General features: G+C 36.3%; 2 protein-coding genes across 5 annotated transcripts; both read right to left on the reverse strand.

Annotated features, from left to right (window-relative positions):
- Positions 1 to 3,442: 3,442 nt before the first annotated feature.
- On the reverse strand, positions 3,443 to 7,452 carry LOC125228204 (protein RER1). The gene is made up of 5 exons (XM_048132682.1): positions 7,172 to 7,452; positions 6,874 to 6,978; positions 6,538 to 6,634; positions 4,919 to 5,142; positions 3,443 to 3,638 (listed from the first exon to the last, which is right to left on the reverse strand). Exons 1-5 carry the CDS (start codon positions 7,247 to 7,249, stop codon positions 3,555 to 3,557), a joined length of 588 nt encoding a protein of 195 aa, XP_047988639.1. The 5' UTR covers positions 7,250 to 7,452; the 3' UTR covers positions 3,443 to 3,554.
- A 1,689-nt stretch (positions 7,453 to 9,141) lies between these two features.
- Positions 9,142 to 45,631, reverse strand: LOC125228152 (TOX high mobility group box family member 3-like). 4 transcript variants are annotated; one of them, XM_048132608.1, is made up of 15 exons: positions 45,530 to 45,631; positions 44,890 to 45,063; positions 26,966 to 27,040; positions 18,338 to 18,460; positions 16,893 to 17,002; positions 16,493 to 16,712; positions 15,550 to 15,627; positions 15,276 to 15,409; positions 15,059 to 15,194; positions 14,570 to 14,650; positions 13,414 to 13,698; positions 12,292 to 12,522; positions 11,496 to 11,768; positions 11,099 to 11,217; positions 9,142 to 10,427 (listed from the first exon to the last, which is right to left on the reverse strand). In XM_048132608.1, the coding sequence occupies exons 2-15, from the start codon at positions 44,950 to 44,952 to the stop codon at positions 10,358 to 10,360; spliced, it is 1,998 nt and encodes a 665-aa protein (XP_047988565.1). In that variant the 5' UTR covers positions 44,953 to 45,063; positions 45,530 to 45,631; the 3' UTR covers positions 9,142 to 10,357. The 4 variants fall into 4 exon arrangements, with proteins under 4 accessions (XP_047988565.1, XP_047988568.1, XP_047988566.1 ...); XM_048132611.1 differs by lacking the exon at positions 15,550 to 15,627 and having other exon boundaries at positions 45,530 to 45,629; XM_048132609.1 differs by lacking the exons at positions 44,890 to 45,063; positions 45,530 to 45,631 and adding an exon at positions 36,086 to 36,312.
- Between the last annotated feature and the right edge of the window lie 26,458 nt (positions 45,632 to 72,089).

Below are 72,089 nucleotides of genomic sequence, written 5' to 3' on the forward strand. Positions count from 1 at the left end.
TAAACTTTTTCTTTTCCATTAATATTTACTGAGATATTAGGGTTTTAAGATTAGTAAATGGCACTAGCACTTTAATTAAATTAACGCGTGTCTCGCAAGACTTTTATATAGGTATAGGTTAGGTTCGTTAGGTATCTTCAAACGGCCGAAGGCCAAACTGCACAGAATAGGAGCCCCGCGTAAGCGCCATCTTGAATTTTTTCTATTGAAATCCTTCCGACATCCGATATCGGATCGGATAATGTGAAAACGGCGTAAGCGGGGCTCCGTCGATATCGCTTTCTGTCTCTGGCGCCTTAGTAATGCTACGGGAAAATTTGGACAATGCACATAACCGTTTCGGTCGACGGACGCGGACGTGGCCTTGAACGTCCGATCGAAATCTGGCTCGCTGGATCTTTTGTTCCGTGCACACTGATAGGTCGCGGTTCGTTTTAAAAAACGTCCGCGTAGTTGTTCCGTTTTGTCTGTAGGTTTTTAAAAAAAAATTGTCGTCTGTTTTACGGACGGTAGTTTAACGTGATAACGTCAAACATTACAGTAGTATAGACAGGGGCGGTCAGAGTATAGCAAAAGGGGCCCGATTCTGGGACTTTTTTCACGTTTTTTGTTCTTATTTGAAAGAATGCATTAAAATAAGCATCTTTTATAAATTAAAGTTTTTTTAAAAACCTACTAATTTAGGAGTTAGAGTGGTGCAAAGTTGCAAAATTTTCCCGTAGCATTACTAAGGCGCCAGAGACAGAAAGCGATATCGACGGAGCCCCGCTTAAGCCGTTTTCACATTATCCGATATATCGACGGAAGCCCCAAGATAGCGCCTGTAATGTATGGGATATCGCCGTTTCGGATCGGATAATGTGAAAACGCATTATCCGATCCGATACCTAACGAACCTCGTCGTCATTTTGTATCCTAGACCGTTTGCGAGACACGTGTTAATTTTATTAAAGTGCTAGTGCCATTTAGAAAACATTATCCGATCCGATATCGGATGTCGGAAGGATTTCCATAGAAAAAATCCAAGATGGCGCCTGTAATGTATGGGATATCGGTCCGACAATGTGAAAACACTGTAATATCTCAGTAAATATTAATGGAAAAGAAAAAGTTTATATAACAAAACATCCTTATTTAAACGTGTTCTATATGATTTATCACTATTAACATAGGTTATATTGGTAAAAAAAATCATCGTAAATTTTCCGTCTCTGGCGCCTTAGTAAATACTATGGGAAAATTCGCAACTTCGTACTGCTCTAACTCCTAAATAAGTAGGTTTTTCAAGCAACTTCATTCTATAAAAGATGCTTATTTTAATGCAATCTTTCATGTTTTTAAATTTAAAAATTTTCTAAGTCCTAAAATCGCTTATACCCCAACCGTCCATACACAAACCACTTGCTCTTGCTTGGTGGATGTTTTTATATAAGTATTTGTGTTTATTATTTATGTTTAGTGTGATAGATATTATAGTATTAATGGTATTTAGTAGTTATGTATATAAGTAAATATTATGATGATTATTTAATGTTATATACATGTATTTAATAGAGGTAGGTAGGTACAGTGGTTACACCACAGCGCGACTACACCGAACGACCACGGGCGCGCCATCTGTCGCAGCTGTGGTGCTTTACTCAGGCCACACGCTACAACCATACCGAGCGCATCGATCAGCCGCTTAGTTCCTACGCCAATAGATGGCGCTTTCGCTCTCTTGGGAAACGGGACAATGACGTCATCTTTTTCGTGCATGCTGCCCGTAGTAACGAGTTATTAGACGTTATCACGTCAAAAACTTTAATTTATAAAAGATGCTTATTTTAATGCATTCTTTCAAATAAGAACAAAAAAACGTGAAAAAAGTCCCAGAATCGGGCCCCTTTTGCTATACTCTGACCGCCCCTGTCTATACTACTGTAATGTTTGACGTTATCACGTTAAACTACCGTCCGTAAACCGACTTTACAGACAACCAATTTTTTTTTATTTGAAAGAGATAATAAAATACGTAAATGAAGACTTAAAAAATGCATGCATATGATGCATATATATGGTTAAATTACACAGAAATTATTTTGTATAACTTTTCACAAACTGTTCAACCCATCAAATTCTGCTATGATCGACTATGCTGCTATTATGACTGCATCTGCATGCAATCTCACATGTTCGTCTGATTCGTCTCCCCGCTCCCGTTGTGTAGTAGTCAAGTTATTCTCGCCACCCATGTACACCCAAATCCGAAACACTCGAAGGGTTAGAGCATTTTCACATTATCCGATCCGATATCGGAAGGATTTCAATGGAAAAAATCCAAGATGGCGCCTGTACTGTAATATATGGGATTTCGGTCCTACATCCGATATCGGATCGGATAATGTGAAAACGCACTTAGGGTCAAAGTTACACTTGTAAGTACGTTATCGGCATTTAAGATAGTGTAACTACGCCACACCTACGCTTTTTTATTTCTTAAAGGTTTGAATAATCATGTTATGCCACGATGAAGTAAATAAGCGGCCATTCATTAGTTACCTACCGTACTGTCGCAAAACTCGCAAAGAGTAAGGGTGCGCGCCCACGGAGGCAACAGTTGCTCGGAGACTTTCGTATTTGTATGAAAAGTTGCGTCGCCTCGTGTGCACACTTTCATACTAGGCCATGGTCGCGACAAAAAAGTCGCCGGCAACAGTTGCCCGCGTGCGCGCTAACTCACAAGGACCCATTGATATGGTATAGTATGAATTTTCTGAGATGAACTTTTCGGTTTTGCCCTAATCTGCTAAACAAAGGCCTTTGTTTCTATTATTCGCCGCGGTTAGCTCCCGTTTCCACAGCACGTGCTAAAGTCTCAGTGTAATTAAAAAGCAACTATCATGATAGCAATAAGGTTCAAATTTATTAAACAGTTTGCAGTGTGCAGGTAACTTTTTTTGAAGATGACAAAACGTGTTATCTCTGAAAGGGCTTTTTATGGATTTGAACCTTATTACTATCATGATAGTTGCTTTTTAACTACACAGGAGACTTTAGCACGTGCTGTGGAAACGGGCGGCGAGCTAACCGAAAAGTGCATCTCAGCAAATTCATTTTATAGGCATACTGAATAATAGAAACAAAGGCCATTGTTTAACAGATTAGGTTCAAATTTATTAAACAGTTTGCAGTGTGCAGGTAACTTTTTTGAAGATGACAAAACCGAAAAGTGCATCTCAGAAAATTCATTTTATAGGTACATACTGGAGTTATAAGATGTTTAATAATATTGTCTGTGATGTACCATTAGTACCATGTGCTTCTACTTCATTTTGCTAGTCAAAATTTATTTAAGATAATTGTAAAAAATAAGGTTGCTACTTGTTAAGACCTAGTAATAGGACTAATTGGTATTGGTCTCCGAGATTCAATATATTTTACTGCTAATTAAAAATGTGTAAACATGATAATAAAAACTGTATTTTTTGAAATAATAGAATACAATGCTTTTAATTAAATTTGTCTATCTTCCCAGTTGTTATCCATAGATTTACTTAATTGAAATATTGTCGTCAGTTTACAGAAACTGTAGGGTCAATAGTTTTGTACTTTGGCTTGCTGTGGGTAAAAGGTAAATACCGGTACTTGATCATATGCTGCAACAAAAGAAATACATTATATTAGAGCATTAAGGGTGACTCAGATGTGAGCAAGATCAACTCTGCACAGTCTGGCGCACCAATATTTTAGTGAGATTAGCATCTGTGTCATCATTAATCAAGTTAAATGAAAATGTTTAATTGCAGACTGATCAACATCATTCAGTAGATAAGTATGAAATTCCCATACAATAATATTTAGCTAACACTTCAATGGTTTCTGATATTTTGGTGCATCTGATCTTAAGCAGTTAGGGCCGGCTCACACCGGAATGGCAGCAACGCGGCGAGCACTTTTAGTGTGAAATAGTTTTAAAATGTATCTACATATTTAAAAAGACCAGTATCACTTGACTAACTTAAACAGCGCGGCGTCGCGTGTCTTGGTGGCGGCTAAAATAGCAGCGCCGCGCGGCCGTTCGGGGTGCCGCGCGGTTGCTCCTGTTTGTGATACTGGTCTTTTTAAATATGTAGATAAAGTTTAAAATTATCTCTGCAGCGGCCGCCGGCGGCAATTGGAGGCAGCGCGCGGCCGCTGCCTCCAACTGCCGCGGCTGGCCGCTGCCATTCCGGTGTGAGCCGGCCCTTACGTTAAAGAAATCATAACTCACTGTATTACACTTATATTTCTTCAGAATCAGTGCTGTCATAATGTCTAAAGAGATCTTATTTTTTTAAATTACTTATTAATCTTATTATTAAATGTTGTTGACTATGATTTCAGAAGCAGATAAATAAATTTTGTACTTGCCAAGAAAATGTAAATAACCACAAAATTAAAATTTTGAAAAAACCCCCGACCGCGACCTAGTGGACCGATTTTCATGAAACATGGCTAAGAACACTCCCGACTAACACAGCTTTCAAATAAAAAAAACTAAATCGAAATCGGTTCATCCGTTCCGGAGCTACGATGCCACAGACAGACACACACACAGACAAACAGACAGACAGACAGACAGACAGACAGACAGACACGTCAAACTTATAACACCCCTTCGTTTTTACGTCGGGGGTTAAAAAGGAAAGGCTTGTGATTATTTTACTTCAAATAATATAATATACAACAGTGAATGTTCAATTAACATTTACTGAGTGTGTAGGGTTGGCCCTGCTCAGCTCAGTCTCATGATCTTTCATTTGTTATCTTATATAAGTTCAAAATCTGATTATCTATATATGTATTGATCAATTACTTTAAATTTTAAGTTATAAATATTCAATGAACAGTTGATAATATATAATTGTTTAAAAATGTAAAAATAAATATGTCTTACCTTAATCTGCCTCTTCATAGTAATACAAAATAGTGTTATAAAATACATAACTAAAATAGGCCAGAATACTGGGACATTGAAAGCATCAATGAAAGTGCAACAGAATCCAATTATTGTACTCTTGGTCACAGACAGCCAGAACTTGAATTCAGGTAATCTCCTGATGAATGGTCTAAACTCTTCGCTAGACCGCGTTGGAAGGGCTGGCCCATTATCATCATCACCTGTAAAACATTTATTCCATTATTTATGTATTCTAGCCAATTATTTATTTTTATCATCTATTCTTGTCATTCAATATGGGTATCATTACAGACACATTCAATACATCCAGTGTATAGAATGAGCCTATCAGTTAGTGTTTTATTAGTCTCCTATAAAAATAAAACACATATTGGTCAATACCAGGGATGTAACGGATGTGGTTTTAACGGAACCGGAAGCGGAAGCGGAAGTTTTGAATTTAGTTTAACGGAAGCAGAAGCGGAACCGGAACCAGAAGCGGAAGTTATAGATGTTAAAAACGAAATGAAAAAATACCACATAGGTATAACATAAACCAAAACTAATTAAATTACCTAGAACTTTTAGGTGTTTACTGTTCAGCCTGTAATCAGCAGTTTGTAATCAGCCTTTAGGCCCACTTAGGTTTTAAAAACGAAAAGAAAAGTTACCTGATATTTTATCTTAAGTATATCATTCATTACAATCCAAAAATTTAATAAATTTAATAATTTAATAAATCACCTTGAACTTTAAGATTGTTTGTTGTTTAGGTAATCACTAAAAATCACATAAGAATCCTTTTAAACCTTTATTATGCCATAAAAGGTTTTAGAAACGAAAAGAAAACTTACTCGTAGGTAGTATAATACAATCCAAAACTAACCAGTAAAAATTATATGTGTAATTGTTAGCACACAATTAAATTTTTAAATTAAATGGAGTGATTGTAAAAGAAGTAAACTGTATTTAATAAACAAATCTAAGGGGAGCTTCTAAGGGGATCGTAGATAAGCCCTGCACCACTGAATAGTTGTTCACTCGCTACTAACTAGGTGGACAGGACAAATATTGGCGCGCAATGGAATGAAGCGATTAATGTTTAGTATCGCAGCACGTGGCAAGCGGAGAGATGAGCGAATGATAGGTATAGACCTGTTGGTCTTTGATGTACGCCGCTCATGTCCCACCGTCGCGCTAGGTTCCGACATCCGTTATAACTTCCGTTTGAAAAATAACAGAACCGGAACAGAAGCGGATGTGTAAAACAAAACGGAAGTTCCGCAGTAACGGAAGCAGAAGCAGAACTCCGTTACATCCCTGGTCAATACACTGGTCACTGGCAGGAAATAATGTCAAATACAACTGATAAGCTTCCATAGATAATATTTAAATGATCTTTATTAAAATGAATACTTTTACAAAACTTCATGAGTCTTAAGTGATTATGTAAACTTGTATAAATGCTTAATTTATCCCATATATTTAGCGATTTTTAATTTAAAACTTTACTTATACAGATCAGAGTTCAAAACTCAATTTGTATAATACATACACAACTACACTGGGGCTTATAATGTTATAAATAATTCATAATTTTAGGTTTATGAACTTACCATCAAAATCCATAGCTGGATCAATCTTCGGTGTAAGGAATGCAATGAATAAATTTAAATGGTAGATACCAAGTGCATAAGTTACTATGTACCAACCCTGTGAACATCATTACAAATCACAATATGTTAGTATTTAATAAAACAACTCACAAATTTATTTTTGAATAATGAAAAGAGCAGTAACTAGTATTTCGTCTTTAATAGTACCTACACCTACATTTACAGCTTATGTTACAGGAAATAAAATGTTAAACATAATTATTGCAGTACTTTAAATATATGAATTAAAAATAAATTATTTTACAAATAAGAAATGAATGCCATATAGTTACTCACTTGCTTAGCAAATATTCGAAGCATAAATACTGCAAGTAGAAGGATAGTTCCAATCCATCTCCCTCTTGTGTATGGGGTCCATCTGTCTAGTGTACCCTGGTATATCTAAATAAACAGATGTGGTTATTTCTCAATGTATGTCACATGTCCTATAGATAATTGGTATTGCTCGAATGTTATTTGATTTAATTACGGTTCCGCAAGTAGGTTAAGTATCATGACTACGAAATTTTTCATGTAGTAACAACTTAATGTATTGTAATGTAGGAGAATCTGAAAGTTGTAAATATTTGATTACCTGGGATATACGCGTCCATCCTTGTGAAATTATGCCCTTCCGCGGTGTTTCAGACGTTAAATCATTTCCATCCATCATATCGACAAATTTCACTTGGCAGAAGGATGTAAGATTCTATTTCGACTAGTATATACACATTACTAAAAGGTTACAATTAGTATACTACAATATAATCAAAGAACATGTACACTAAACTAATTAATTAATCACTATTATTAATATAAATTGATATCCTAGCCGAATAATTATCGTAAGAACGAAATCCGACTTCGGCCCACAGATAAAACCATGATGATGATAACATGTATGACATGACACAAGTATGACAGATAAGAAAACTTCGAATTTCCCTCTCTAGTAATATTTATTAACCAATCAGCAGCCTTTAAATTATCGAATATAAGCAAAATAACCAATCACGATTTTTCATGAAAGAAGGTTACGTGGCGTAGGCCATAGATATTCACTATAATCTATAATCGCTATGCAACAGGGGATCTACAGATTTAACAATTTGCCTTCAATATGTAGAGATTTGATTAATCGATTCATTACGTTAGGTATCGAGTATTTGCAGAACGTTCCTCAATATTATAAAACGTATTATTCAATGCTCTTTGCAATATATAAAAAAAAACTATATCTCACGTTTTAAAAACTGAGTATGTGCCCTTGGCGCTCACGGGCGACTTTTTGTCTGTTTGTTGAAAGTTATGTCGCTACGTGCGCGCACTTTCATACTAGCCCATAGTCCTATGATGTGAGAGATATAGTTGCAGCGACAAAGTCCCATTAATATTGAAGATGGAAACTGCCATGAGATTGTATTGCAAGGGATCCGGGAAATCGGGGGTTAGGATATTTAGTAAAGGGAAAGATAGATCCAGGCGATGCAACGTGCCTGTCTTTGTTAGTCGTTCGTTTTCCGCTTCACAACTAATAGTATTAACAATATTAGACATGATGTGCTGATATATAAGAAATATTTTGTGAAACGGGTAACGACCTCCCGTTGTCGGGCCCGTGGCAACGCGTGGATTAAATTGGCCCTTGTGTGCAAATAAAACGATGAGTTCACTTGGAATTCAAAGACACATGTAGCTTATTGTTTAAGAAATTTAATGAAATAATTGTTCTAATTACATTTTATACATTGTTATATGGTACATTTTATAAAGATAATTTGCTCCTAATAATTAAGTCTAACAATACTATGTAATAAAAAAGATAAAAATTAGAATAATTATTATACTTTATCTAATTTCTATTACGCCTATTATTGCAGGTTTTATTTACAAATTGTATCGAATATCATACAATAGACATTTGATTTGTAGTATCTTATAAATATCATCACCCTTCATATTCAACGAAAATTTTGGTCCAGCTAAATTCTATACAAAAAACAAATTTCTAGTAAACAATTGTCGGATATTGCTATATGTTTTATCATTATTTTACGATTATTTATGGAACATATACAATGTATTAAATACATTACAATAGAAGTAACAACGTTTTTATTAATTACATCAAAATGACGATGCTATACTTACATTGGTCAAATTATATGAAACAGTAAATACCAACTGGTTTTGCTTAGAATAATTGAAATTTTAAGTAAACAAAAATAAACTATTAATTGAACAAGGCGGCAGAATACTAAGGGATTGATATCTAAGATAATTTATGTCAAAATTATGAAAACAAAATGGACAGTGCAGGGTTTGTAACGTAAGTAACATTAATAAGATTAACGCACTCTTGGTTTTATTGCCCATTTTATCTAATAATTTACAAGGAAAAACATTTTAATCGTAGTACAAAGGCTTAATGTAAAATATTGCCAACATAGTTACTACACCAAATTTTACTACTGTGTCTTGCAGACTACTAGTGAGTAATATGTTCCATCTAGAAATATTACATTATGTGTAATATTTATAATAGATAGTTATGAAAGTAGTATGAAATCAGAAAGCGTACAAATGTTTCATTGGCTCGTCGACATTGTATTTTATAATACATTCACTTTTGATAGTATTTATATTACTGTATAGGAACATAATTCGACTAAGAGATTGCTTGAATTTTGTACGATCTTAATCATCAACCTACTCTACGCTCATCAATATAATTACGTAGTGGTAGGCTCAACAAATAATGAAGAGGACTAACTCTAGTCTCGATAGAGCTATTTTTACACGACTAGAGATTTCCGCTTTTTAATTACTACGAGTTAAATACGTGTAGTGAATATTGATGGTTGTAAAGACAGTATCTAGTTACAGAAGCCAATAATATGGAACTAAAAATGGTATTACGATATAAATGTCCATGTGTTGGAAACAATGTGTAATGTGTTGCCTTGGTAATTGTATAAGTGACTTGCGGAATGTACTTTAAACGGCTTAAACATAGAAAAAGAACAAAAAAACATAAATGCAAATAGTTAACATTTGTACAGTATCAACAATGAGAAACAACTGACAAATTGTAGGATCGTATCTCTGAATTATCGCGATGTTGTACACAATTTGATACACGACCTACTATTATTTTAAAAGTAAAATCACTTTTCTTTCAAACCGCTGACAGTTTATACTAGTATGTACAAGCAGGCAAGTATGGTCTCGCGATAAATGATAAAACATCAGGCCGTCCCTATCGCACTTACTGATAGTGGGATAGGGACGGCCTGATATTTTATCGTCTATCGCGCGACCATGCTACCCGTGCAAGAATACTTTTTACTTACAGTTCATTCACCCCAATAATAGTTTAATACATACATGAAATACCATACATTCTGGCTGTTTGCAATTTGTAGCTTGAGTAAGTATTATCTACCTTTCATAAAGCAAATTAGGGCTTAAGATTGACGGTCATTCGTACATTTCGTCATCTTCATTTATACCCGTAACAAAAAGTAGGTGGCCACAAATGAATAGTGAAACGAAAATACTAAAAATTCAACCTCAAATCCTGCGAACTGATGACACCTGATGACTCATGGAATGCTCTTTCTTTTCAGTTTAGTATTAACAACGAATAGAGGACAATAAATAATATTTAACGCTTTACCTTGATCATTTAACTAACATATTTTTGTATTCCTAAAAGATTCATTGTGACCCCCTAGGGTGGACATAGTTTGCCTAACATTGATATGTACAATTTCATACTTTATTTTACTGCTGAGAAATTTTGCATTTGGTTGTTGCTATTAGAGGCCACCCATGAACTGAAGACGTCCCTGAAAATAAGACAAGTCTTTTATAGTACCCGGCACAAATAGCCTCCCTGCAGTGTTAAAAATATTGTTTGTGAAATGTGAGTAAGTGAAATACGCCTGGGCGTCCCTCACTAGGGTTTTCAATATGGTCTTGAACAACACGGCAAGGTCGTCAGGTCCATTTTGGCATAAGACAACCGTTCCGTACGGAATTAATATGCTGATAAAGGGTTTGTCAACTAAAATAGTTCAAGTACCATGCCCGCCAACGCGCTGGAACGGAACTTGATATCTGGCTCCATTATGCAAATTGAATAATATTTATATTACTGTGAGGGATATTACAGTACTTATTAAGCTGGTATAAAACAATTAATATACAGTTTTCTTTACTTTGACGTCTAATTTCAATACCAAATAAAAAATAATTAAATTTGTGAATTTTGTGACATACGTAACTTGCCGTATTTAGAAAAAAAAAACTATAAAAGTCTATTTCTAGTATCTGTCATAGTCACAATAAGCTTTGAATATTCTTTCCAATGGTATAAATAAAATTCAAAGTGTATAAAAACTAGAGCAGCTAAAAACTTTAAGACCAGCATATAGAGATGTTAAGTTCAATATTGATGTGGTTAAATGAGTGAACAATATCAGGATGGAGTTTAAAGGAATAGTTACTTAGTATTTACCTGCAATGGCTGACAACACATTCATTAGAGCAATATTCATCCTCCCATTCACTATTGGCTATGGCCGGGTTGGTACAACCTTGACGGATGCACGATGGCGTGCTTCGGTTTTCATTTTGCTGCGGACAATTGATCATATTTGTCAAATGTCTAACACTATTAAATCTTTTCACAAAATTCAAGAATTAATGCAAAATTTTTCTCACAAGTTGGCATTGGCACAATCCACCAAAAAAAACCTTTTAAAGTAGTGTGTCTTCTTCTAATCAAAAAAATCTTCAGTTTTATACTTAGTAACAGATTAATAAAAGTAATAGTTGGTAAGATAAATAAACCCTATTTGTGGACAAGGAAAACTTTACCCTTTGAGTGCAGTTAGGTAAAATTGTCGAATTACCTCTGGAGAGTGCTGAGGCATGCCAGAGCTTCCATTGCTATTAGGAGAATGTGATTGTTCAGATTTAATAGTTTGGGTCTGGGGCTGCTGCTGGGGTTGTGCTGATTGTTGTTGGATTTGTTGGTGTTGAAGCTGCTGTTGTTGGATTTGCTGCTGCTGCTGCTGTTGCATTTGCTGCTGCTGTTGAATTTGTTGCTGCTGCTGTTGTTGCTGTTGCTGCTGCTGTTGTTGCTGTTGTTGATACTGCATTTGTTGGTGAGATTGCTGCATTTGCTGAAAAAAAAATTACAAAATTATTATTTTGTAATTTTGTAGTTGTAGAAACTGATAATGCCTGTATCTAATCATTAAAAGAGATTACAGTGTTATGTAGTATTTGCACTGTGCTTGTCTAACTTATTCTTAATTTCATTGACATTGTGCACCAATGTTATATCTAACGGGAGAGTGTTCTAAACTTTTACCATTGACCTATGAGAACCCAGTTTATACTGATAACCTCTCAGACAGGTGCTGTTATTGCATGCTAACACCTTATGAAAATCTTTGAGGTCATAATGTACCTGAAATAAATGACGGTTAAGAGAATGCCATTGCTTAACTGTATTTTGGGCACAATTTAAACACTTCAATGGTATAATTTTATAAGCTAAAATACTGGTATTTGGTTTCAACTTGAATTGCAATCTACAGGCCAGAGTTTGCCTTATAAAAGGATTTAGAAAATAGCAGTCCTCTAGCAATCCTTTTTGTGTATAGAAACTATTCTACAAACCACCAATGTTAAAAAAATTACCTGCTGAGAATGATGGTATTGCATGGCATTGTGTACTTGTCCCATAGGTGGAGATTGGGAGGACACTTGTCTGTACCCCGGAGGTGATGCCATGCCAGAGGTAGGGGCGTAGTGGGAGGGAGACTGGGCCGGCGGGTAGTTCCTAGGTGATTGTGCAACATTGGGGGGACAGGCTTGTGGTGGTGTTGTTGGATTGCCTTGGTAACCTTGGGGGCTTTGGCCTGGAACACCCTGCAATAAAAGACAAAGGTTAATGTAAATACATAATAATACTTTGCTAGTATTGGGTTGTAGCATATTAGCAGCATATTTTTTTTAACATAAATTACGAAAATTAATTTGTTAACCCTTAAATGCATGAATTTTTCTTTTAACGAGATATTAATATATGTGATAGACAATGGTTTTCTGACTCTGGGAAAAATAATAAAAAAAACATTTAAGATCGATTTTTATACTAAATCAGTGTTAGAAGTTAAATAGGCCAAATCTTATTTATATAAATATATCATAATTGGTAAGTTTTATTTAAAAAAAAAAATACTACTATTAAAAAGGTACACTATTTGTGAAACCTTTATGATAAAATGTTTAAACATAAACTAATTACTAACTCCGAAAAAATCAACCTAAATCACATACTAAAAATCACCATCATCCTGTTTTTTCACACTTTTCCGCCATTTCATCTTAATCCTTAAATAATAGTAAATCATTATATTATTTAATTTATTTAATTGTATATTAAATAATAATAAATAATAATTAAGCAATAAATGTGATTTTGGATAGCTATATATCGAGCCACGGGCCATCAAATATATGATGCATATATACATCACCATGCATTTAAGGGTTAAATAATGATTGAGAGATGTAGAATAGAATAGAATAGAAATCGTTTATTCGTGGTAAATTACAATAGGTATTAAAAATACAAACATTTAATTATTAGAACATAATATAAAAATTATCGTTTACCACGAAATGGTCCCGCCTCAGCATAATGCTAACCATACAGTCAGCGCTGGTCTTCCGGCGACACCATTATGTGTTAATAAAGGAATAAAATCACAAGTACAAGTCTGTATTATTTACTTTGGCATGATTTAAAAGAAATACCTGGTATGTAGCAGGGTTATGTCCCATGTTGCCTTGGTAATTCTGTGGAGTCTGTTGAGGGTTTTGTGGGTAGCCCTGTGCAGGCTGACCAGCATAAGCCGCCTGAGGCTGTCCTCCAGGGTAGTTCTGTGGGGTATACCCTTGAGGTGCTGCATTTGGCGCATATCCCTGAGGTGAATGTCCATTCCCATATGTCTGTCCTTGTACCCCTTGGTAGTAATTTCCATAAGTTGAGTTGGTATTATTACCGTGATTATACATGGCTGGACTTTCCTGTTCACCTCCCTAAAACAGGTCAAGTTTTATTGATATTATTACAATCGTTCGACATGGAATAAAAGAAAACTGTTTTAAAATTGAAGTAGATATTTTGTTACGAACTGATATTGTCTTTTTTAAATAAATGCAATGTTTTTATCTAACGTTAGACATAACTTTTAACAGTTTGTGGCGAAATATGCCTCATGCATTAATCCATTTTCAATAACCACGAAATAATCACATAAATGTTCCAAATTAAAATTGTAACCTTTGAAATTTACGCAGCGGCTTTGTTTTACCCGCGTATTCGTATTATAACCTATTTAATCACAATAGTATTCTAGAAAGACCTAAAATTGAAAGAAATTCACTTTACACTGAAATAATTGCAAATTGTACTGTAAAACACTTCATTTACCAATATTTATAGAAACAAAAGCTCGGCACACACACTTCGCTTCAAAAAAGCTTCTTACTTTTTAAATTTCAAGGTAAGCGTCATATTCGGATTCTAGCCAAGTTGCCAAGCGAACATTGATCGGTTCAACGGCGGCGGCGCAAATGCAAGACTGAGACGGAAAGTTCGTCTGTCCCGTTCGACGCGCTTCGCGGCAAGGCGGTTATTTTGTAATTTTCGAGCGAGACAAGAGAGTGAGCAAAACTTGTTTCCGTCGTTCAGACATGTTTCGATGTATCTTACGAATAATAAGCTTAAACTTAGACTTAGAATATCACAATTTGCTTTTTAAAGCCTAAATGTGTTTAGCTCTAATATTATATATTTAACACCATTGTATACCACATTTAATGGCAAATAAATCATTTCATTTCATTTCATAAGAAGCTTTTTCAGTATCCGCTGTTGTCTAAATACTGTGAATTTAACTAGACTTACCTTTGATACTAAACTAGCTCTGTAGGCAGCAAGTGCTTTCAGGTATTCTTTCTTGGCTACTTCAGTTTTTTGTTTGTATACCTATAAAAATAATAATAAAAAAACTTATATAACTAACTCACAATAGAATCATTTACAACAAACTCGTTTTTATCTGTTACACAAAAAATAATATATCTAGATGTATTTTCATATTATTATTCTTGAGATTAGCACATTGAAAAAAAATACAAGAATTGCTATGCTGTTGTTATATTAGACAGTTATACTAAAGTAAGATTTGGGCGCATGGCACACTGAATCTGATTTGCATGTCGTCGTGAAGTTTGAGAGGGATGTTGCTGTTATACATGCATAGTGTTGTCTTGTCAGATTTTGAATTGGATCCAATGTGATATTCACCTTATAGAAAAAAAAACCATTGTGAAAGAGTTTGAATCACTATTACTTACTACTAATTTGTTAACATTGTATGAAAATGTGACTTACACTTTTATGTTCAGAATCAAGGCCATCCCACATGGAAGCCACAATTTTGGAGACCTCTCCAAAACTAGCGTTAGGGTTTTGGCTTTTTATTGCAGCCTGGGTATCTCGGAAGAACAATGCATATGCTGATACTGGTCTATAAAAGAATAATAAAGTTAATTTTTTTATCCAGAGGTCATTTTATTATTTGTCCGTAAAAGATGTACACAGTACTTACTTTTGTGGTTCATTAGGATCACGTTTTTTCTTTTTCTTTTGTACTTTAGGTTTTTTTTGCATCTGGCCACGATTCATCCCATTGTCCATTGGTTCAGGTGATGATCTTTTAACACCCATGTTGCCAGCACCCATCTGTAGAAGTAAACTTGTTTATGAATGCAACAACTAACATTGACTATTCAATTTCAAATATAGTTCATTGGCAATGCATATAATGTAAGGACAACATATTCCTAGAAATATGTATGTTAAGGGATAAAGTCTGCCTATACCTGATGAAGCGTAGTTTGTTGCTGCCGGCTCGCTGAGCAATAATGGATAGGCAGAAGGCTTTCCGCATCACCAGGCAACTACCAACAAACAACCAATCCATTAGAATTTTCTATGTTCTACCATTTCTCTCTAAATTTCATTATTTCTATGAATGAAGGAGTTGATATGCCAATGAACTATATTAATATATATAAAATAATATGGAACAAAGTATGACATTTTCACAAAAAATATTTTTAGTTGACATTTATTGATTAGATAATAACCTAACCTAACCACAAAATTAAAATTTTGAAAAAACCCCCGACCGCGACCTAGTCGACCGATTTTCATTTAACATGGCTAAGAACACTCCCGACTAACACAGCTTTCAAATAAAAAAAACTAAATCGAAATCGGTTCATCCATTCAGGAGCTACGATGCCACAGACAGACACACACACAGACAGACAAACAGACAGACAGACAGACAGACAGACAGACAGACAGACAGACAGACAGACACGTCAAACTTATAACACCCCGTCGTTTTTGCGTCGGGGGTTAAAAATAACTAAGAATAAATTATGCATGCATACCTAGTATATCTATTTTGCACATGAATCAAACAAGAATCTTGAGAAACATATATTACTACAGTTTAAATAATGCGTAACCATCAAACATTACTTTTTTAATATGTGTGTTTTAATGTGTTACCCTCCAAAGCATTGTTCACATTTAAAATATTCTTAAACATGTATATCTGTATACATAGGCAGAACATAAAACAAGCTTTGTAGTATTTAGTGTATTTTATAGATAATTACTTAAGATGGATTTAGGCTTTGTGGAGGAGTGTACATATAAAAATGGTTTACAACCATCATATTGGTATGCTATACTAAACATTTGCTAATGTTGATTGTTGGCAAGCTGTGAAATGACTGATGAAAGATTTACCTGTGAATGGTGAGAAGGCACACTGTCGTCAGAGTCATCACTAGTGGTTCCAGGCGGAGAGGCCCTCTGGGGAGAACTGTAGACTGGGGCAGAGTTCTGAGTGCCAGTGTTAGGGGTTGGTGGGCCATTCAAGACTTGTGACGGTTGCATCATTAGTAGCCTCTGTTGTCCACCTGGCTGCTGCTGAATTACATAGTTTCCTGCAGGGGCACCAGCACCACTAAAAATGAAATAATGGTTAAGTACATATTTTAGGTTGCTTCACAATTGGATTTCACAATAAGAACAATAATTTGACACCAATAATAGGTATGTATATAAATTTTTAAGTAAAAAAAAACATTTACTTGTAATGTTCTTCAATTAAAAACTAAAAAATATAATAAACTTCAGCATTTACCTGTGTGAAGTGACTGGTGTGTGTGGCTCCTGCAAGTACAAAGGTTGTTGGTACGATGGAGCACCACCCGGCGGCGCCAGGCCGTCTTGGGCGGGGTTCATCATTCCCACCTATAAATAATACCGTCTTTATTGGACTTGAATATTATTTGCTATAAATGTAAAAACAGTAAGAACGTGGTAAGAACCACAAAGTTTAGTGAACATTTGTTTACAAAATCTACGAAAGTTTAACTTATATTACAGATTTCTACTTGAATATTAAAACTAAATGTAATAAAATAGGAAAGACATAAGAAGCAGAAAATTATATTAAAGTTTTTTGCAACGAAAGCGAGGAAACGAAATGTGAATTGTGATAAAAATGAAGTTAAATGACGGAAACAATGAGAAGTGAGAAGGAGAGCAACATATAATCTGTCAACATGACAACGCTGTTCGGGGCAAGTATTAATATTAAGGCTTCTACACACGGTGCAACAAATTTATAATTTCTAGATAAATAACTTGATACACAAAATGAATTCAGAAACTGCCGAGAAGTATGCATCTATAGTTGACATTTTATCTAGTATTAATGAGTCCATGTCGTCATTATAAATTATGTAAGAGGAAAAAATAATTCTATTAATCGATTCAATGCCGCAATGAATTTCAAAGTGTATTGGTGTATTGTGATTGTCAGGGACGTTTGTAAAGGCCAATTAAAAAGTATTGTTTCTACCATGTTTTTTTTTTTCTTCGTCCTTCTGGACAGGCTAGGACCATAGGCCATACCGCCTCGTCTTGAGTGAAGTATTTCTATTTTCCTTTATTCTTCTTCTTGTTTTAATAGTTTATAAGTTATAAAATATAATTTCATTAGTCTTCCTTTTAATATCATGTGTCAAATCCAGTAAGCATGTCTTCAGTTGTCTCAATACATCTTGTTTTGAATTTCATAAGTCTTCAAAAAATATTTTCAGCAGCGCGCCTTTTCAGTTCAACGTTCCCGCCCGTTTCTACCATGAATACCACATGAATACAGCATGAATAGTACAAAAAATTAAAGATAATGGCAACACCAAGGCACTGCTGTCAGTGTCAACGTCATTGAATGATTTTTTTTCCGGTTGTTTCAAAAACGGTTTAAAATTTAAGTTACTGGGATTTTTGGTAAGTTTATCAATTTAAGCGAATATTTGTTCATTTTTTCTAGCTAGTAATAAACTAAACCTATTATTATACAGCTAAAATTTGCCGAGTGAGGTGAATTTGACAACTATATTTATTTAGTTTCGTCGAAGTCATGTGGTGGATATTTCTTTATAAGCAGGAGCCTAATAACAAATTAATAAAAGAGAAAAATAACTCGTTGCAAAACTAAGTCTGAGTGGATACTCATGTTAGGAAACAAACTCGTAAAGTGAGTGGTTTTGACTTAGGGTTTTAATGGAAATTGTTTACCTGTGGCGCTGCATGATGCATTTGGCTATATTGTATGTGAGGGGGTTGGCCACCGTTCGTATGTTGCCCATGAATGGAGGGAATGTCGAATTCTTCGTCTCCGAAAGATGGTGTATGAAAGGTCTAAAACAAAAATAATAAACAATTACATTTTCAGTTAGATCTTTAATATTTTTGAGAAAGGTGAGGTTTTTAATTTTTTATTTTAAAAGGGTGTACCGTACTAGTTTCCGTCCAGTGCGAGTATTAGTACATTTGACGAAAGCCTACTTTGCTGCACTTCTTGCAATCCTTCTGTCTTAAGACGAAAACTCGCCTTTTATTACTTGACGGTATTTGATGGCTGCAAAATTGTATGTACCCTCAACAGCCCGCAATGTAACTAAAATCCTTTCTGTCTTAACAATGTATCTCTCTACATAGTCTACACTCTACATAGATAAGCGCTGATGGCCTAACAGTAAGAGCGTGCGACATTCTATTCGGAGGTCAAGGTTTGAACCCCGGTTCGTACAAATGAGTTTTTCGGAACTTATGTACGAAATGTCATTTGATACAGTCATGTCGTCGCTTTTTGGTGAACGAAAACATCGTAAAGCTAGGAACATACTACGCGGACGTCCGTCGTAAATCGACCGCGACCGCGACCGATCAGTGTGCACGGAACAAAACATCCAGCGAGCCAGATTTCGATCGGACGTCCATGCGCTCAAGGCCACGTCCACGTCCGTCGACCGATAGTTTGCACGGTTAAGTGTATATTCAAGCATAAATTAAATATAACAAGATCATACCATCCCATACATTAAAATGCGACCGCCTAAGACCGCGCTTACACTCCACCACACATAGATGGCGCCACAAAAAAAATGTCTTGTAGCTTTCGATTATACTTGTAGATGGCGTTAAGTGTCACTTTTGACATAGATTTACGGCTCGGAATTGTCACTTAATGCCAATCTACAAATAATCGGTGGCAACAAGGCATTTTTTGTGGCGCCATCTATGTGTGGTGGAGTGTAAGCGCGTTCGTAGGCGGTCGCATTTTAATGTATGGGATGGTATGATCTTGTTATATTTAATTTATGATTCAAGCTAGGAACACACTACGCGGACGTCCGTCGTAAATCGACCGCGGACGGGAATCTGGACAATGGAAATACACATAACCGTGCAAACTATCGGTCGACGGACGCGGACGTGGCCTTGAGCGCACGGACGTCCGATCGAAATCTGGCTCTCTGGATGTTTTGTTCCGTGCACACTGATAGGTCGCGGTCGCGGTCGTTTTACGACGGACGTCCGCGTAGTATGTTCCTAGCTTCATTGTCCAGATCCCCGTCCGCGGTCGATCGACGACGGACGTCCGCGTAGTATGTTCCTAGCTTAAGGAAATCGGACTAATCCCAATAAGGACTAGTTGGGAGGTCATATCAGATGGCAGTCGCTTTGTTAAAATTAGTGCCTACGCGAAATCTTGGGATTCCTTGTCAAAGCGATAACACAAGGACTACGGAGGATGATCAATGTATCTACATAAAATATTTCACAAGTATACTAGCATATTGAACATTTTATATATTCTTTGCCCACACATGGCATAACAAGAGTACTTTATATATTAACACTTATTCTAGCTTAATGAGCTTAAGTGAGCTCTGTTGCTTTCTGTCTTTTACGTGATGGAATGAATATAAAAGTGCGTGCTCTGGGAGTTCGCATATAATATTTATTGATATGCAATTTGTACTTTAAATAAATGAAAAAGTACAATACAATACAAATATTCTTTATTGCTCACCAATATAACAAGATGACATTAAAAAATTAAGCACATAATTTACAAAGTACCTAATATACTATACGCTGTAAATCGTCTTCTGAACTTACTGCACCTAAATAATAACTATAATTTTGACTACACCACAGATGTCATATATACCATAGATCAAGCAAACGTATCTACTTAGCGTGTCAAATGAACTCAGTGAAATCCACTGAGTTGTCCGTCTTTACTCGCAGCTTGCAGCTTTCGGGCGTCAATTTTTGTAAGTTGAAGTCAACCAAAACATAAAAAATGCCTCGTTACGTGATATTCAATTGCAACAACACAAAAATTATGAACAATCAAGAGCCTGAGACATATTTAAAATTACAGGCAAGAATCAACTTCAGTACAAAATTTGACACGCTCTCGGCCCCTATACAAATATATGAATTTGTTTCTTCTATCTAAATTAAGTTCTGTGGACTACACCATGTATCTAAGATACATAATATTTGTTAATACTGCTTATTAGGGAATTTATTTGCAGAATATAGGTAGTTAATAATAGAGAAACATCTGAAAATTGCTCTATAGGTTTAGGTATTAAACAAATTCGCTAAATAATAAATACGCAGGTATTGATGTAAAATTGCGATAAAATTTTCGAAATCTCCGTTACTGCATGAACCTTCAGTACCTTAAGCTTTTTCCCCTTCCCCTTCGCCGGTTGTTCAGTTTCAAAGACAACGGACTAGTGCCTAACGGACTTGCTCACCCAGGACCGAAGGTTCCGTATAAATGTAATTTCGTTTTTATGTTGTTTTAAGCTTTTACTAATCTAGGTTATTTAGTATTTTCCCTAAGTACCTAATGTACCTATGTAACTATTTGGTTTTAATTTCAAATCGATTCTTCCACGCATTGATTGTTGAGATGAAAGGTAGTCAAAGTGACTGCAAGGTTTCCATTTTATCCTTTGGTTCGCGCTTGTGCAATGATGACCGCTGTGATAGTTTATTTTCCCCTCACTAGCTCGGAAACACGTGTTTTGTCCTTTAATACCAGCGGGTAAAAACGCATTTTATCCACTAGTGGGTAAAGTAATTTGACCTTGAATAAAGTCAAATTAACTGCTTTAAAATTGATAAAAGTAGGTGAATCTAGTAAAATCCTTTCACTTGCTCGTTTTTCAATTCCACACTCGGCGTTAAAATACAACTTTGCCCCCTTGTATAACAAATAACTATTTCAGTACAGATGGTGTTTTTTTTACGCACTAGTGCGAGAAGTGGTTCATTATATGCCAGGTCGAAACTTCGGAGGCTCATCTGTACTGAAAAACGTCGTACGATACACGTGCGAAAAGGAAATTCGTAACTCGTGTCGTAATTTATCGCCACTCGTTTCGAACTTCCTTTTTTACGCACTTGTATCGTAATGTACTATTTCAGTACCGATGGTTCTTTTTTTACGCACTAGTGCGAGAAGATGTTCATTTATTGTCAGGTTGAAACATCGGAGATCTGTACTGAAAAACGTCGTACGATACACGTGCGAAAAGGAAATTCGTAACTCATGTCGATTTAAAACACTCCCTTCGGTCGTGTTTTAATTTATCGCCACTCGTTTCGAACTTCCTTTTTTACGCACTTGTATCGTAATGTACTATTTTATGGCATAGCTATCAGGGGCATGTAAACTGATAACACATTTTTTTACAGCTTTAATTTATTTACTTATGCGAAAGTGGCTTGCAGAAACTGTTACACAAATCATTCGACGCATCGGGTAGGTAGGTATATGTTCTAGCAACCTATATATTAACTACCTAGACTAGAACATCTCGTCAGTTAAATCACTGTCAGTCACTCAGGACAGGACCCTGTTTTGTTCTTCCTGAGACGTACCCAGACAGACAGGGACGACAATAATATTGATTGGTTGCAGTAAGACGACTCTTTTTATACTGCATTTTAAATGCATGGATATTAATTTTATACGGGGCGCCATTATTTGCATTTATTTACATACATCGAATACTGCTTTAAGTATTTTCCTTCGGCATTTTTATTTTATAACCATGTTTTTATATCGTACTCCAATACTGTTGCAATGTTGTAAGTAGATACATTTACGTTAATAACTTAATATGCATGCAAGGCTGTTCTTTATGCAAACGAATGCCTATTAATATTCTGAGCCTTTTCATATTAACTTTTTACTGTATTATTAATTACCAATTCCCTGCGCCAACCCATACGTAGGTTAGGTACCTACTGTATAACAGCAATTCCCGTTAAGTTTGTACATTTGGATCACGTCTCCGATTTGGATAAAAATTGGTAGGCTGATAGAGTCCACGATGCTGAGCAGGATCCACTAGGTTTCCCAAAATGTCCTAGGTTGATTGTATGAAACTTTCCTTTTTTGTTACCGAAAATGTAAACCTGGTAACAAAAAAGGAAGGTTTCATACAAACTACATAGGACATTTTGGGAAACCTAGCGGATCTTGCTCAGCATCATGGACTCTGTCAGCCTACCAATTTTTATCCAAATCGGAGACGTGATCCAAATGTACAAACTTAACGGGAATTGCTGATATATCCTTATATTTCTTTTTAACCCCCGACGCAAAAACGACGGGGTGTTATAAGTTTGACGTGTCTGTCTGTGTGTGTGTGTTTGTCTGTCTGTTTGTCTGTCTGTCTGTGTGTGTGTGTGTCTGTCTGCGGCATCGTATCTCCCGAATTAGATTTAGTTTTTAGGGTTCCGTACCAAAAAGGTACAAAAGGAACCCTTATGGTGCGACTCTGTCCGTCTGTCACATTTCTAAATATGTATATCGAGAACTACTTATGCTATCGACTTGAAATTTAGAATAGTTATGAACATTGTTAACCTCTACAAAATTAAAGGATTATTTTTTTTATTTATTAATATTAATCATACAAAATGGCCAATATGAAAGGGGGGCAAATTGTAAATGTCAAGTAACTAGGTCAAGTGGGGTATCGTTAGAAAGACCTCAAATTGTACATACCAAAACAATTTTTTATAATTTTTTTTGTTAAGAAAAAAAAAATATGAAGGAAAATGTAAAAAAAATACCACCCCCCCCCCTTATCTCCGAAGTTTACCAACATACATTTATGAAATTTTCACCAAACATGGCTATTATAATGAATATTACAGGAAAAATAAAATTGTACACGTATCTTGAAAACTTTTTTTAATTTATAAAAAACCTTGCGTATTTACATTTTCAATTTCAACACCCTTGCGGGTGTTTATTGTACCTGTATTTTTTAACAAAATAACAATAAAATTACCTGCTTTAAAATAGAGGCAAAATGGTTAAAATCGGTTCACGCAATAATCAATTATCCCATCTTTCATACTAGCTCGCGCACATTAGTTTACTCAATTTGCCGATAGATGTCGCTTAGGGTGTTTCATATTTGTATGGGAAAAATAAAATTGTGATATTTTTTCTGATTTCGCTCGGCTTTCGGTTCTAGCTTATCTTAAACGCCTATATACCAAATTTCAAGTGATTTGGACGTTGTTTAGAGGTCGCACACATGAACAGTTTGAAAAAAAGTCGCTAAAAAGTAATGTTACTCAATTTTCTTTTCAAATAAAACAATAGAGTAGTTGTAACTTATTTGAAAGTAAAAGTAAACTTAAAATACAACAGTTGTAACATCCATTCTTCATAAAATAAGTCATCATCATCATTTAGCTTACATGTGTAAGCCGCAACCTTATCTTTTGTTCGCAAGTAGAAACGCATTTTCTGTGATGTTCGACGACTTTCAGCGAGAACCGTTTTGCTCTTCATCTTTGACTGGAGCGTTAATTTTTATTATTAAATATATAGGTATACTTACTCTTCTTTGCGGTATGATAGACTATTGTTAGACTATCGACCAAGTCTGGTGTTAGGGCTACAATAATCGCTAACATCCTGAACATTAAATAGTTCTAAGACAAAAATCAAAAATGTAAGTAGGGTCTATATCCCGGTCAATATACTTAAGTCAATGAACGATCTTGTTTTCTTCTTTGTCGTCACACTCTTGGCAGAGTGGTCGTGGTCGTCACATCAGGGGTGGTAGCAAGCTTAACAATGCATCGACATTCCTTACGCATTCGTAGAGTGGGCCACTAAGTGCAGCCTTGACTTGGCTGGTCCATCGCATCTGAACCTTCTGCAGGATACTCTTAGCTTTCTTCTGCAGCACCACATTTCTAGGAAATCTATCTTCTTTTCCCTTGAAGTCCACGTCTCAGCACCGTAAAGAAATATGGGAAAATTGGGAGATACTAATGCCCTGACAAGTCGCATTTTAGTGGCATTTGTGATGAAGATTCTCCATATTTTGCCGAGCCGGTCCATGGCGGACCTGGTGATAGCCAATGTACCGCTTGATATCATCCACCTATCCTGTTATCAGTGCCCCGAGAGGGCCGAGAGACCACTGCTTCATGCCAAAAACAGGACAAAAAACCAAAAAAACTTGTTCCTTAGAAGGAAGTCGAGCGTCCAAAAAAATACCATAAGAAACCTTGCCTAGGAACTAAATGCCACGTCAACTAGTAATTTTTTTAAAAGAACTTGCTTCAATATAAAAACTTTTCATTAAAATCACTTTTATACCACCTACTACAAAAAGTTACATAAATTTTGTTTCTAGCCTTTCCTGCGCCCATACTAACTTCTTCAGACAAAAGTTGCCACAGTGTGCGACCTCTAAATATTGTCCGATTTCCCTGATTTTTGGTATATGGGCTCTGTATAGGTGTAGAAACAAGAAGAAAAGCGAAGTCAAAGATAAATCAAAATTTTGGAAAAATGAAACACCCTAATGTCGCTGTACGTTGAACGCTCATTTCCTACATCGCGTTTTTCCTGATATAATGAGGTCGGTTCAGGAGCGTCCTTGCGACGTGTCGTAAGTCGTAAACTATTGAAGTCGTATATTAAAATATTACTTGTTATGTGGGAAATTGAGTCTTGAGGGATTTAGTCAAATCTGTAGAGTTCTATGAATAACATTTTGGTGATTCAACTATTGAAAGTTTGTACGGAACCCTCGGTGAGCGAGTCCGACTCGCACTTGACCGATTTTTTGTTTGAAAGCTGAGTTAGTCGGGAGTGTTCTTAGCCACGTTTCATGAAAATCAGACCACTATGTCGCGGTCGGGGTTTTTTTTTAATTTTAATTTTGTGGTTACACAAAATTAAAATACTGTGGTAATTATAACCTAACCACAAAATTAAAATTTTGAAAAAAACCCCCGACCGCGACATAGTAGTCCGATTTTCATCTTTTTTGAGTAAAATTAATTGATTTTTAACCCCCGTCGACGTCCGTGCGCTCAAGGCCACGTCCACAACTTACGTCTGGTAGTTTGCACAGTTCAGTGTATATCAATTGTCTAGATCGCATCCGCCGACGTCCGAACTAATGTGTTCGTAGCTTTACAAAAAACTGGTATGAAGGAGGAGAAGGGCGTCCCTGTTGGAAATTGGCAATACCTGTTGGAAATTGGTATGAAATATCACCGCCAAATACAAAAATCCAATTTGTTGATAGCAAAATTTTGCGACGTTTTGGCTAGTTGCTTATTTTTTACATAACCGAAATACGTCAAAATATGAAACATAATATAAGTAGAACTTTAGACGAAGAGAAAATCGATAGATTTCATAAGTTGCAAAAATTGTTCATCAAAAGTTATAACGTAAGGGGAATAGGCGAGTCGACTAAAAAAAACTATTTAGTCCGTCAGTTAGATCATCAAATCATTTTGGATATTTTTTTTCTCATAAACGAAAAATGACGAGACCGTACAGTGCGTTGAAGTTTCGTGTGACGTCACGCCTAGGTACAATTTTAACCTAAAAGTGACGTCACAAGTCACAAGCCCCCACTCCGGAACTTTGATGCCCCGTATCTTTGTATTTTTTTCATTTATTAGATAAAGCGAAAAATATGTGTTCAGTATTTTTAGACGATCTAACTGACAGACTAAACAGAATGCCATTTTTTATGTAGTGTCATCCCTATTCAATACCGATATATGTAATTTAATTATTTGTTTGTCTTACTTACAGGAAACACCCGGCATGTCTAAGCACTCACTACAAAAGATAGGCTCAAGAAGCTTACTGTTGGATACAGTCAATAGGTGTAAGTACATAATTATGTCCTATATTACCTAATTATTTGTTTACCAATAACTTACTTCTATAATTAAACCGTTAAAAACGTTCTACATTTTTTAACGTTTTTGACCAGCAATCAATGCTGTAACAAATCGTGTCCATAGTTACTCGTAATTCTACGAAAATTATCAACAATTTGTCTAAAAACCTTACATAAAGAATAATCTTAATACACAATAGTGGTTTACGATTTGGCAATTTTAAAAATATTACTATTAGTAGCCATAATAGAGAAAACAAAACCCCACGTAATAATACCTATATTACCACGTGTGGTCTACATTTCTAAAGTCATAAAAATAATCGTTATCCTTAAAATATAACGACGTAATAGCAGTGCTTAAAGCGGATTTTATCAAGGTGGCCTCGTATATCTTTGAGGCCAGGCCTCGGCGCTGAAGGGTTATGAATTAAAATCAGCACAACGAGGTTTCCACGAGTACTTTTAGTTATCTATGTAGTCATATACCTAGTGTGCCTGCTTATGAAAAGCATAGGTTATTCTTAAGGTTATTCTTTCAGTTCTCATTTAAATCAACTCTAAACACTCACGAATACCATCGGTCACGACACACAGTTTGAAAACAAACAGAGGAACCAAAAGCTACTGGAATAAAATAGCTCACCTGATCATTCATAGCGTACACACTAGATTTAGTGTCACGGGGGACTGACAGCGGCAACTCAAGATTGTCTGGTCTCTGTAACAAAGATAAACGCTGTCAATAATAATGATAAATAGTAAACTACGAGTATCTATAATATTATTAGTACCATTAAGTAATACTCGTAATCACAGACCAACCCCTATAGAATATTACTCGTAATACATAGTTTTTATCGACCAAGTAACAGACCCGAAAGCAGCGCGTTTTTTCGCACTAAAAAATTGAAAAGCGTGTACTTAAAATGTAGGTAACAAGAAGTAATTACACTAGGATAGATTTTGCGATGGCCAGTACTTTCAACGGTTATCCTTGAATCACATTAACACATTCCCCGCCCGCTCCTCGCACCCCAATAGGCGAACAAAATCAAGATTGCCACTTATAGTTCTCTGTGCTCGTAATACATAGTTTTTTTATTAGATGATAGTTACGATCAATTTTACATTACGTTTTTCTTTTTATAATATCAAGGAACCAAGTTCTCTCAATCTTTGCTGGGAAAATTGCTGATTAGATCCAACTATCGGGCGCAGAGCAAATTATTCGATCCTGGTTATTTACTCTGCTTGATTGAGAATTGCGTGATTGATCCCTTCGACGCGGAAGTTTCAATTCGGGTTCGTGTACTTTGGATAAAATGCATTGCTAATTAAATTGAAATTGCGGTATACAATCGCAATGAAATTTTAATTTATAAGCAAGTTAACTTTCGAGTATATTGTCGAGTTTATAATCGAAAATAATTGGTTAATCTGTCAAAAACCAAAAATAAATGAAAAATATCACGAGGGAGAGTTCAAACGATGAGCAGATGCAAATTAAGGGTGCTTTGAAGAAAAACGTCAAAATAATGTAAAATTTATAGTTCTAGTTGGTGAAATACTACACTTTCCGTTATCTAATAGATATATTTAATTCAAATTTCAATTAGAGCATCTTATTATCTTGATTCTTATCAGACGGAATTTTTAAAAACGAACTTACTAAATTAATTATGAATTTTGCTCTGATGCACGTATAGGAAAACCCGCGTATAGCGCTGAATTAGTCGACCTTATTTATAAAATTTAGACAATTTTGAATACTGAAACTAATTTGTAAATTTATAATACGTATATCCTGTACTACAATCTTCTCAGACTACATTTTTAGGGTTCCGTACCTCAAAAGGAAAAAACGGAACCCTTATAGGATCACTTTGTTGTCCGTCTGTCCGTCCGTCCGTCTGTCAAGACCCTTTTTCTCAGGAACGCGTGGAGGTATGAAGCTGAAATTTATATCAATTACTCAGGTCTACTGTCCCTTGAAGCTGTGAAAAAATCAAACTTCTAAGCCAACGCAATCAAAAGATACAGCCGTTTATGCCGCAAATTTTCGACACTTGCAAGGGAATCAAAACCTACAGGGTGCTTCCCGTGAACTCAGAATCTTGAAATTTGGTACGAAGCAACGTCTTATAGCATAGATAAAGGAAAAATTACGAAAACCATAAATTTTTAGTTACATCACATAATATATTTTTTTTAAATAATTTTAACCTTACTACCCATTTCCTCATAAGGTTTGTACGGAACCCTCGGTGCGCGAGTCCGACTCGCACTTGGCCGGTTTTTATTATAAGGTTTTGAAAAAGTGTAAACATGGCTAATCCGAATTCAATTTTTTTCAGAAATTACCTAAAATTAAGTGACGATTTCTTTGAAAATCTACATCGTATCGAAGTTATTTTCATACAAAATTAATCTGCAACGTTTACTAAAATTGCTCTTATGCCTTAGTGATTATAAATTTCTATTATATATTTTTGGCAATCTTTTGAAAACGAGCCGCCGTTCACTGTCACAATACTCACAATTATTACCACTTCTGGACATTTTCTCATATTTTGTTAGACCAAGTAGAAAAAATCCTATTATAGGTAGGTTATATATTTGTAAACTACTCGCAAAGCCCTTTAATTTGATACCACACACGGTACGATTAAGCGCTCGGTGGCGATTTCACTATTTTTCACATGAAAGCCCTCTTAAAAAAAACGGCCTTGTTCCGCACAAATTTAACTTATCTTTTTATAAATATTTTTTTTACTACTTATATTTTACTAGCAACAATTTGCGACATCGTAGGCGCGGATTTATAAGGCGTGGATTTCAGATTGAGCTAAAAGTTCCGCTTTTTTCGTAAAATTCCTAACTTAAAATATAATTTTATCCTCACTTTATACCCGCCTAGGATTGAACATCCATAAACTCAGAAATTATTTTTCTTCTATTTTTATTTATTACCTTACGAAATCTCAAGTTCCTAACTGGGTATACAATTTGATTCCTATACGTACAAACTTTGGAAGTTGAATTTATGTTTTTGAAAAAAATACTGGAAGTACGGAACCCTACACTGAGCGACCTGAGCGTGTCCCGACACGCTCTAGGCCGGTTTTTTTAAATATAAATTTTGTCCTATTTTTTATCCTCCTGGGGAGTGAAAATCTAAAAACGCATAAATTTCCTAGTTTTCTTTCACTTTAATTTGATTATTCCATTTACGTGTAGATTAAGCACTTAAATAAAATTGGATTCCCATACAAACTGACATTCCCCTTTTAACAATTTTTAAAAATGTTATCTCATTTTATATCATTTTGTCTTCATTAATGGGTACAACAGTGTGCAAATTTCAAACTAGCTTTTTTATGTTTTCAGTCAGATAGTCATTCAGTTAGTAAGGAAACAGAGATTTACAGTAACGAAATAATTTTCACCTGAGTTCTCCTTATTGCGCTAATTTTACAACCCACTCTTGCTCGCCAGCTCGGGGCAGACGGGATTTTTATTACATATAAGGTCAGTGCGGGCAAGACTGGCATATTTTATTTGAAATAAAGTTTGAGTGGATAAAACTAGACAATTAAAATAGTAGTCTGGAGTAATCCGCATGGTCCTGTGGGCTAACAAATATTATATTTTACAAAGCTGTTACATATAATACTTTGGTGAATTGAAGTAAACTTATGTGATAGAAATCACTTTTATGGGAATTTGCTACGTTACATACACAATGCACAAATATTCCGACTGCTTCTATTTAATTTAAATTTTTTGCGTACCTAACCATGTTGAACTCGATGTTCGAGTTCGAAACACGAATCAAGTTTATTGTTAACTAGTGTTCGTCCTAGGGATATCTATTGAAGACCAATGGATCAGGATGAAAAACTGGTACCTATACCTTCGGAGGTGTAAGAAGCGGTAGATATATATATATATATATATATATATATATATATATATATATATATATATATATATATATATATACAAAAGTTATATTCAGTAGACGGTCTTTCCAGGTAGACGGTCTTCTCGACACTTACCTTAAGGTACAGCGGGGCAAATCTCGACTGGGGGACAAATGTAACTGGTCCATTTTTTCCATGTTTTACAATGTTTGCATTATTAAATATAGTGTCCACCGGTTATATATGGTAGGCATGTTCAGTGGATACATGTAGAACTCAACATCATAAGTACACTTATCATGGAAAAAATGGATTAGTTACAATTGCCCCCCAGTCGAGATTTGTCCTGCTGTACATTACTTAAATCGGCATAGGGAATTTTTATTTTAGAAGAGAGGTATTACCTATGTCTAAAATACTATTTATAATTACAAATCTTTCCATATTTTTATTCATTACTATTACTTTGTCGGTGCGGCAATTCTTGTTCCAGTTTCTATTTCTTAAGATTGCGATATTGACTGGCGTAGATAGCCGAGTTTAAATGGCATTCTCTTTATTAGAGAATATAGTTTGTGGCCCATATATTTATTAACTGTCCGTGTTCGATGTTTTATAACCCGACTATGTTTGAGCTTAGGAATATGCCACGCCGTGTTCAGACATTAAAGTTTTACTGTCCATACTAATGTCGAATTAAATATATTTTTTAGATAAGATTTAAATAACTTAAAGTTTTTAACTGTATAATTAAATGTATAACCTTATGTTCGAATTCGAGCTTCTAACTCACAAATTTATTTAAGTTTGATCTCTTTATGAAATGGCTTTTCGCCTGGTTTATATTTATTTATAGAAGTAGATATTGGAGCTAGAACGATGTGTTAAAAGATCTATTTTATTTATTAACTGTCCGTGTTCGATGTTTTATAACCCGACTATGTTTGAGCTTAAGAATATGCCACGCCGTGTTCAGACATTAAAGTTTTACTGTCCATACTAATGTCGAATTAAATATATTTTTTAGATAAGATTTAAATAACTTAAAGTTTTTAACTGTATAATTAAATGTATAACCTTATGTTCGAATTCGAGCTTCTAACTCACAAATTTATTAAGTTTGATCTCTTTATGAAATGGCTTTTCGCCTGGTTTATATTTATTTATAGAAGTAGATATTGGAGCTAGAACGATGTGTTAAAAGATCTATAATAATATTTGACCTTTATGTTATTGGCTTGTTTATTCCGCATTTATTTAAATAATTACATACACTGAGAGAAATTTGCATTGTGAATTTAACAAGTTCGACTTGTTGCGGTTTATCCGTTTGAATCAGCCAAACGTATGTTTAAAACAATATGTGTCAGGTTGTTTTTATAAAATCGACTTGTTGATTCAAATATATTGCCGATTCAAATGACAAGTAGCCTGTTGTTTGAACCAAAGAGCACGTAGGCGCTATTTTAACCAAAAAACTTGTTGAACGAACATGAAAACTGGTTGTATTTTCTCTCAGTGTAATAGCATTAGGTAGTGGTAGTATACTGTAGGATAGGACATTCGTACACGTACCTACGTACATATTTATTTCCTATTGTAATAATGCAAATTCCTAAACTTTGGTTTGGAAAATGCCTATAATACACATAAGATTTGTGACGTAATACCAACGCTAACTAAAAAAGTTCGATGTTTACATACAGTTTATTTGTTAATAGATAGAGTTTTTTAAATTTGTGAGTAGGTTTTGCCGGAGCAAATATTGGTTAAACGTCAAACTTCGATGAAATTGTGGATAGTATATAGGTTATGAAGTAAAAGATTGACTTTTGCTCAGTTAAGGATTAACATCTTAATTATACATAATTATCAAAACCAAATCACGTTACTAAATATCGCATTAGTGGGAGTTAATTACTACATTAGAATAAGTATCTATCTCGATAGCACAGATCAAGGAAATCTATAGAAAATTCGTGGTCCAAAATGTTCCAAATTTGTTTAAAATATTTTTGCTACTTGAGCTGTTGAGTGAAATGGCTGTGACATACGAGCAGACGACCATGACTAAATAAAAGTTTACATTCCAGTATGTCGATGGTACATGCCCATGTCGTATTATCAGAGGTGTACTAAACAGTCGAAGTAGGTGCTTAAATGTTTCAGTCGATTCAAAATCCGATTGATCAACATTGTAATAGTGGTACCTTGAGCCACAAGTCGGTCTCATTCCTTTCAGACCGGTTTTGTGGCACACCGGCTGCGCTCCCAGCGGGCAACCAGCACAAAATACAATATTATCAATAACCAAGTGAAAGGACATGCTTGATAATTGTTTCTGTGTTATTTGTATCATTAAGTAAAATAATAACTTGCATCTGACACGGGGAGCGAGTTTATATAAATTTTACAGTGTATAATTATATCCTTTATACAAACGTTTATGCCACGACGTAATTGCCACAATTACTCAACATCAAGTAACCTACATTATAATAAACATTAACTTGAAAGGAGATATTATGATAACAAGCGGAGCTATTTTTCTAACCGATATATCTCAATAATTGTCAATTAAATCTGGCATCCATAATGATACGATGTAAGTATCTAATATGTTTTTAGAGCGTGGAAAGTAGAAAGTCTTGTAATAAGTAGGTAGGTTAGATTAAACCGTTCGAAAAGTAGGCTCGTATAAATTTAACGAAAATTTGTGATAATTTATAATGAGATAGTTATTATTTCACAGAAGTTTACACAAATTAGCTACAAAATTTATTTTGTAACAAAGTAACTTTTGTAAAACGTATTACTTAAATAACCAAAATATTCCTTTTTAAAATTTTAGTTGTTTGTGATAATTTGATAAAACTAATCAAAAAGTGTAGGTACTATATTGCTAACTAGCATTAAATACACAATATAATTTCTCAATTAAATTAGAACAATAAATTAAACTTGAACCACTTATTATTTTTGTTGAATAAAAAATATACAATAATAGAATGCTCGTGTATGTGGTTCGTCAATAAGGTTTGTGTACGTGGCACCGGCCGGAGTTGGTAGTATTCTCTAGGAGGACATTATAATTGCCGGTCGGTGACCTCGTTCTGCTCCTCCCACTGTAAGAGCGTTAAATCAATTGATGTTATTATTACAAACGGAATGTGTCTCCCGTCAGAAACTTAACGTGTTCCTCTTCCTATTTACGAAGTTAACTCGTAGGAGATGAGTAACACTTTATGAAGAAAAAAATACATCCCCAATCTTTAATGTATCCTCTTACTTAGAAATAGTTTTATCGGGATCTTTAAAGACTTTGAAAAAAGTTGTTGGTAGAGATATTACCAATACGAAACAATAGGTACAGACATCTGGAATTTGTAAACAATATATTTGTAAATGATATTAACTGTTTATACCTTTTTGGATGATATCATAGGCGTTTTAAAATCTGTTTCCTAACCTAATTTAATATATACCCAAAACATAACATGTTTAATTTCATGCAGCTATAAAAACAGTACACTCGTAAAAAATCCATTATCAACGTCAATAAAGTTGATGTAAGAGGTTTTTATATGGGAACCGTTGTTGAGAGCTGCCATCTATCGTAACAAATTAGTAGCGACTCATTTCTTTGCCAGCAAACATGGACCTGCTCTACCAGTTTTTAGGGGTCCGAGGGATTGTGTAGAGGGCGGTTATGTTCGTTTTTTATTTCTTCTTTGAATGTTTTAAACGAATTGCTTTTACTTAGTATGTTTAGGAATGTATGAAGAATAAACAAATATTTGAGGTATAAAGAGCTTTTATGTTCGACTAAATTTAGATATCGTTAGTTTTTCTTATACTCGTAGTGATAGTTAGTGTAGTACTTAATTAACAAGGGGTATAATATCTTAGGTTTTCCTGAACATAGTAGATACCAATGAGATATAATACGGGACAGACAAAGCCCATACAAAAAAAACGTTGCTTCATGCCAAATTTCAAGATTCTAGGTGACTACTTAAATTGCTGTTTCCTTTTGAAATATTTGGTATGAATTTCAATTTAATACCTCTACGCGTTTATGAGAAATGTATGGGCCTTTTAGGCTTAAAACTAGATGGCGCTGTTTCGCAGCCTGGAAGTGGCCAAAATCATATTTTCCCGAAATATTTTTTCGTGTTGTTGCTTCTTTATTTTGATATCATGATATTGTCAATACACATTTGGAAAAAAAAAATGTAGGTATCATCAGTTATGATAGTATTTAATAGGTGACGCTAAAAAATCATGTACGATTCTTAGTATGGAGACTGTAAATCCTAAATAAATAATCCTTGTAGATACTAAGTAGGTTCAGGAAAACATAAGATATTATGTTTTCTAATCAAAACTTGGTTAGAAAACCAAAACCTTTCTAAAATAAATTTCGAAAAACTTGTCTTGGTCTAGTTAACTCTAGTTAATCAGGCCAATTCGACCGCACACTGACATTGAATGATATTATTTAGTTATCGTGTGCCTGAACAGTCTAATATATTTACGGTCAAGTAAGAGCGAAATGCATATTATTTTGCATGCCATCACTGCCAACACAACTAACATTGTAAATCTGATATATCCATACGTTCGATTTGGCCTGAAAGTAGGTACATAAGTATTTTTTTTTGTTACCTACATTAAACGTCACTTTACTCTTTAGATACATGTTTTTTGTTTACTGTACTCTAAATTGAACAGACTGTAAGAAGTATCCGTAACCTAAAATGTCTGCAATTCTAAAGGTGTTATACATGAGCGATGAGCGTTTCCGATCCTAATATTTCGCACCCTCTTTGAGCTCTTGCAACCTTACTCACCCGCAGGAACACAACACAATCAGTCAATTTATTATATTTACTTTTGCTTACATTAAAAAAGGGTATCTCACATAGTCACGGTCACATGTGAAAGATATTAAAAAGCCTACGGAACCCGAGGAATATTACAAGACGAAAGAATTAACATTCCACAATCTTTAAAAAGGCCTAACAAAACAAAGAAAACGATGAAAGCGAACAGTAAATAGTACCTAGACACCACGACGTGGAAGTTGAACTCCAATTGGGACGATTAACTTACTAGATCCTTATTGGAATTCAAGAGCGTAGACAAATATACAGAATGTAGTTAGTTATATATCATTTTACATATGTAGATAATACCTGTACATATTTTCTTATTTTAACATTTTTAACCAATGATAAATGTAGCTAAATTAGGTTACCACTGTAGATAATATGTGGAACTACGACATAAATCATTTCATTAAGAAACGACATCTTATCTTTCTATCAATATGTGTTTTCGTGTACGCTGTGAACTAGATAAGTGTAGCGTGAGTAGTTTACGAGCACTACCTATAATTTTGTAATTGTGTGATATTTGACTGTATAAATATTTATATGTATTTATGACGCTAATATATACTAACGGTGTTATTTGGCCCGTACAATAACGTCCACTAAAATAATGCGGGTAGTAGAGCCGTAGCCAACCTTCGTTAAATGTTCATAATGGTGATTAAATTGAACAGCTTTTTAAATTGCTCTGACATCACATGCATAACACGTATATTATCTATAATTTTAAATTGCGGTACTCCGTATCGAGATTGAAACTTATTTTAATACTTTATAAACTTAATTAGATAGAGTAATTAAAGTTTACCTACCATTTAAAATTCAATTACGGCCACTAATTCCATCCAGCGTAGGGTTTCATAAATTCCATACATTAATAATGCGTTCCGGTCCCATGTAAGATCTTAATTAATGTATTGGAAGTAAAAAGAGCAATGCAATTACCAGCAATTTTAATTGATAGAGCGCTGAAGTCATTACACAGCACCCTATAAAATGATGTAATTGATCACATAAAAGCACAGGTTGCACTAATTAAGTCCGGTTATTTAACACTTGATGGCAGTTGTTTCTCGATAAAGTTGGTAATATATAGTATCACGTGGAATGCAGGCTACAGCACGTGCGAGTAGCGCGGGAAGACTGCGTGGCGTTCGCGCTGCGGGCCGGGGGGCGCTAGTACCGCCGCCGGCCGCGCCGCGCGCCGCCGGGGGCGCCAGCCCTGCCCGAAGCCCGACCAACAAACATACCATCTCAACATCTACCAATACCGCATACTCAGATTGCTTTCAGCCAGACAGACCTGCAATATCAAATTGGAAGCGAAATTTCCACAATTTTCCGCTTCATACTTATCAATCAATTACGACGACTACATTCATGCTTCAATGTGATGTCAGAATAGCATATTCGATTTGATTAACGTTAAACAATATAACGAACTTTACACACGTTTTTAAAAACCTGAAATTCTGTACAAGGGGTACTGGAAAAGCCTATGATTAAGTATTATAATGAATATCAATATAAGTTTATTATAACATTAAGTAACTAAAAGAGAGTTACAATTTGCATTGGATATACATACGAGTATGTATGTTAATTAGGAATAGTCCTTTTTGGCATTGATTGAACTCTAATGAAATAACTTTTTCAGTACAGATGGTGTTTTTTTTTACGCACTAGTTCGAGAAGTGGTTCATTATATGCCAGGTCGAAACTCCGGAGGTCATCTGTACTGAAAAACGTCGTACGATACACGTGCGAAAAGGAAATTTGTAACTCGTGTCGATTTAAAACACTCCCTTCGGTCGTGTTTTCATTTATCGCCACTCGTTTCGAACTTCCTTTTTTACGCACTTGTATCGTAATGTACTATTTCACTTTTCATGCTCAAAAAGTGCACCTTTATGTCGTGCATAGACAACATAAAATCGCGTTTCATACTCTAGACAAAGTAAAATTTTCTTCTAAGACTAATGTAATCGGTTTCAACAGCCAAAATATTGCACAATTTTGCTGAACAATAAAATTGTGTAGATGACAAATCTTGTTATATCTTGCTACAATTTATTAGAATTCCGTAGAAACTCGACGTAAAGCATATGGTTTAGACAGTATTGACTTAATCCTCCCGAGTACCAATTACGATTCCGGACAAATGCTACTAGAAAATTTACAAAGTGCGTAAAAGACGATACGATTGCGAAAAAAATTGTATGGTGCGAACCTCAACGACACATGATCCACAAAGCAGAATATCTGGACATAGTCTAGCCACTGTTATTTAAAAAAAAAATAGTTCAGGATCTGTGTATGGCGGCCATTTAGAGATTGTGGCATGGTGCTTACTCTAACTCCGACTTTGATGTCGAATTTGACTATCATACATTGTTTATATCGATCTGGTTTAAGCACTGTTCAAACACCATGAATGTCAATTAGACTTTGGCCTATGGCTAATTTTTTTATCTGTTTCTCTCATCCTGCTAGCATCAAAAATTTACGGCAATCCGGAACGTTGCTCAAAATTGCGTTTTTTTAAATTATATAAATTCGCCGCATTTATTCTACCAATACCTTAAGATTTTCTGTCACAAAATTTAGTAAATTACAGAAAATAGGAGTCGATTACCGTTCAAAAATATTTGACTTGGCAGAAAACCAAGCGTCTGAAACTCTGATCACATGTTGAAAAAAGAAATAGTTGGCGGGAATTGGTTATGTAAGTATTATAATAATATCCTTTCGCTTTACGACAATTTCGTGGTGTAAATTTCCGTGAAAAATATAATTATTTCCTCGCAATGTAGGTGAAAAGCAGAGTGTACAACAAGGGCATAAATGACGACCGGTCTGGCGCAGTCGGTAGTGACCCTGCCTGCTAAGCCGCGGTCCTGGGTTTGAATCCCGGTAAGGGCATTTATTTGTGTGATGAGCACAGATATTTGTTCCTGAGTCATGGATGTTTTCTATGTATATAAGTATGTATTTATCTATTTAAGTATGTATATCGTCGCTTAGCACCCATAGTACAAGCTTTGCTTAGTTTGGGGCTAAGTTGATCTGTGTAAGGTGTCCCCAATATATTTATTTTTTTATTTTCATAAATGCCCACTTTTACCCTCGTCTACTATTTTGGCTCGGCTCAAAAAATTGCCTCGGATATAAATGGCTCACTTTATGCTCTTGTTGTACAATCTACTATTTCAGTACATTACGAAATGAACAAGTTTTCCGCACTTGTATCGTAATTTATTATTTTATTTTAATATGTTATGCAATATTATCTTAGCAGGAGAAAACATAATTTGTTAGGTTGCAAAGCTAACGGTAAATTTTATAGGTACGCCTCAGTAAAAAAAATGGCTTTTTATTTCTTATGCAAATAATTGTAGCAAGTTACTAATAATACACGAGCAGAAAAGTTTGCGTTGGAATCAGAATTTAGAGCGTTGAGAGACTGAGAGTGAGAGAGAGTGGAGATGTGAGTGATTTCAACTGATTATTTGGATAAAATCAATTAGGTCCCCTTTTCTTTCTCCTTGTGTTGATGGATTTACTCGTAGGTATTTTAGTCAGTTTGGTTTCAGTCAGGCCCACTTGCACCAACCCCTCTCACCTCAGGGTTAGTGGGCTGTCATCTGTCAAATTCCATATAAAATGGTGGGTTAACCCTCGGGTTAACCCTCCATTATCCAAAAGCTAAAAAATATAAAATCCAAAATTATCCAAAAAATATGAATAACATTTGATGATATAACTACGGACCCCTCGCTGGGCGACTCCGACTTGCACTTGGCCGGGTTTTTTTTAATGTTTATGTAACATTTATAAGTCCACCCTACTAGCCACCGTTAGGAAAAATACTGAAAAATTGTACCGAATTATCTCTGGTCTCTAAATTGCATCGTGGACTACTGATTTAAAGCACATTTCCCACAAATTTTTTGGTCAAAGCCTTTTTCAATTTGGCCATAATGATGCAGATGTATCTAGTCCTTACCAACATTACCAACACATGTTATATGATATGACATATGTCCAAAACTACCATGTTTTTACGAAACTAGTTTTTAGGGTTCTGTACCAAAAAGGTACAAAAGGAACCCTTATGGCTCCGCTCTGTCCGTCTGTCTGTCTGTCTGTCTGTCACATTATTAAATATCTCGAGAACTACTTATGCCATCATCGCTTTGAAATTTGGAATACTTATGAACATCGTTAACCTCTACAAATTGAAAGTATTATTTTTTTAAATTTATTAATATTCATTACAGAAAATGCCCAAAATGAAAGGGGGCAAACTGTAAATTTCAAGTAAGTAGGTCAAGTGAGGTATCGTAAGAAAGAGCTCAAACTGTACATATCAAAACTATTTTTTATAATTTTTTGGTTTAGGAAAAAAAAATGTTTTTTGAAGGAAAATGTAAAAAAAAATACCGCCCCCCCTCCTTATCTCCGAAGTTTACCAACATAAATTTATGAAATTTTCACCAAACATGCCTATTAAAATGATTATTACAGGAAAAATAAAATGTGTTTTGAAAACTTTTTATTTATTTATAAAAAACCTTTCAGATTTACGTTTTCAATTTCAACACCCCTCCGGGTGTTTATTGGAGCCTCTTTCAAATAGAGGCAAAATGGTTACAATCGGTTCACGCAATAAACAATTATCCCATAAAAATCATCTTCCATACTAGCTCGCGCGCATTAGTTTACTCAATTTGCCGATAGATGTCGCTGTACGTTAAACGCTCATTTCCTACATCGCGTTTTTCCTGATAATTATAATGAGGTCGGTTCAGGAGCGTCTTTGCGACATGTCGTAAATTATTGAAGTCGAATAGTCTTGACTCTTTTATTTGGACGTTGTCTAACAATGAAATTGTATATTAAAATATTACTCGTTATGTGGGAAATTGAGTCTTGAGGGGTTAGTCAAGTTTGTAGAGTGCTATGAATAAGATTTTGATGATTCAGCTATTGAAAGTTTGTACGGAACCCTCGGTGAGCGAGTCCGACTCGCACTTGACCGGTTTTTTAAGGTGCGTGTGCGTGCGTAATGTCTGTGTTTTTTTTGTTTTGTTCTTTTTGTTTTGTCATTGTCTTTTTCTTTATTTTTAATTTATTTTGTTTTTGTTGTATTGTCTTTTAGTTGCCGTGGTTAGAGCGGGCATTAAGTTTTGACTTGTCGTTTACAAAAGTGTTCCGCGTGGGAGCACTGTCTGTCCGCAGCTCGGCCTGCGGCCTTCGCGTGCTTGGGAGCCTCTCAGACACACTCCGGGTCTTCGGCCCTTCGCGTAGTTACTCTAGTTACCGTGGGGGTTGTAGGGAAGTTGCAGCTTAAATACGACCCAATAGTAAAAGTGTCTTGAGAAGACACTTTTACTATTTAGTCGTGTTTAAGCTGCAACTTCCCGGACCGCCGGCGCGCCTCTCAGGGACGCTCCGGGCCTTCGGCCCTACGCGGAGCTCGGCCTTCGGCCCTACGCGGAGCTCGGCCTTCGGCCTTCGTTGGATTTCGAAGCTCCGCGTCGGGCCGCCGGACCGCCGCTTCGCTTATTAGACACTTTTATTATTGTTCTGCATGGGAGCACTGTCTGTCCGCAGCTCGGTCTGCGGCCTTCGCGTGCTTGGGAGCCTCTTAGACACGCTCTGGGCCTTCAGCCCTACGCGTAGTTACTGTGAGGGTGGTAGGGAAGTTGGCGCGCCTCTCAGGGACGCTCCGGGCCTTCGGCCCTATTTCAAAGTCGGCCATTTTGAAATTTTGTAAATGCCATTCGATGGACCTCAGATAACTGTACAACAATAGTTCAAGCACTTTTGACCTTTTTCCTATCGTTACAAAGCTATGGCGATTTAAAAAAAACCTCCGTACTAATTTCAATTGACCTTCAAAGGCCGCCATTTTGAATTTTTCAAAATTTTCTTTTTGTATAATAATCTTGATCTTGGGGCGGCTGTTCACCCGTGTGTCAAATTATGAAATTTTTCAAAAAAAAGTCAGCCATTTTGAATTTTTGTAAATGCCATTCGTTGCACCTCAAATGACTGTACAACATTTGTTCAAACACGTATGACCTTTTCCCTACGGTTACGGAACTATGGCGATTAAAAAAAAAACCTCCATACAAATTTCAATTGGCCCTCAAAGGCCGCCATTTTATTTTTGAATACTAATCTTGGGGCGACCGTCCACCCGCGTGCCAAATCTCAGCGCGCTAGGACCATTTTGAAATTTTGTCGAGCACCCCCCGGCTATCTCTTACGGTTTAAAACTTGCCATACAAAACAAAAGTGGCCAGGTTTCTTACATTTGTAGCATTTTTAATTTTTTTTTTATTTCATTCGAATCAAGGACGCTTGGATATTCTACGACCAAAATTTGAGCGTTCTACGACAAACTTGAAAAATCGTAAAAAAAGTCGGCCATTTTGAAAAAAAAAAAAAAATGGTGGAGTCAGAAACTACCCAGGGTCCTCTATGACATTTGGTCGAACACCCCCCGGCTATCTCACACCGTTTGGCCAGGCCGTCCAACATTTTTTACCCGGAACCGGTAGACCGACGGTCGGATTTTTGCAGGGTCGCACGACCAACATACGGCCACACCAAAAACTGCCACCGCTGCGGAACCTCCTTCTGGCTAATTTTGGAAAAATGTCAGTCGGGTTGCAGCTTTATATTATATACCTCTAGAATAGAATATAGAAAAAGAAATAAAATTAACATTCAATATCATATAACGTGTGTGGATTATTAACTCTATACCTACATAATTATATTTACTTTACCTGCGGTACAGACAACGGTACAATTTAAATTGCTTGTCTACCCCAGTTTTTAATAAAGTCGCGTACGTTAGTGTACCTACATATATTATTATGCCATATAAACTTGATTATACAGTTAGTAGATGTATATGTTATGTTACATATTATTACTCGTATTAATATCTTCCACAATCTTGTAGTAGGTAGAAGTGTTGATGCCGTTGATGGCTTAGTGGTAAGCGGGTATATGAGTACGACTTTCAATCCGGGCTCCGGGCTCAATTCCCGGCTCGTATTAGCAATGAAGTAATTCTAATTTTAGTTAACTATTTTTGAATATGAAATAATAATGTCTAATCGGAGTTTTTCACTTCGAAAGCCCTTGGAGTAAATATTAAATAAGTACTTTAATGGAAAAAAGGCAAATCAATTTATTTTAGGAAATTTTCAACGTTTCTTAAACCAAGTAATTTTTACCGCAAAAATTCATTATGAAGAATTTTAAGTATCTATGCTACATTTATTTTTAAAATGAACATACATAATTTGGTCTCGGTAGTCCAAAGAGACAAGATTAGTTGTCAAAGCGGAACCTAGGCTCCCATGAGCCGTGGCAAATGCCGGTATAGTACATATAACGCAACGAGGATGATGACGACTCCAAAGAGAAGATATGGCTTTCCAAAGTTTTGCTCAATTTCAGGCAAAGGAAAATGGAGTTGGGTTTGGCTTTGGACTGTTTGAAGGTGTATGATGTTTTATATTATGCATCCTGAAGGTGAATTTTCACAGAGTACACAAGGCTTTGTTTTCAGCTGATGCTGGAACCACCAGCTCGTCAAGTTCTGATAAATATTTATAACTTTCTGAATTTGCGAAAGTTCTGCAGTCCTGGTGGCGGGAAAGTAGGACTCAACTGCTCAGCTGTTTGCAACTACTGCAATGGACAATCCCTCGGGAATGTACATGATCTGATGAGTGCCAACGCCAAAATTGATGAATCATTCATTGATGACAATTTTGACCATTTTAATCGATTGACGGGGACACAGTACCTAATGCAAGCTGCCCGCCAAAAAATACAGCATACATATTACACATACCTACTGATTTTTGTATTTCTACCAAATAATTAATGATTTACATTAAAAACTGTGGAATTTGATGAAATAGAACTGCTGATGATGAGAGTATAAACGCCTTGTAAACTTTACAATTTTTTTATTTTATTTTATGGGATAGGAGGCAAACGAGCATACAGGTCGCCTGATGGTAAGCGATCACTGCCGCCCATGGACACCCGAAACACCAGAGGTGTTGGAGGTGCGTTGCGGCCTTTAAGATGGGTGTACGCTCTTTTCTTGAAGATTTGAAGGTCGTATCGGTCCGGTAATACCGCAGGCGACAATTCATTCCACAGTTTAGGTGTGCGGGGCAGGAAATGATGATTATTAAGCAAGTTACTCAACTGGCTTACAAATTAATACCTATAACAAATTGATACCTATATAAAAAAATTGCGAAGAAATATGATTTTTGTTTACTTGCTATAACTATAGTGTAGCACAGAGGAACAAAAAAATACACATGATAAATACCTTAAGTATGTTCCTTACCCCAAGGTTAGTTAACCTTAGTTTTACAGCGTATTGACGAATTTTCCAGTTAAAACGGTAGTGCTGTTATGCTGTAAAATCATATACAATAAATGTTGGTTTATTACATATCATGAAACAAGTGAATTAGGCGTTTTGGCAACCTCAACCTTGGGTGGTGCATCATGAAAAAGAAAAACTAAACATTTTCTTCCTTTTCTACCTAGTTGTTTTTCAAAGAAAAATATATTTCTACATAATCGAAAAGTCACAAGCATCTTTCACTAGTCCCTAATAGAAACCGGTTTTTAGGGTTTCGTACTTTAAAATGGAAAACGGAACCCTTATAGGATCTTCATCTGCGTCTGTCTGTCCATCTGTCAGACACAGCCTTTGAATTCTGTTGTGTTACATATCAGATGAAAGAGCTTATTAGAAGTATCTCAAAAATATTTTATCATAATTATGAATTTAGTAGTTTAGAAATACTTTTAAGAAAACAGGCAAAACAATAGAGGAGAGAGCCCTTTACCTGTAGATGACAATTGATAGACTATTAGAATTCTACAGTTAAGCGCAAGTCTCACTTGAGAGAAAAAAAAACTTAAGCTACGAAATTCACTAAACGCCGCTGCAAGGTGTTACGAAATCTTTTGAAATTGTGTGAGCGCGTTTGAAAATTTCATATAAATTTACTTTTGTTCTACAAAACTAAGTCCAAACAACTCATTTTCAAAAATATAAGTTCTATTTAAAGATTTTAAAGTCACTAACAGGAAGGTAAAATTATGCTATTTAATCGCGTTAGACCTGTTACTTTAAATATGTGTACAAAGAGCGAGAACTTAGTGTTATAATATAAATTCTAACCTAAACAAAATAATTTGGCGTTCCGGAAACTAAACCTGAAACCAATAGCCGCCCGTAACCCGGGGACCATGGATTCACTGTAGTTCAAATAAAATTGCAAGGACCGCCGGGTCCTCAAGTCGAGAATCATCATTGTTCACGATCGTGATGACGGAAATCACTTAAACCTATGACGAAGACACTACAGAACAGACATGGTCAGCTCACCGCCATCCGTAGCGAGGGCCTTCTGTCTTCGACTAAGTTTTGAGGAGAATAGGTTAAAACATAGTAAACAAACAGACGGACAGAGTTTAGAGAAGGGTTTCTTGATTCCTTCTTTACCTTTTTGGTACGGGAAAACGGAGAAGTTAATTGTAAACTTTTTTTGTAACTTAAATTACTTACTAGTCGGCTAACTTTGCCGACTTATCACCGAATACACATTGGGCTGGACTGGATATTATGCTTTTCCGACTCATGGGGACATCGATTCTTGTATTATCATTATCAATTTAAAACTCACCGTGTACATGTACATTTTATACGCTCTCTCCTGATCGCGGAGTGTCGTTTGTATTGGCTCCATCTTGAAACATCCACTTTTCTGATTTTATAACCTGCTTTTAAAATATTACGGTCCATTTGATAGATTCATTCAATTTGACCCGTGAAAAGTAACAATAAATTAATGTAGACTCTGGATAGATTATAAAAATCACTGTTAGTGCCTGCCTTATGCTTGGGTTCAAAGCCCGATAAGTGGTTTAAACTATTTTCCCTAATTTTGTCGAAATTACTACAAACTTAGGATAGCCGTCAGCAATCTTATTTATAAGTATAATTTAAAGGTTTTTTTCCAACCCCTTAGTTCTAATGAATTCCAATGTGTTTATATGTTTTCATATTTTACGTAATTAAGGTTGTAGGGCGGTTGATAAACTTTATGCTAAATTGTAGGTATAATTAAAGCCCCAGGCGGAAATTTATAGAAATTGTAATATTTAGTAACAAACTTCCACATCAAAATAAATTCTACTAATTCCTAACGTAACTGTTCAAAATATTTCATCGACTTCGCGTGGCAAGAGCTACATCGAAGACGAACGGGGGCTGTGCACGCAAGCAAAAGGCATTATTGAACTTAATCGCCTGGTCATAATTACGTGGAATTTTATCAATGGAGAGCGCGTAAAAAAACTGGAGTTTCGTCTTTTAAGTGAGAGGCCACGTGGGCGGCACGCGGGTCCGCGGCGGGATACTTGCGAATCCGCGAGGGAGCGCCCGCCGGAAACCGAGGTGTACCGGGGCTCCTCGAGCACAGAGAAGTGGCGGCCCGCGGCGCGCCGCCCCGCGCCCCGGCCGGCCCGCGCCGCGCACCCCCTCACACGCCCGCATATGCACTGACTCCGCGGCCTGAGTCTCCACACCACACCACCCCACTACCATGTTTGCCTTAATCGCGAATTAAGGGTTCCACCAATGTTTTCTATTAAACTCGAGGACTTAAATTGGAGGTCTTTTCTTCAAACATGAATATATTTTACCAGCTTCTTAAACATAAATTGTCATTATTAGTAATCAAGTAATCATTTATTGTCCGATTGTGCATATCAGTTTACATGTTACAGTATTGCAGAAACAGCTTTGATTATCTTCCCTTGCGGAAAACGTACAGGTTTTTTAAAAAAGCGAACATTTAATAAACTACTCGTCAGTATTAAACGTTAAATTATAAGAAAACCTTATCTACTCAATTTTCATTATAAATATATAATCTCCATCTCTACATGCATCATTTGGAATGGTTGATACCTGGAAGAATCACTGAGATAATTTTGCTTGTTTTATTAACCCCATTAGATCAATTTAACAGTGAAAGCTTAACTTTATTATAATGACTGTAATGGTGTAATAGAATGAAACAATGGTAGCAATCGTAATTAATTCAGCGTGAAATAGGGCTGTAATGTCAAGAGACTCAAGAGGTGTTTAGTGGCCGGACAGTGCCTTTACAAAACATTCACTAATTAGGGTGGCGCCGCCCCCCCCCCCTTGCTTGTGAAACGTATTCAATTTGTCCTCTTCTGTTTAAATGTATCGAAGTCAAACTCTTTTAAATTACTTCAATTGTTTTAAAGGGGACGTCAGGTTCAGTAGATCTGGATTCAGTCATTTTCTGCCAAGCGTATGATTCATGCAATACAATCTTAATCAGATAACTCATGAGCAGAAAGGATCGTTAGGAAGACGTGTCACTGTGTCAATGCACTGAGAAGGACAGTACGTGTATCTGACGCAAAAAGGTGGTCAAGTGCGCTAGTTACCGGCGGCCTGGTGTGTCGTCGCGGTGCGGATGGAGTCGAGTGGGTCGGTCTATTTGTGGTGACAGGAGAAGCGTGGGCGCCGCGTGTACTGAACTGGAGTGGCAATGACCTTGACACTAAGCGAGTGGCCTTGGGTAGCACGTGGCGGCTGACACCCGCTGTCTGTTGTCGGAACGCCGCCGCCGCCTTTCCCAGGGGAGCTATTGTGGATACGCCGCCAGATTAACCGACATTGATATTGCGGACTCGGAAAATATTCGCACGTGTTCTGTCTATAGCTGTTTTGTACAAAGACCTAATAAACACAATAAATTTGTTTTGATATTTGTGATGTGGAATAAAGTCGTAACAATCGACTTTCTAATCCAAGCAAGGTTGAAGGCATTAGCAATGTACTGATAGAAATAGAGAGAGGCATTTAAAGAACCTTGCTATCTGATCAGGAAAATACTTCACAATAGGTCACTCTGACAGATAAAGTTAACAAACAGCTTTACAATTAAAATGCCAACTTGTTATCTGTAGTTGCCTACAAGAAAATCTCTACGGTTAACTGATTTATTTATGTATGAATGTAAATCAAATCATATACACACTTAACAATTACAAATAGAGCCAATATGTAAATATCCGTGTGGAGATGTAATTACATATTTATTTTTGTTCTTTATTTGCTACAGCTATTCTGTATATCAACGTCTGTTTAGCAAAAACTTAGTTTAAGCTTAATTCGCAAGTATTAAATTGATCCATTTTAAAACAAAACAAATAGTGGGCATATCCATTCTAGTTCAGCGCGTCGGCGACGTGCGGCAGCCGGCAGCCGGCGGCGTGTCGAGTGCGGTCGCCGCGGGGGCGGCCAGCGCGCCCCCGCCCGGCCGATACGTTTATGAGCCGACAGCCGACACTAACTTTAACGGTGACCCCGCCCGCTGCTTTACATCCCTGCTCAATGAAATACGTCACGTTACACCTAACCTCAAGATTGCGCGAACGAGCGTGTCCTAATAACAACCCACTACTACCTCTGACTAACAGCTGATCGAAACGTGTTGTGCGAGTACGAATACGCTACGCATCATCTAATACCCGTTTGTGATTGAGGTTTGCTGATTGCTGTTCATTATTACGCTTACATACAAATCACGTATTACTTTTAATTTGTTCTGATCCTTTACTTCGGGATGTGGAAATTAAAAATACCTAAAATATCGTTACAGGTCCTCAGCCTAAGACCAAAATTTCTGGTCCAGACATGATAACTTTGAGATGACAGATCATATCTATAGCGTCTACAAAACAAGCGATTTAAACCAGAACGGGATCCTGGACCAAATTCAGTCAGCACGGGCCCGATGTGTGTGTGTGTCTTCGCAAAAAATCACCGGAAATTCGTACGTAATACGATTCACCTGATGTTAGTTGTCATTGTAGTGAATCGAGTAGGCATAACAAAGGTAAACAAAGTATCAGCTGTCAGCGTGTGGCGGTCGGCGGCCGGCGCGCGGCGAGCGCCCGGCGGCATGAATGGGCTCGCGTTTTATCATTATCACCACTTTGTTGGAAGTGACGCGACGATTCCGAGTGTAATTTGCCGCCTTGAGACACCGAGACGCGTGCCGATGATATTTATCTCGGCTTACGGGGCGACGAGCGGCCTGACCTAGTGTGGGGTTATTATCCGTTTTGTTATAAAGCGACGCCATTGTTTGAGCTTTGATGTAGCAAAGGAAAAGTGAAATTGACAAAATTCGGCGCTATTATATTAATATTAACGAATGGCAGATTTTTGGTCGACACTGTTTTTTTTTGAATAGATTCTCTTCTCCATCATATGCTACTTAACATTGTTTGATGCATGGTGCCGCTAGTCGCTGCAAAATACCTTAAGGTCGTTCTGCCGAATCTTTTTGGTCTGCCTCTACCACGGGCACCACTAACCGGCGGTGTAACATTCGATAGCTACTTTGGCTCCAATGTACCGCGGGTACCGCCTAATCTCACTTTTATGATTCCAGTTTTGGGGCTCAGTAGGTCTTCCTAATCTGAAGGCACGGCAGTGCCCCCGCTACGAGTAAGTCGAGCGCGACGAAGCAAACACTGCCGTACCATCCTTTACTGGAACCATTTCGCCGCATTTTCAGGCCCCTATTTGAGAACCATTTTTTCGTCATCCAGTCTGTAATCACATTTAGTTCTGTAGGACATTTAGTTCCGAAGTTAAGCGAAAGCAAAGTTTCGCATTTATGACACTCACTCACTCATGATCATCAGAATACAACTGATACTTCCTATAAACTCAGAGAGCTGAAATTTGGTACAGAGTTAGGATTTAATGGCCACATAAAGGCAGAACTATAAAAAGTAGGATAATCGAAAATCTGGAATATCAAACAATTAGAGATCGACATATCGCCTTTACAAAAAATATTCAACTTGGTGGGCCGCTTCATTTCATGCCCATGTTGACACCATTGCACCAATCTGTCGCCAGAACCGCTAACCCTTCAACGGCCAAGTCACAACAACATTAATTATAATAATACAGAAATCGCATTAAGGAACCTTAGACTTGGCACAACTATGTCTAGTTTTTTTTTTAGTTTATTACTTTTTAGAGATAAACATGCAGCTCCATCGAGACTTTGCTCGTTTTTAGGGTTCCGTACCAAACAGGTACAACAGGAACCCTTATGGTGCGACTCTGTCCGTCTGTCTGTCCATCTGTCACATTGTTAAATATCTCGAGAACTACTTATGCTATCGATAGGAAATTTGGAATAGTTATAAACATTGTGAACCTCTACAAGTTGAAAGTTTTTTTTTTAATTAATTAATATAAATGATAGAAAATGGCCAAAATGAAAGGGGGGCAAACTGAAAATTACAAGTAACTAGATCAAGTGGGGTACCGTTAGAAAGAGCTCAAAATCGGCTCCTGATTTTCCCCACCTTCTCATTGTCATATTGAGATTGGGGAGTTTCGTTCAATTTTGATAATAGTTTATATTAAACTAATACCATATTAATTCTCCATCTGCAAAATGTTTTTAGGTTATGTTCTTGGCCTGGTGATGATGTGTATTGTGTAATTTTTATCGACGTCAGGATAATAACCATATCGACATTCATGCATTAAAAAGGACATGAATGATAATTGGTAAGAAACAAAGAATATAATACTTCATTATTAAGAAACCAGAAATCAGGAGCCGACATAGTGTGGTCACCCTACATGATACATTTGTATGAGAAAAGTTATGTCTGAATATCTTTAAAACCAGACAACGAATATAAAATATTAGATGGTGGATATTTAGTAAAAATTTTTACTAAATGTTGAAGTACTTTCGAGTATCTGTGGTGCTACAAATCTTTAGATATTTACATTTTTAACTTTCTCAAAACGTGTGGACTGAGTAAGCACTTTTTATTATAAAAAAACCTGACACGTTATTTCATTTTGTATTTTACAAATTCCCATTTCACTTTTACTAAACTATACAATATAATAGCGGTCTAAATCTTATGTTTTTCATCAAAATTCGGCTTTTCAAAATAAAGGATTAGTGAGCATAAAAACTATTTGTAAAAAATTTAATACGTAACTAGGTGATCTAAAATTTATAGAGGTAGGTTGGCATATTTTTTACTAAATTTAGCCGATAAATATTATATGTTAAATGAATACTTCACTGTTTTCGTTGGTTTTTGTGAGAACTGAGTGAGCACATGTTAATGACTGTATCTTTTGATTTATCTTTTTAAAATTCAAGATTCGTTTTACAATTGTTTTAGAACTTTATTTGGACGTAAATGATCAACATATTTTCGGAAGGTGTCATATTAAACATATTACTTGTTATGTAGGAAATTGAGTCGAGGGATTTAGTCAAATCTGTAGAGTTCTATGAATAATATTTTGATGATTCAACTATTTAAAGTTTGTACGGAACCCTCGGTGAGCGAGTCCGACTCGCACTTGACCGGATTTTTTACAGAATATTTTTGGTTTTTTTTAAATTTCCTTTCCTGTCGCTCGGTGGAAAGAACTTTGGGTTTGTGTAGCTCAATCCAGTGATTCGTTTCCGCAGCCACACTATTATCCCCGGATTGTGAGGGAGGCGATCGAAATTAAAAAATATCCTAAAAACTTTAACAGGGAAGACGGGTATAGATTATCGCCAACATGGGGACCAGTAATTCAAATGTTCAAACCAAAAGATCTATCTTCGGACCAGTGCGCGGATGTTGTGAGTGCTGTGTGTCGTGCGGTGGGAAATAAACATTAACTAAAAGCGGGTAGATTATATTTATTTGTCTACCCCGAACATTTATATAAATTAATATCGGGTAGTTTTGTGTTGTTTACATCTCCGGTGACACTTTGCTGGGACGTCAGTCTTCCGCGACCACGGCCAGTGCAACCTGGCCGAAACGTTGGGAAAAAAGGTAAAAATAATGTTAATTAATCGCGTTCGACCTGTGTGTGACTTTAAATAACCATTCAGTTGCTACTTTGGACTGCCGATCCGGGTATCGCATTAACAGATGGAAAATTAATCAGTGCTGACAATGCTGCACGACGCAAAAAACAAAACCAGTTTTCTGGATAAACTATCTGCATCCAACTCAAATTTGTATGCCGAGAGCTATCTGCTGGACATCCGCTTCCAGCATAGTTCTTTGTGTGAAGCTTTTTTTCTCGACACTCATCAATTGACCGGGCACGATGGAATCCCTGTGGTTGTGCTGAAGATGTGTGCTCCTCCGATTATTATTGGAGGTATTGTGGACCTTTCAGCGTCACGCCGACTAGCAGTGATCTATTGTGACGGCCCTTTGTGATTAAATATTCTTACTCGTGCCCGTTGAATCCAGGAAGTTCCAGATTCTTTGGGCTGTAAGATCTTGTCATAGGTTTGCAGTGCTCCTCCGATGCTAAGATCTCTTTATCAGCTTCCTAAGGGCTATCTGTACTGAAAAACGTCGTACGATTCACGTGCGAAAAGGAAATTCGTAACTCGTATCGATTTAAAACACTCCCTTCAGTCGTGTTTTAATTTATCGCCACTCGTTTCGAACTTCCTTTTTTCCGCACTTGTATCGTAATGTACTATTGTGCTATTAACGGATAATTATTAGGGTAATCAGTGTTTTTTTCCTGTCCCGTGTTCATTTCCGTGTTGTTTAAAGTTTTAGTTTATATAAAAGTATACGTATGATTTTTATATAAGAAACATTCAGTTCAAAGCCACGCTGGAAACACGCCGCTGCCGCCGATTTTTAGGAAACGCCGCAGCCGATCATTTTGTAATCGGCGCACACGTCTACAGTATGAATAACACAGAACAAGCCAAAAATTAGGAATTATTTTCATGTCGATCTCACGCCGATTTCACGCCGGTGAAATGATCGGCGGCGGCGGCGTGGCAAAAATGACCGGCGGCGTACGCCACGCCGGTCGGCGCACACCTCTAGTCTCCATAAAGTTGAATGTAAGAACTTCGCATCTCTTGCTCGTTCGATTACATTAACTCCTACTCCATGATACAATAAAATAAAAAAGGGAGCAAAATCTTTGCTAGGTTATTTTATTACAGAAGATTTGAAATTATAAATATCATAATTATTTAAAATGGTGCTTTAATCATATGCAATTCATTAACGCAACTTCGCGCACATGGAAACGCATTTGATTGAAATTTTAAATTTTAATTGAGATTTATCATATTTTATACACAAACCCGAGATTACCGGCTTCGGTTTAAAGAAACTTTATTGTCTAAGAAATTACAGAAATTTCACTTACAAGACAACTTATAAATTTTAAAAATAAATTATAATATCTTAAAAATATTATGTACAAGTTAGGTACGCAATAAACAAGCACGTGTGATTTTGTTTAACAGTAAACAGTTGCATTATTATAACTAATGTAATAATGATAAAAAATGTTAACTAGAAATCGACCCGATGTTGTTATGCTTTACTGAAATACCCATATAAAAAGTTAACGGGATTAAAAGGAGAATACTACTTTTCAAGCAATAAACCTATTTTACATATTTCAGTTTCATTTCGGAGTTCTATGAAACTTTTCGTTTGGCCGCGTGAAGTAAGCGGGACTCGTATAGCGGAAAATGATTTTATGGCTTTTGTTAGACTCATTACGAAACTTATTTTGAAAAATAGACTATCGCATACATTCACAATCATAAAGTTTGTTTATATATTACGCAATAATACATTACAAATGATAATATTGATAACATTTGTACAGATTAACATTTATATACACCGTATTTTTTTTGCTTTCCGTTAAATTCGACACGTCGTTAGGTTCATTAACGGGAGCCACCTAGTCCCTATATCGCTTTTTGTTAAAATCGAAACAAAGATTTGCGTAGCTACTGTCCCAGTCTGGCTGCACCCTGCCAGATAGACTCTTTTGTGAAGGAATTTCGGAGTATGTGCTTATTGTTGCCTTGGACAGACCAATGGGCTTTGTTGCCCAAACATAGTGGAGCTCTAGGTATACGGCGCCGCGTGTACGGGATGTGTATCTTCCTGACACTTCCTGGTACGAGTATCGACAGCGGGAGTAGTGGACCTTGGCACTAAGATTTTGTCTTTGGATGGTGACAATGCCATAATACCTTTCGCTTCCGATGCTTTGTAGGTCTGAAAGGGCGCGTTAGTACCTGAAAAGCCTGAAAAATCTGGGGCCTAGTTGCATGCCAACACTGGCATACACATGTTTAATGTCAACATGATCCAACAAGGCTATCAATCTGACTCTATCAGCACCAGATGAAGCATATCGCTGATTCGGCGCCAAAAAAAATCGCTCTTCTGTTCCCTCTCCGAACCTTGGCACCTTCTTCGACAATGACTCGTTGTGGGTGGCCTTTGCTATTCGTCTCGGATGCGATGTTTGTCAACCACATTTAAGCATATGCGGCAACGGCATGGAGAGCAACGACCGGGCTCGAATTGTTGCCGATTGGAGGTTTCCTTGACACCAAACGCTTTTGCGTCATCGTTTGTAGGACGCTGCGCGCTGGTGTCAGCTAATGTGTGCTGAAGCCACCGAGCCTTGGTCGCTCGGACGGTAAGATCCCAGATGGTTTGACTTTGGTGCCATGGAAGAAGGGTAAGTGCCTTTTGTGGGATGCCATCTGTGTCAGTACCTTCGCCTCCTACCTTGGTCGCACTGTGAGGTCGGCAGGAGCAGCAGCTGAACAGGCTTCGTCCCTAAAAAAAAGGAGCAAGTACTCGGCTTTCAATAACTAACTACAGAACAGATGTAGTGCGAAAAGATTTGCCTTCGTATTGGTGTGGAAACGTTACGAACGTGTCATGTTATTTCAGTCAATCTCAGTACAAGATGTACTGACATTGACTGAACTAGTATGACAAGTACGAACGTTTCCGGAAGAATACGAAGGAAACCCTTTTCGCACTACATCTGTACTTGTTTGTGCCCCTTGCCGTGGAGACGTCTGGTTGCTGGTACGCGGAATCAAGAGCTTTCTTCGGGAAGCTGGGCCGTCGTCTGCAGGAGAGAGTCCTCCTCCGCCACCCCCGCTCCGGGTCGTTACTGGCGCAGAGGATGTCCATCGCGGTTCAGCGCAGAAACGCAGCAAGGCCAGCACGTGTTATGGGTATATTTGCGTCGGGAAAGACGGGGGATGAGTTATTTGATTAGTTTAAGGAGTAAAGTAGGATTATTTAGTTTAGGTTTCGTTCTTGCTTGCTTACTAATACTTACGTTAATATACTTATACTGAATAAACATGATACTATATTTTTCCCCTCACTAGCTCGGAAACACGTGTTTTGTCCTTTAATAACAGCGAGTAAAAACCCATTTTATCCACTAGTGGATAAAGTAATTTGACCTTGAATAGAGGCAAATTTTCTGCTTTAAAATTGATAAAAGGGGGTTAATCTAGTGATGAAGGTGTTTTACCACCTGTGGAACTACTGGAAGCAGTGATAAACGCGTTTTCTGCGTTGTACTTTCCTCGCTAAAGTGAGGGGAAAAGTTTTGTATTACACACGAGTGCAAATGTATTTTACTTCTCGTGTGTTGAAAAACTCGCAAGTTAAGGATTCTATTCTCGAACCACTCGCTTCGCTCGTGGTTGAACTATAGAATCCTTTCACTTGCTCGTTTTTCAATTCCACACTCGGCGTTAAAATAAACTTTGCACTCTTGTATAACAAATAACTATTGTTATGTGCTGTCAGATACTTTTCTTTTCCTTTTTAATTAAAAGCTATTTACCGATGGTTCCTGTTAATGAGACTAACGACGTATCGAATTTAACGGAAAACAATAAAATACATGGTGTATAATTGTATAAATATGTCATGGGAGCCTATAAAACAAACTATTATTTTATTTCCGCGCAGACCCTATAAAAGAAGTTTCAGCGATTAGTTTATTTCATCTGAACTCGAGATTTCGATGCCGATCTAAATATTGTTTTAAAATATGTACAACCATATTTCTGGTAAGGTTGCTTTACTCGATATCTGCGTTCAATAAGATGAATTATTGCGTAAATATTACAAGAAAGTACATCGAACAAAACGATCCACAACGCAATACGTGACGTGCATTCAAATTTAAACCCAATACCAAAGGAGTTACGATGTAAAGCCGCACGCTTACGGATTTTCTCCAGGCTGATGTCAGGAAATTGTGATCTTTGCAATGCAATTGAGTTTTATTATTCAATTTAATATTATGCCCTACTACGTCGAGCGCTTTAAATTTAATTATTTGGGGACATAATAGCGAAGGCGTAGAGTAGATAGAGACGGGATTTTGCGCATATATATATATAATGGTTTTCTTTACTATGTTACACATTTCGTCACTCAAGAAAAAATACGACATTAAGCTTAAAAACCGATATGTACTCAGTAGTAATAAAATATCGATATAATTACGGACGTTGCTAGTTCTTTTAAAAGTACATTTATTCGGTAGGTACCTAATGAATACAAAGTGCTCGTACGAAAGACATCTACTTACACGCCATTCTAAATGCGATACAGATAATATAATAAAATAAAATTGCGATGCGAATTCGTGAGAAAATTTAAATAAATAACTTTTCTGTTTGCACATAAAAAGAAATATATTGCGGCACAATGAATGTTGGGGGGTAGAGTGGGGTAGTGGGGACAGACGGGCGGACGAGAGACGCTGCCGGGGGAGGGGGCGGGCGCGGGCGCGGCGGGCGGGCGCAGGGGGTGACCCACTTTAACGGGACAAGTAATATTACTTTTTACTTTTAGGTAACTATTTCATATTTTATCGCGATTATATATATTACTACATATGATTACATAACTTTTCCTATTTGGCTAAATTGCTTTGGCTCTAGACATAAATCTATTACAACATGTAATGAGCTTTTACGTTAGGGTTAGGGTTTGACCAGGATCCAGGAAAAGTAAAGAACCTTAAAATAAAGTGTGTAATATGAGTAGGTAAAACACTACATAATGTATTTTGTTTTGTGTATACAGAAAAGTTTTACAATTATTCTCATCTGAACATATATGTCAACATATTTTTCGTTTCAATGAAAATATGAAAGAACCGAACTCGTAGTAGTTTGCCCCGAACTAAGAACTCGAACATTCACGTAGCGAAAACCGTGTGTGTGTGGATTGAGTGAGCACCTTCCGAAAATAAAAAAAAATATGCTGATCATTTAGTAAAAGTTCTAAAACAATTGTAAAACGAATCTCTGAATTTGTAAAAAGATAAATCAAAAGATACAGCCATTAACAGGTGCTCACTCAGTTCTCACAAACTACCAACGAAAACAGTGAATATATTCATTTAACATATAATATTTATATACTAACATTTAGTAAAAAATAGGCCAACCTACCTCTATAAATATTAGATCACCTAGTGACGTATTAAATTTTTTACAAATAGTTTCTTATGCTCACTCAATCCACACACTTTTGAAAAGCCGAATTTTGATGAAAAACATAAGATTTAGACCGCTATTATATGTGTATAGTTTAGTAAAAGTGAAATGGGAATTTGTAAAATACAAAACGAACCACTAACGTATCAGGTTTTTTTATAATAAATTTTTGTAAGTGCTCACTCAGTCCACACGTTTTGAGAAAGTTAAAAATGTAAATATCTTACGATTTGTAGCACCTAAGACACTCGAAAGTACTTCAACATTTAGTAAAAATTTTTACTAAATATCCACCATCTAATATTTTATATTCGTTGTCTGGTTTTAAAGATATTCAGACATAACTTTTCTCATACAAATGTATCAAGTAGGGTGACCACACTATATCGGCTCCTGATTTTCCCCACCTTCCCATTGTCATATTGAGCTTGGGGAGTTTCGTTCAATTTTGATAATAGTTTACCGGATTTGTAAGTGGGAGCGAGAAAAGAATAACTATTTCTCGCTCCCACTTACAAATCCGGTACGCTCATCTGTTAGCGCGATTAGATTACCAGGTTCTGGTTTCTTACTAGTGAAGTATTATATTCTTTGTTTCTTACCAATTATTATTCATGTCCTTTTTAATGCATGCATGTCGATATGGTTATTATCCTGACGTCGATAAAAATTACACAATACACATCATCACTAGGCCAAGAACATAACCTAAAAACAGTTTGCAGATGGAGAATTAATATGGTATTAGTTTAATATTATCAAAATTGAACGAACGAAACTCCCCAATCTCAATATGACAATGGGAAGGTGGGGAAAATCAGGAGCCGACATAGTGTGGTCACCCTACTTGATACATTTGTATGAGAAAAGTTATGTCTGAATATCTTTAAAACCAGATAACGAATATAAAATATTAGATGGTGGATATTTAGTAAAAATTTTTACTAAATGTTGAAGTACTTTCGAGTGTCTTAGGTGCTACAAATCGTAAGATATTTACATTTTTAACTTTCTCAAAACGTGTGGACTGAGTGAGCACTTACAAAAATTTATTATAAAAAACCTGACACGTTAGTGGTTCGTTTTGTATTTTACAAATTCCCATTTCACTTTTACTAAACTATACACATATAATAGCGGTCTAAATCTTATGTTTTTCATCAAAATTCGGCTTTTCAAAAGTGTGTGGATTGAGTGAGCATAAGAAACTATTTGTAAAATTTAATACGTCACTAGGTGATCTAATATTTATAGAGGTAGGTTGGCCTATTTTTTACTAAATGTTAGTATATAAATATTATATGTTAAATGAATATATTCACTGTTTTCGTTGGTAGTTTGTGAGAACTGAGTGAGCACATGTTAATGGCTGTATCTTTTGATTTATCTTTTTACAAATTCAGAGATTCGTTTTACAATTGTTTTAGAACTTTTACTAAATGATCAGCATATTTTTTTTTATTTTCGGAAGGTGCTCACTCAATCCACACACACACAATATTCGATTTTTTTGCCTTAGCTGTAGGCTTTGGTCACACGAACCGAGCACAGTGGCGAGAGTTAGTGCTCTTGGCCGAGTCTCGGTGTATATTACTCATCACAAAATACACGACAAACGGATCCGGCACTTGGCCGAGGGCTCGCTCGCCACTAGAATATTCGTGTGATCACTCTTATACACATATGATCGATGGCTGCAATGGTTTTTGAAATAACTAGATAGGTACAAGAGTTACCTAAAAGCTTTACGTTCCAGTCTTTCAATTCGTAAAGCCGGGAGAAGAGCGGCCTTTGTCACTTCACCTTCATTTTCAGTTTAGTTGTCAGGAAGGAGAGAGTTTCGTCAGATTTTTTCAAATTATACACGTAAGTAGTGTTACTGGCGTGCATGCAATCTCAATAAGTGCAAGCGCCTCTCTAAGACTGCTTTCGATTTATGGGATTTAATACATTTTACCACACATTTTTTCGCGACTCTGTATGAGGGTTTATCTGCTTTATTAGGAACCCTAAATGCGCGACGCCGTTGAGATGCGGAGTACAAGCAGCTGCCGCACTTGCAAGACCTCCTGGGAATGGGACGCAGGGATATTTACACGAGTCGAGGATGCAGTCAGGATCGGGTTGGGTTGTAGGGTGAGCTTTATCAGAATAGGGCGCTAGCACAGTTATCTAAAACATACTATTGTACTTACTTACTTGCTATTTCGGTCCGTCCGAATTACTCCATTACAAAGGGTGTGCTGCAGTGTAACCGTATGTAACCTAATATTTAAACATTTAGCAATATGGGATCGTGAATACGTTTTACCATACTTCAGGCTTAGTGATAGTGCAATAAGAACAACTCAGGTGAAAAAATATGCAAAAATGTTTAAAGCAATCGTGAAGAGAAATCCGAAACATGTAGAACTGTTAAATTGGCTAGATAGGTATTAATACTAATAATTGAAAATTGTTAAAAATAATACAGAATCATTTATTTGTCCATCATCGGTGTACAGAGGTTGTTACTTGTTACATTTTAGTCAGTATCAATATGTGGCCCCATACGGCATACAAATTTTGAGAGCATGCATGTCAAAATATAAACTAATAAAATAATTATATAATTATATCCTATATACATATTTACAAATCTTTGTCATCTAAGAATTCTTTTATAGAGTAGTAAGGTCAGTGTCGGGAAGACCGTCTATACCTGGAAAGACCGTCTACTGAATATAACTTTTTAACCGCCTTCCAAATCTCAAAGGAAGGGGTTCTCAATTCGTCTGTATTTTTTTTTGTTTTTTTTTTTATTTTTTTTAATGTTTGTTCCTCGATATCTCCGTCGTCACTGGACCGATTTTGAAAAATTTTTTTTTGATTGAATGTATATGCATACAGATTGGTCCCATTTTTCTCAGAACCCAGTTCTGATGATGGGATCCTGGAGAAATCGAAGGAACTCCTCAAATCTGAAAGGCATACATATTTTGTGTTTTTAAAGGAACAGCATGCATTTACGTACGAAACAGTGACATTTGGTGCAGTGGAACTCCTGATGATGAACTCCTCAAATCTGAATGGCACACTTATAGTGACTTTGGTATTTTTATAACAGCATGCACTTACGTCCAGAACAGTGACATGTTAGAGTTCCGTTTTGATAATCATTATCATCTGTAAGTACTTCAGAATCATCCAAATTTCAAAATTGGTTCAGAAATGACGGAGATATCGAATAAAAAACATTAAAAAATATACAGACGAATTGATAACATAATCCAACATTTGAAAGTATTTATCACCAAAACCCCAAAGGTTTTGGTGATAAATACTTTCAGGAAGTCGGTTTTTTTTTTCTTAAAAATCATGTATTTATATATTAACCGCTTCTTATATCTCCGAAGGTAAACCAGTTTTCCATCTTTAATCTATTGGTCTTCAATTGATATCCCTAAGACAAACACTAGGTAACAATAAACTTGATTCGTGTTTCGAACTCGAAGATCGAGTTCAACATGGTTACGCAAAAAATTAAAATAAAAAAAATAGGAGCAGTCGGAATATTTGTGCACTATGTATGTAACGTAGTAATTTAATTGTTCATCCTGTCTAGTTCTATTAATGCTCTTAAAATGCGTTCAATTTAATGTTTTATGTTCTGAAATATGTTACTTTGAAATTGTGCCTACATGGAAAGTCAAGAGTAAGGCACCTTTTTTTAGGTATTATGGGAAATAAGTCGAGTGTAAACGGGTGTTGTAGGTTATTTTGATTGTATGTTCAGGCTTTGCTTTTGTCTAGACCTAAAAAAAGAAGATTATGAACCTCAGCTACGGGACATTATGTCTTGCCTTAATTATAAATAGAAAAATGCTGATATGTTGAAACTTACAATGTTTTAATATCTATTAAATTATTCACTAAACTACAGAATGTAACAATGATCATGATTTTGATACTTATTTCCATACGAAATTACGCGACAACGAGCACTAGACGGTCTTCCCTTACTCAGCGCGAGGGGACGGTCAACCCGCCCAGCCTTAAAAAAGTGATTTTTATCACATAAGTTTACTTTAATTCCGATTGCAAAATATAATACATATTTGATAGCCCATAGGACCATGCGGGTTACTCCAGACTTGTATAGTTTTATCCACTCAAACTTTATTCCAAATAAAGTATGTCGGTCTTGTCCGCACTAATCTTAACTCTTTTGAACTAATAACAATTTTAAGGCATTTTTAAACTTGTTAATATGTAATAATTGAATATTCTGTGGTAGGTATTTATTTTATTGGATATTCTTGGGGCCATTCCGACTACATTTTTTTTTGAAATAGCATTGTCTTGGGTACAGCTGAATGCAATATGTTCCCTGTAGCCGTCTGATTTTAAAGCTTTAAGAATAAACGGGAGTTAAACACACATTTCATAAATATACAGGCTAGAAGTGTTAGGATCTTAAGATTTTGAATGTAAGGCTTACACGATTCTTCAAAGCTAATACCACACAGGGATCATACACACTTTTTTGAGTCAGGAAAACTAATTCTCAGTCTGTAGAGTTAGCTCAAAATATTATTCTGTACCTTAGGGTCGATGTCACAAAGGCATGATAATATTCATTATTCACTCTTTTTCTTCAATTATTACATATAGAGTCAATTTGGTATTTCCATGTCAGCTTATCATCTACTTACAATCCTAGTTATTTAGTCAAATTTAGTTCAGATTAGATGAGAAAGAAATATTACATATTTGTTTGTATGTATCATCTCATCAAAAGTTGATCATACATTTATTTTTACAGCTTGATGGGATTGCAGGCTTAACTTTCAGACCCAAAACAGCCGTCGTTTTAATATTATTTTTTTGCAACTTTCATTACCTACCTTTGTTTATTTACTGAAACATTATGATTGCTTTACTAGCAAACCAAATTTTCAAGTAAATATGTAATGTTCCATGATTATATATAGTACCATTAACATAACAAGTACGTATTGAAAATATGTAGAGTTCTTATAAAAAAAAACAGCGTCATTGAGAAAAATCTCTGTCATACAAAGTGTCATGTTTAGTTACGGGGTTACTTCCCGTTGACCTTGAACTATTTACCTACTGTATATATGGAACGTTAACAAGATAATTGAGAATAGTTAATGATTTTTTTATAAATGAAGTTTATTTTTCGTGGTTAACTAATTGAATACACTAAATTAGTATAGGCTACTAGACTCATATCAAATTTGGCACAATAAATGATTGTCTTCTGTAGTATTTGACTTAAAAAAAAACAATATTTATATATTTTGGGTATTAAAAGTTTATGATGAGTTGATGACTACGTATTTTTGTATAAAAATGTGTGTAATTTTTTATTTATTTTGGACGCCGAAAACGCTGTCAGCGATGTAGTGACGTCATCGAATTCGAACCTGACTGCATGTCAAAACAATCACTGAAATATATTGAACTTTATGCCTTCAAACTTTAAAAGTCGGAAAATGTTGTTTTCGAATAGAAACCTGATGCCCAGATAATCTATAGATTAACATGAAGTACTGTGTTGTTTTCGCCTGATTACGTAAAAGTATACTTTAAAAATATTTTTTGCTGGTTTTAAGTCGTAATAAAATATGGTAATATTTTATTTCGGTTAATTGGACAGTACTTTATAATATAAAACAGACTTTAAAAACCGGCCAAGAGCGTGTCGGGCCACGCTCAGTGTAGGGTTCCGTAGTTTTCCGTATTTTTCTCAAAAACTACTGAACCTATCAAGTTCAAAACAATTTTCCTAGAAAGTATTTATAAAGTTCTACTTTTGTGATTTTTTTCATATTTTTTAAACATATGGTTCAAAAGTTAGAGGGGGGGGGGGGGGGGGGACGCACTTTTTTTCCTTCAGGAGCGATTATTTCCGAAAATATTAATACTATCAAAAAACGATCTTAGTAAACCCTTATTCATTTTTTAATACCTATCCAACAATATATCACACGTTGGGGTTGGAATGAAAAAAATATCAGCCCCCACTTTACATGTAGGGGGGGTACCCTAATAAATCATTTTTTCCATTTTTTATTTTTGCACTTTGTTGGCGTGATTGATATACATATTGGTACCAAATTTCAGCTTTCTAGTGCTAACGATTATCCGCGGACGGACGGACGGACGGACGGACGGACGGACGGACGGACGGACGTAAAAAAGGGTCAAATAGCCTATTAAGTACCTCGAAAAAAAAAAAAAGTTTTATTTCGGACCAATTTTAATATCGGTTGGCCTCATAGCAAAATTAAAACTGTTGTTCTTATTTTTGTACTTTTCTGATGCAGACATCATTCATCGTAAATAAACATAATGGTTATGGATGGTTATTTAAGTGGCTATCATATACATGTGTTTGATGTATTTTTTATTGCGAAAGGTGGGAAACCCTTGGGCAGTTAAAGGGTCGGGTCTTAGCTAAGCTGAATATATGAAAGAGAAATGCTAATAAAACATTATTTTACTGCTTGAATATTTAATGTAAATGTTTAGATTAGATAAAGAATACAGTAATTTTCTTGGTTTATTATATAGTTTTTATCAAAAATAATATTTAAACTGTAGGTACTAGGTACTCGCAAATCCAACCCAAGATCGGTTGAAATAACCGGAAATTTCTCCATTAACGTTATCCTTCGGTTGTTCACTACAAACCTGATTCTCCGTAACAAATCGGGATCGTCCTGGATGTGACTTCCGGGCATCATAATGTTTCGATTCTTTCGATGTAAGTAAATTTTGGGGCAAAATGAACAAATTTTTGACTGAAATCGATGTTTTAGGTACAAGGTTATATTTAACTTACAATGTCTCTATTTGATGCATTAGTGATAATCAGACATATCGGATTCCGTGGGGCGAAACTTCTTGACAGCTAGGGACTTCCTATATCGATAAACTCATTTATCGATACTAGTTCTAAATACTAGTGATCACACAAAAGTTTGCTTATAAAATATTTTTTTATTAAAAGAGTATGCGCATGTGACACTGTTTGAGTTGCAGGCGTCCATAGGTTACGGTAACCGCTTTCCACCGCACCGGACCGTATGCTTGGTTGCCACCGACGTAGTATAAAAAAAAACATTATATAATAAAATAAGAACTCAATTTTCTTCTTCTTTTTTGAAAACGTTTTTAAAAGTTTACTCGTCACAATTTATTTCGACGCTATTTATTTTAGACGCTAAGTATGAATTTCATACTGGTCTTCAGAACAATAGTTTCAAAAAATACACACAATGTTGGGGGCGGTCACTAGTATATAGAACTAGTATCGATAAATGAGTTTATCGATATAGGAAGTCCCTAGCTGTCAAGAAGTTTCGCCCCACGGAATCCGATGTCTGGGATAATGTTAATTGACAATTGACGAATTTTCAAATGCGACCAAGGGGTAACACGTTGAACAAGGTTCGCCGTACATGCCTTGAAACCTTCGTCGTCGCAACGTTCAAGATTTCACGTTCTGAACGATTCGCTATACTCGCGTTCAAATATTGGAATCTTTCGCTTGCTCGGGTATCAATATTGGCACATGCGGTTAAAGACCAACTTTGCCCCTTGTAAAACGAATAACTATTGCATAACCGGATGTTTTTATTTTCCTGTATACTTATATATCCCAGTTTTTAACCGTTTCTTGTGAAATTTTGTAACTTGGGATAGGTTGATAAAAATATAGATGTTAATGTGTCGGTTCCGTTCAGGGTACGTAGCCGAATGGCACAAACGCTGACGAAATGCTTACGAAACGAAGCGCTCGTGGATATCTATCCCTATCGCTCTTGCGTATTGGTGTGACAGAGCCAGACTACCTTTCGCGGCGTTTCGTTTTCGTTTCGCATCGCAGAAATACCATTCGGCTACGGCACCAGGACTTAAATAAATTTGCTATACGGGTTTGCGAGTTGCTAGATTTACTTACCTACCGCTCAGAGAGCTACAGTTAGGTAGGCATTGCTCCATATGTGAAATGTACCTTCACTAATAGTATCAAATAAAACCCTTTTATACCAAAACAAAATTTGACCCGCAACGAACAGAAATGGGCAGATCATTGACACCATCTTCAATCATAGTTGAAGTGGTTCCATACACTACGAAACATACTTCGCTTAAAAATGCTTGAGCAATTTCAGGAATGAAACGAAGACGAGTGCTCGTTTATAAGCGTGATTTAACAACTCCGGCATATTGATTTTTACGTCGCCGTGGGCCCGCCTCCTCCCCGCGGGAAGAGTTGCACGGGGGTAATGCTAAAATGCTTGTTCCCCTATTTGAGAGTACATGCCGCGGGGACGTTCAACTACGTTCTCGCGAATTTTCTTTTCTAATAAGGGTTCATTTATGTTGGGATTTTCTTGCCCAGGACCGCGATAAGTGGCGTACATGAAGGGAAGCCTATGCTCAGCAGTGGGATGATGGGATTTTTTAATTATACAAGTTGGGTTCGAGCGAAGGAAGGAGGATTGACTGACTGACTGATGTCAAATAGGAAACACACTTAGGTTTGTACTATTCCCAAATATACGGGTAAGACGTGTTCTCCTGTTGTGGGGTGCCCGCTTTTATTACATTTAAACCAGTATGTATGGTTTATCTCACTTACATATATTATATTACTGACGATAACTTGGGTACATAAGTGTTACTAAGACAAGGCCTCTCGTTAAGATTTGGGTTGAGCTCATGATAACTGTATGTTTTTCTTACTCCAATAGTTACCACTTTTTCCAGTTTACTTATCGTGAACAGTTTACGTAAGATTTACGACCGGATGCGTCTTCATTCAAACGTGAATGTGACACACTTTCTATCGTAGTTACATTCTTATCTCTCGCTTATTGTGTTTTTAACAACTGGTTACTGGCAATTTGTCATGTTTTATTTCAATCACCCACTTTTCGAGTTGGAAATGGCAAAATATTGTTATTGCCTTTTGCCTTACGTTTTTTAATTTTTTATATTTTTATTTAAATCGTATGCATGTAGCATATTTTATTGCCGGCGACTCTCTAACGGTTTGGGAATGGGTAACAGTAAAAAATAAATAAATCGATCATTTGATAAACCTTAAAAATACACTCATCCATAAACTTACGCCTGTATCCCGAGACAGGGTAGGCAGAGCACATGAAACTGTAAGTCACTCTTGGCAGTTAAGGGGTTGAAAGGCAATGAAATTGTGATACAGTGACAGGTTGCCAGCCCTTCGCCCTCACCACAATGGTACCCATATCCCACAGTCGACTTCTATGACACCCACGGGAGGAAAGGGGTGGTGAAATTCTTTCCCGGGAAAAATAAACGTGAGTTAATCGCTTATACTAGGTACTATACCTACTGAGAATACAGGTAATATAAAATCAACCAAACATCATCTCGGGTTTTTACCCGATCAAATAAATGTCAAATAGCGGAAGGAAAACGGGGAAAAACTGTGAGCACGCAGTTGGCAGTCCCCGCGAGTTTGTTCAGCCCCACCCGCGCACTTTTCAGTGGGCCGCCCCGCCGCACCCTCCGCTGCACCCCATGTGTTATTCTCCGGCCCGCGCGGGACGCTCCTTCATCCAACTCCAATTTACAACTGAAAAAATTCAAACAAACATTTCCTAAATTAAATTTAATATGTTATTTTAAGTTACTTGGGGGTATGGTAAAATCCAATTTTTCCCACTCATTTCACCTAACGTTTTCATAACCGGTTCATTATTGTATATCAAATAAGTTATGAAATATATTTATTTATGAAAATGATAGACAAAATATAGCCTATGACTATGACTAAAACCGGTCATTAGTCACAGGTCACAAATTCAATATGTCCTTACCAAGTAGTTATATTAATGTAGTACTTACATTAATGTAGGTAGTAAAAAACATTGATTACGTAAACGACAGTACGTTGTACGAAAATGTATCCAGAGAGAAATTTAGTTTGTAATAACAACGAGGGGCGCCACCCCAACCCTACTGAGTTTGAAATGGAAAGCTTTTAAGAGCTTTTTGTTTTGTAATTAATTATGTTTTTTATTTACATTCCTTTCCAATGTTTGTGATTTATGTTATGATGAAATTAATTAAATACGGTATTTTAGATGGTAATATTGGATAAAAAATTTATTGAACGGCATTTTTTTATCCTTAATTCTGCGCTGCTTTGAATATCCGTGTTGTGGAGATATTGGTATTAGGCTCTAGGTTTAACTTACCTAAGTAATAACATACATACATGCAGCCTGACCAGAAATTATAATTAATGACTACGCGCCATGTTGCGGAATTTCATTAGAACTATTTTCTTCATACTAAACTGAACTGTCACCGCATACATCAGAATAACAGCGCCCTCCTGACAATAATCATATATTTCTGGTCAGGCTTTGCATACATTTACGCCTGTATCCCATACAGGCGTAGGCAGATCACATGAAACTATTAAAGTATCAGTGCCACTCTTGGCAATTAAATCTTTGAAAGAAAACGAAAATTGTGACATTGCTGTGACAGATTGGCACTGTTGCCAGCCTCTAGCCTACGCCACAATTTAACCTAAATCCCACAGTCGAATCCTACGACACCCATGGGAAGAAAGGTGGTGGTGAAATTCTTAACCCGTCACCACACGTGCCATTAATAACATATTTTGCCAATATTATATTATACTAACCTATACGACCTTCAAGATAAGAGCGTATACTCTCATCTTAAACTCCAGCATAGGCGGTAGAGCTTCCACAACCTGTCTGGTGTTTCGGAGTTCATGAGCTGTGATCGCTTACCATAAGGCAATCCGTCCACTCATTTGTCTCATATCTCATAAAAAAGACGATTGCAACATTAATAAACAATGTCATTTCACAGATTGAGGAAAAACACCGAACCCTAAAACTTCAATAAAATATGGGGAAGGCAAGAGCGAGAGAAAGAGATAGCAATGGTTCAGACAACATGAAACTTTGTCTGCGATAGCTCTTGTTGGGTAAGTAGGTATGTACGTTCGTTTGCTCTAACCTTATTTATACTTTTTGTTTAAAGACCGAGTATTTCTTCATAGCTAATTAAGTAAGACTTATGATAACGAAATATCTTAGTTTGTATCTGATTCCTAAACTAAGTACAAATATGGGACATCTATTTTATTTATGTGGATATTACTAGAAATAAATAATCTAATAATCTTTAAGAAAAAAAAAACATCGCTTTTGGGGTTCTGGTGAAAGGTACTTGCGATAGTTTTGTGAATTGAATGCGCGAATGTTGCGAACTTTTAATGTAAATCTTTGATTATTTGATGTAAGTAAATACAAATGAATATACGAATAACGTTAAGGTTATAGGAGTTTCCGGTTGAAAACGGTGAATTGCCTATTATTTTCAGTGACAATTTTCTGAATTCGAACGCCGTGAGACTCAAAAATCGGTTCCTGGTCCAAAATGTGACTTGAAAACCCAATATACTTCAACACATATAATATATATGTACTTAACGAAAAAAAAACGTTTCCCCTAATATGAGCTATGCGTCTTTGAGGAGTTCTGTTCTGATCATCATCCACTGCACCAAATGTCACTGTTCTGAACGTAAATGCATACTGTTCTTATAAAAATTCCAAAGTCACTAAAAGCGTGCCGTTCAGATTTGAGGAGTTCCGTTCTGATCATCATCAGCAGTTCCACTGCAACAAATGTCACTGTTCTGAACGTAATGCATGCTGTTCTTATAAAAACAAAAATCACTATATGTATGCCTTTAAGATTTGAGGAGTTCCCTCGATTTCTCCAGGATCCCATTATCAGACTTGTGCCTTATCCCACAAAACTTTACAAGTGTACAATTCGACAAAATTGTTAAGTTGTAAACATAACAATGTACCACAATAATTACAAATATGTGTTCGTTACAAGTGTGCAGTATACGAGTACAAATGTGTTACTTTTGTGAAAGCGTATCACAAAGAATAAAGCTAGGTATGTCATGACACTTATATAATTGTAAGATTGTGAATTATAAAATATAAAAGTGAAACATTGTAATGTTACAACTACAAATATTTTCATTTCATTTTTTTAGTTTCACTTAGGTATTTATACACAATACGAAGGAATTACATTGATTATAAATAGGTTATTGATCCATCTATTATACATTTGCTGGCCATCTTAGTAATTAATCCAAGTAATTTTTCCACTATTTGTCTACATACGGCGTGAATCGAACGACACATTGTCATTTTCAAAACATCATGCGCATCGCCAGATATGTGATATTGGTATCTTAAGCCATTTTAGACAGGCAGTAACTGTTGTCTAGGATCAAGAGCATGACTTCTTCTTGTCGGATGTCTAAGGTTTCCACCAATAGTCTGTAATAGATGTTCGACAGTAGATTAACTCTGAACCTATGATTAAATGTAAAATCCGTTATGGTCAAAGCATAGACACTTATATGAAATAAGTAGTATTTTATGCTCTGAGGATCAAAGTTTAATTTATTCGTTCTCTATATGTTCTTGGACAAGAATTAATTGTAAGAATTAATTGCAAGAATTAATTGGAGCAGAAGAATGAATTGTCAGACTACAATTAATTCTTCACAATCATTGCTACAAATTTGCATGGAATATTTCGTGCTACAAAGGGTTGAAATCGCTGAATATTAGTGGATATGATAAAATATACCGCAATGTACCTATTCGTAAATTTGTAAGAGGGTGTGACACTTAGAGATAACTAGTTTAGAGAATTGTTGACTTGTACGTACAATTACAATTCTACATATATGTAAAATTGTTACCACAATTTAATGTAGCACAAAACAATTGTCAGCTACAAATTTGTACATTTTCCGAAAAATATGTGTATCGCATGTAAAGTTTTGTGATACAATGAATTGTAGACTTGTCGATAAAATTTACATATTTGTCAGAATTTTCCGCTACGTAGGTATTTTGTGGTACGCATACTTGTACTATTATAAACATGTAACTTGAAACACTTGTAAATTTGTAGTTGTAAGTTTTGAGGGATAGGGCACTGGGTTGACAAAATACATACATTCAATTTAGGCTTGTGCCGTTTCGTTCGTTGATCGGAGCGCTCTGATCTCGTTCAATCGCTCCCACGGACTAGTTCGCTCTTTTAGGTCTTTGCTCATTTATTAGACTTATATTGACCGGGATATAGGTAATCACGGTCTATATCCCGGTCAATATAAGTCTAATGAAAATAACCGTGAATCATTCAAAACTCTTTGCTCATTTAGTTTAGTCAGACCAGCGACCACTACGGTCAGAAAGATCAGAACGAATGGGACCAACTAGTGTCAAAATGATACGAATATTCCACAGACAATAACAATTCCGGGCCGAAAGGTTGTAAGTAACCGAAGCTTAATATGAAAACTTGACGTTTTTGTGTCGCTTTGCTAAATACCTCGCTCCCGGACGGCGCCGTCACAGACTCTTTCTTGATCCAAACCGCTCGCGCTCGCCGATCCTATACTGAACTAAATGAGCAAAGACCGATTCACAGAGCACGGAAAGATTCAGTTCATTTCCGTCATTGATGGGATTTTATTCCTAACAGTTCATAGTTCGTGAACGACACAAGCCTAATTCAATTTAAAAAAAAATCAAAATCGGTCCAGGGTGGCTAGCCGAATGGCACAATCGCTCACGAAACGCTCACGAAACGAAGCGCTAGTAGATATCTATCTCTATCGCGCTTGCGTATTGGCGCGACAGAGCCAGCGGCGTATCGCTTTCGTTTGGCGTCGGAGAAATGCCATTCGGCTACGGCACCAGTAACGACGGAGATATCGAATATAACAAACATTAAAAAAAAACAAGAAAACATACAGACGAATTGAGAACCCCCTTCCTTGAGATATGGGCGGCGGTTAAAAATAGTAAAAATTCAGACACGTTAGAAATCGTATTCACGCTGACGTTTGTTCAGTTTTGACGTTACCATTGTCACTACTATAATAACAATAATTCTTCTTCTTAGTCGTATACTCTTGTCAGAGTAGTCGTGGTCATTGGGGTCGTTGTGCAACAAACAATAATTACATAGGCGTAGGGATGTGACGACCCCATCGCCCATTGGTTTTACCAGTGCAATCAGTCAACGCAGGGCAGCTTGTGGCGAGCTGTTGGGGAACAGCGACCCCACGTACCCGAGTGCTCCTGGGGAGTTCTGTTACCCGTAAGGCGGGTGGGTGGGACAGTACTCTCTACCTCTGGCTTCCCATGGCTGGCCGTCCAGAGTGGAGTCGTTAGGGCTACATGCCCCAGGGGTGGAAGTGAAAATTTGCATAAGACGCGAGTTGGTACAGTGGCTTAACAGCCACTGGGCAGAAAGCGGTGTTCACCTCTCGACACCCTTGAGTTCTCACACCGGTGTTGCCCTTGAGCCATCTTGGATGTCGCTTTTTGTGGGGGCCCATCTTGTGGGGACGAGTCACCGTCTGCCGGAAATAAAATTGGATACCGTTTTATTAGGCAGGCGTCCGGTTTTTTATCCATAGCCCAGTATTTAGTCCATCACTTTCACCAAAATAGACCAGTTCATTTTAGATTCCATTAACTCTCAAATAGTCCTTACACCCTGGCGGGTGTTGCCTCTGCGTGTGTCCCATGATACGGGCAAGGGCAACATCCGCTCCGTGTACCCCTTACATTTCATTAAAGTGTCGAAAGGGCCTCTACGCGTTGGCTTCGGCCCCGCGCACGCCTCCCAAAGGTCCGGAATACCATTGTTCCGTGATGGGAAAGACATAAGTGTAAACATATATTTTTATAAATTTGCTTTCAGGTAAAAACCTAGGTAATCGATCTGTTCTATAGGTAATTAGTATACATACCTATAGATAGGTGAACTGTATTTAACACAAAATCGCATAAACTAGTAAGAACTAAAACAATAACATGAAAACTAAAATTAAACCTATAAATAGATAGGTGAATAGGTATATTTCCTGGTAAGGAAAAATACTTTCTACTATTTATATTATGTTAATATTACTCAAATATGTTTCTATATAAAATGTATTACAATGTAAAGACAGTTCAAAATATTATCTCTCTGAACACAATAAGCTATAATAGCATACATTTCCATACATCAAAGCTGTTATGGGCCAACTAAAGGTTTTAAATTGTTTCTCGATGTTAATAAATTTTAAACAGATAAACCTGTACATCTCGAGCTCGCGTCTTAAAAAACGAGTATTGTGAGTATAGAATCCAGACGAAAAAAGTAGTCGCGCAACATTTCACAAGGCACAACGGCCCGCAGTCGCATTGTGCGCCTTAACAATATCCACGAGAAGCAGACGACGCAACACAACAAACAGAACGCCAACCAACGTCATTTCAACA

The sequence above is a fragment of the Leguminivora glycinivorella genome, chromosome 7 (assembly GCF_023078275.1).
Source record: "Leguminivora glycinivorella isolate SPB_JAAS2020 chromosome 7, LegGlyc_1.1, whole genome shotgun sequence".
NCBI classification, from domain to species: Eukaryota; Metazoa; Arthropoda; class Insecta; order Lepidoptera; family Tortricidae; genus Leguminivora; species Leguminivora glycinivorella.

Coding starts and splice junctions, on each gene's coding strand:
- LOC125228204 (XM_048132682.1), bottom strand. CDS start 7,249: ATGATGGATGGAAATGATTTAACGTCTGAAACACCGCGGAAGGGCATA. Junction 6,979..7,171: donor GATGGACGCGTATATCCCAG/GTAATCAAATAT, acceptor CTGTTTATTTAG/ATATACCAGGGTACACTAGA. Junction 3,639..4,918: donor CTATGAAGAGGCAGATTAAG/GTAAGACATATT, acceptor CTTTTGTTGCAG/CATATGATCAAGTACCGGTA.
- LOC125228152 (XM_048132608.1), bottom strand. CDS start 44,952: ATGGAGCCAATACAAACGACACTCCGCGATCAGGAGAGAGCGTATAAA. Junction 18,461..26,965: donor TGTACGCTATGAATGATCAG/GTGAGCTATTTT, acceptor TTTTTGTTTTAG/ACCTTTCATACACCATCTTT. Junction 17,003..18,337: donor TGCATCATGCAGCGCCACAG/GTAAACAATTTC, acceptor TATTATTTATAG/GTGGGAATGATGAACCCCGC.